Below are 72,089 nucleotides of genomic sequence, written 5' to 3'. Positions count from 1 at the left end.
TTACAAGGCAAGATAGATTTTTGTTGTTCTGGTATCGAAGGTATTTGATCGGGGTATTTGAGGTATTTGACTGGAGAATGGGGATACATTTTTTGGATGGGAAATTATAATACACACCATAATTAGCTCATTGTTAGCTTAAGATTTTGAAGAAAATAAAAATGACCCGATTATATGAAGAGCTCTAGAACAGCGCTTTGGTCCACAATGCTTTATGCTAGAAACAAGCTGTAAAATACCAGTGAAAGACGTGACTGCGATGCATATGGGGATATCATTGTTTAGTTTCTTTGACATTCAGAGGCTGGGCTACAACCTTCTACAGCCGAGGAGACAAAACAATTACTTTGCTTGGGAAGTACTGTAATTCTGTTACTCACTATCAATTGATTTAGGCTATTCACTTTTTGTACAATAGAGGATGTTTAAACCCAGACATCTTTTATGGAAACACTTGCGACTTTCTCTCATTGGTTTAACCCACTGAGAGAAGAGTAGCCAGCAGTTATAGCTTACATTTTTCTGAGTTTGTAGGCCTGCTCTGCCTGGGGTGGAAAGGTAGTAATTTAATTTAATTTGCAAACAGGGACAGTTTCATTGTAAACAAGACACACTGATTTGGCAAAAAAATATGATAAGATGAACGCATAGGCCTATCTCTCTGTCCGTTCTTAGCCTGTCATTTAGATAATCTTTTTTAAAACCACACAAATTCTGCTAATAGGTAAAATTACGTAGAATTTCATGAAATGTTTATAAAAGGCATTTTTTTCTCAGACCTGCAAATACGATGAATGATTCATGCAAAGATCTGCGAACACACAACCTCCTGGCTCGCAGCCCTGTGGGATGTTCTTGGGGACCTTCAATGCTGCAGAAATGTTTTGGTACCCTTCCCCAGGTCTGTGCCTCAACACAAAACTGTCTCGGCACTCTACAGACAATTCCTTCGACCTCATGGCATGGTTTTTGCTCTGACATGCATTACCAACTGTGGGATCTTATATAGACAGCTGTGTGCCTTTCCAAATCATATCCAATCAATACAATTTACCACAGGTGGACTCCAATCAAGTTGTAGAAACATCTCAAGGGTGATCAATGGAAACAGGATACACCTGAGCTCAATTTCGGGTCTCATAGCAAAGGGCCTGAATACTTATGTAAAAAATGTATTTATGTTATGAATTTTTAATACATTTGCTAAATTTCTAAAAACCTGTTTTCGCTTTGTCGTTGTAGGGTATTGTGTGTAGATTGAGGGGGAATTTTAAAAAAAATCCATTTTAGAAGGCATTGTATAAACCCACCTCAATCAGTATCCCTGCACATTGAATAAGGTACTGACACTGACCACTATATACTGTACTTGCATTCTCGTGTTTCTTTAACTCTCATCATAGTTCTTGAGTAAGTTTTAATTCAAACTTTTATTTGTATTCTATTTTCTATTATCTATATTATTATTATTCATAGTATCACTGCATTGTTAGGAAAGAGCTCTCAAGGTAAGAGTTACACTGTGCTGTTTTACACCTGTTGTATGTGGCGAATAAACTTTGAAACTTTAAATGTTTAAACTTTAATGTTGAGAGATGGAATTGAAGATGATTACGGTTCCTTTGCCATGGCATCCCGATCATACAACCACAGAGACCACTTTGAGTCATAGGGATGTCAGAATATTGACAGGCTGAACACACACATGCACACACGCACATAGATGCAGGCACCCATGCACATGCATGCACACACACACACAAAACACAAGTACACGCACGCACACACACACACACACACACACACACACACACACACACACACACACACACACACACACACACACACACACACACACACACACACACACACACACACACACACACACACACACACACACACGCACACGCATACACACACACGCACACGCACACAGTGTTTTCTATAATTTCTATCAATGACCCCTGACTAACTGGCAGGTTGCTTTCTATGTGTAACAACATGCTCTCTTTATTACGTTCTTAATGTTCTTAAACATGTGTATTTATTTACCTATTGTTTTTACATCCATCAGAGCCTAACGTTACAGACAGCACCCCCCAACCAACATGTTTCGTCCTAATGGTTTTACATCCAACCACAGGACTTACCGTTGCGCCTAGACCTGAGCCCCTCCACCCCGTGGTGAGGCGACTGAAATATGAAAGTGTGTATGCAGGTCTGTGTGGAGCCAGCCGACCATCTCCATTCTGCCAGCGTGTGTGTACACACACCCTTTCTTGCGTGTGTGTGCGGGCCCCTGTGTGTGTGTGTGTCCGCGCCCCTGAGTGTGTGTCCTCGCCCCTGGGATGGCCGTCATCTGTTAAACCAACCCACCCCCTCAGCTCACCCTCCAGGGGGGTCAGGAGAGGAGGAGGTGAGAGACATCGCCTGCCGGTTTAATTTTCACCTCCTTCACCGCGTCTCCAGCCAGGCCGCTGGTGACAGAGGTGCACCGTGGCGTGCTCTCTCTATCTTCTCTCCTCTTCTGCTGCTTTCGGTCTCAGCAGATGTCTCAATATTTCGAAAGTTCCATCCCCGACTGTTAAGCTAGAACTCTGCCTACGTGGCGAGCCTTGTAGCCATTTGTGTTTGTGCCACATTTGTGTCTGTTTGTGTGTGCATGCTTCTGTGCTTCTGTGTGTGTGTGTGTGTGCGTGTGCGTTTGCGTGTGCGTGTGCGTGTGTGTCCGCATGCCCGCATATGTCCGTGTGTGTGTTACTATGTTAGTAATGCTTTGAGAGGCATGTAGGAGCAGCAGTGTGTCGGTCTCATCAGCTGATGAGGTGTTTACAGGGTCTGTGTGTGTAGCCTGGAGGGAGCCCAATCAGAGTGTTCTGCGCTCTGCCAGAGCTAAATAGTAATTGGACATCCCAATGCAACAAGGTTCATTACCTGCAAAATGAATTGCAATGCAGAATACACTGCTTTAGATGTGTATTGACATTTGGAGATACCTCCCTAACTAGAAATGATATGGACTGGATGCATAAACAATTTGGTTCAATATTCATGTTTTGGGGGGAGGGAAATTAACATGAAGTTAGTCCATAATGTGTGTTGGGTTCTTATTTCCAGGAATCTCAATATAATTCTCAAACACAACATACCATTATGTAAGTGTGTCATTGTGTGAGAGAGAGTGGGTGAGTTGAGTTTGGCATGTTAGTCTACTCTGTGCCTGCCCAGGCAGGATGGGCATCCGACAGGCAGCTAATAGGTACAACAGGATTTTCAGAATGAGCAGCTAGTTACAGTCATGTGAAAAACTAAGTACACTACCTGGAAAGTTTGTACATATTTGGACAGGTGGATATGTAATCTTCACTTCAACACTATTGACAGGTAAAGGTAACTTAATTTAACAAATGACACTAAACGATTATACTTTGCAATAGTTTTTTCATCAAAAGCTACAGAAATGCAATGCCATAGTGTGGAACAAACAAGTACAGCCCTAGCTTCAATAGCTGGTGTTGACCCTTTGGCTGAGATAACTTAATGTAGCCATTTCTTGCAATGGTCTATCAGTCACTTATATCGACTCAGAGGAATTTTTGCCCATTCTTTACAGTACTTCGTCAACTATGTCCTGTTCGAGGGCTTTCTTGCAAGCACTGCCCGCTTCAAGTCCCCCAACAGCATTTCGACAGGATTGAGTTCTGGGTTTTGAGTCGGACATTCCATAACCCTCCATTTCTTATTTTTGAGCCATTCTGTTGTAGCTTTGCTTGTATGTTTTGGATCATTGTCCTGTTGCAAGATCCATGTTTGGCTCAGCTTCTTTTTGACAGATGGCCTCACCTTTTTCCTCAAGAATTCTCTGGTACAATACTGAAATTCATGGTTGACTCAATGATGGCAAGTTGGCCAGGCCCGGTGGCAGCAAAGCAGCCCCAAACCATAATGCCACCGCCTCCATGCTTTACGGTTGGTATGAGGTTCTTCTGTTCAAAGGCAGTGTTTTTTCCCCGTTTTCGCCAAACATGGCATCTGGCATTGTGGCTAAACAACTCCACCTTTGACTGTCCAGAGCACATCGTTCCAGTAGTTTCGGTCTTTACCCAGGTGTTCTCTGGCAAACAGCATTCATGTCTTGATATTCTTTTTTGAGAGTAGAGGCTTCATCCTTCCTTGACTCCAATGTAGGCCAGTTTGTGCTGTCTCTTTCTGACAGTTGACTCATGCACTTCAACATTGACTATGGCAAGTGAGGCATGTATATTCCTTGACGTTAACCTGGGGTTCTTAGAGACTTATATGACATCTTTTGGTCAGCTCTAGGGCTGAATTTGGTAGGATGACCTGTCCTAGGTAAACTGCCAGTGGTCTGGAATTGTCTCCATTTGTAGATGATACGTTGGACAGTGGAATGATGTACTTCGAATTGCTTGGAAATGGATTTGTAACCCTCTCCCAGACTCATGGTCATCAATAGTCTTTCTTCTGAGGGCCTCGGGTAGGTCTTGTGATCTTGGCATGATGTGTTACCACACACCCATATGGTTAAGACCAAACCAGACCAAGTTTCGAATCTTTATGGAAGGCTGGATCCTCCCAAGTTACTCTCTAATCATTGTCACCTGCTTCGGAGCACCAGATTCAAATTTTTGCCGTTTTTTGTGATGGTAAAGGTATGGGTCTACTAACTTTTCCCCATAACGAAATTGCATTTTTGTTTATTTTAATTGCATAACATTTTCAACATTACATTGTTTTGTGTGATTTGTTAAATTGGGTTAATGAATTGGGTCAATGAATGTGGTTGGAATTTACCTCAAATATCCATGTATCCAAATATGTAAAAAAAGAAGACCACTTTCCAGGGGAAGTACTTACTTTTTCACATGACTGTAGTTCTATTTTAAGGGATCGAGGGTGGTGGTCAGTGAGAGAGCAGGAAGTTAGTAAAGAGGTCACCTGTCTCCTGGGGGTCCATGCTGAGGTCAGCACTGTGCCCTGGTTGGTCAGTTGGTTCCCAGGGCTGATGGGAAAAGAAGAAGGATGACGAGGGGATGGAAAGAGAAGTGGAAACTACTGGGCTCTCTCTTGCACCAGGTGAGAGAGTGTGTGTCCTGGCCCAACGTTTGTGTGTATATCAGTCACACACTCTCACACATACACCCTTATCAGCCTGGCCCTGCTTGATCTCATTTTCATGCGCTACGGTATCCATCCACAATCCACTAAAATATCTGGTCAACACCCCACTTACACCACACTACCCCCTCTTGGAAATGTTCTGAAATAATATGAATGGGGAGAATGCTGAATAAACTCCCTACCTGAAATCTGTACAGTGGGATATACAGAGTAGGCTAGTTAGATCTGGTTACCATCAAAGTATTGCTTAAGTCATGGTCCAAACTGGCACAGTCCATTTTAGCCTATTTGTTCTTGGTGTGTTGAGATGGATAACTGAATTACTGGACAAAACTGCAATCAACACCAATATAGACGTAGAAAGTGGAAATAAATTTGAGGTTGGGTGCATATTCGACCCTGTATTGCATTTTGCTCATAAACAAGGACATCTGCTAACATAGGGTGTTATTGAAGGCCACAAATTAGACCTCTTCCTCTCACAGAAACCATTACTGAAACAAAACGTTAATAAATTACTGCAATAGGCTTTCCCAAATGTCTGATGTCTTCACACGCATCCTCTACTGTGTTGTTCTGAGTGGTAGGTATCACTGAGGAACAGGGCCTTGAACTTCTGAATGTAGGCCTATGACATTTTTTTGTTTTCGAAGAGACAATCTAGTTACACCTTCACCGACACTTTGAACGCTTTATGTTTTGCTTTATTTTTTGGATGACCACTCGTCATTGTCAATTTAGAATGCATCTTTGGCTTTGCCGAGGTCCACCATGGCTGTTTTTGTCTGTACGTTACTAAGGTTACACCACAAAGTCAACTTTACTTTGGCCCGTCAACACACTACTACTCTCTCAAACCTATCTAAAGAGGTCATCTCACACACACTGGCTCCTGATCTTTGTCATGTCTGTCACAGTCTCTCATACTGAGAAACGAAGTGCAGTGGCCAAGCTGAGGGTGGACAGACAACAACCGCAACAACGACTCAAAATCCCCTGTGTTTTGTATGGATTTATCTACAAAGATGACACATTCTGAAACTCAGGCCGAGTATTTTGCCATTACATAAACTTCTTTCACATAGGATATCATGGTATGTTGCCTATAAAAACAATTGGTAAATGTTTATATAATCCCTGTTCAAACAGTGCCATCTTTACCTCTTTCTTGTCGGAATTAAGAGTCAAATCAAATCAAATGTATTTATATAGCCCTTCTTACATCAGCTGATATCTCAAAGTGCTGTACAGAAACCCAGCCTAAAACCCCAAACAGCAAGCAATGCAGGTGTAGAAGCACGGTGGCTAGGAAAAACTCCCTAGAAAGGCCGGAATCTAGGAAGAAACCTAGAGAGGAACCAGGCTATGAGGGGTGGCCAGTCCTCTTCTGGCTGTGCTGGGTGGAGATTATAACAGAACATGGCCAAGATGTTCAAATGTTCATAAATGACCAGCATGGTCAAATAATAATAATCACAGTAGTTGTCGAGGGTGCAACAAGTCAGCACCTCAGGAGTAAATGTCAGTTGGCTTTTCATAGCCGATCATTAAGAGTATCTCTACCGCTCCTGCGGTCTCTAGAGAGTTGAATACAGTAGGTCTGGGACAGGTAGCACGTCCGGTGAACAGGTCAGGGTTCCATAGCCATAGGCAGAACAGTTGAAACTGGAGCTGCAGCACGGCCAGGTGGACTGGGGACAGCAAGGAGTCATCACGCCAGGTAGTCCTGAGGCATGGTCCTAGGGCTCAGGTCCTCCGAGAGAGAGAAAGAAAGAGAGAAAGAGAGAATTAGAGCGAGCATACTTAAATTCACACAGGACACCGGATAAGACAGGAGAAGTACTCCAGATATAACAAACTGACCCTAGCCCCCTGACACATAAACTAATGCAGCATAAATACTGGAGGCTGAGACAGGAGGGGTCAGGAGACACTGTGGCCCCATCCGATGATACCCCAGGACAGGGCCAAACAGGAAGGATATAACCCCACCCACATTGCCAAAGCACAGCCCCCACACCAGAGTCATAGTAATGGCATCTTTTGTAGGTACTAACTCCAACATGGCTCATTGGCCAAAGCCTTTTGGGAAATGAATGTTTTTTGTAGGGTTTTTGGATAAACTTAGGAGATCTTAAACGTTTTGTTCTATGAGATAATCTTCATCAGCTAATGTCACTTTTGTGAATTCTGAAGCGTTCTCTTGAAGGTCTATGTCCCTAGCAGTGCAGCAAGGGCAGCATTCTCTGTGTTATCACTCTTTCTTTCATCCATCCAGCCATAGGATTTTACCCGATGAAAAAAACAAGTTATTGCTCGTGTATACCCTTTAATCATATATCATTGGAAAGCTGAGATTCACAGCAATCCATGTTCGGGTCAACATAACTTTTGACCTCTAGGGTACATATCAGAATTACTTGTATGAATTGCTTTAAAAAGGAAACCATGATACATTTTACACTTTGTTTGACAAGTGGTTCTGAAAGGTCATGAACTTACCTTTTAAAGGATATATAATATGCCAACTTTGAAAGCACCACCTAACTATTGTGTAAAAATAACCTATCTTGTGCAATTGGCATTAGAATGTTGGAAGCTTAGCCATAGAATACCATGTAGTGGGGCAGCTATGTTTTTGGATTGTAACTTTGGCGATGGAAACACCAAATTGCACCTTTCAGAACCACTTCAATATTGACATTGATTTGGCGGCAACTGAATCCCGACCTACAATTCACAATGCTCCAATGTAGGGAAATAGAGCCTGAGAGAAGAGCCCTGATGCTTCAGGTTATTTGGTATGGGGGGGGGGGTGGGAAATGTGGGGACGCGGTGTCCAAGTAGGCTACATGTAGCTCTGCGTGTGGAAAACATTTCATCACAGGTAAGACATTTTTAAGTCGTTTAGTACATTTTGTTTAGCTATACTTTTTTTTATAATAACAAGGACAATTTTGATGACAGAGAACAACAATAGAATGTGTATGATTTAATGCGTGCCAAAGTCGGTAAGATGAAAGAGGTTGGCGGGAATTTTAAACATAATACCGCAATCATGACTCAGTCGTAAGGGCATAGGAGATGGGGGGGGGATATGTCCATCCCAATGTTAGAAGCAGGTAACATGGTTTCTCACCAATTTCTTTTTATAAATTATAACAAAATTCAAATTGGCAAGACTTTTATTTTGAAAAACTAGTTACCAGATTCGTTGAGTGACTTTTCTTTTGAAAAGGCCTCCTCTCACCACTGACTGCTTCATTCTCACTTTAGATTGTTACAAGTGGTGTGGCAGTGTGTGACTGAAAGACAAAAGCACTGTGCAGCACCACCATCATTACTCACCGCACCGAGGAAAGTCATATTTGTTCGCAACCACAAAGTTTAAGTAAAAAGTGTATGAATGTGAATAAAATGTTATATGTTAGAACGAACGTGAGCAGCTATAAGCTGTCTCCTGATTAGTAGCAATACTGAACGCAACAATTTCATTGATTTTACTGAGTTACAGTTCATATGAGGAAATCAGTCAATTGAAATAAATTCATTAGGACCTAATGTATGGATTTCACATGACTGGGAATATAGATATGGGGGTGGCTCAGAAAACCAGTCAGTATCTGGTGTGACCAACATTTGCCTCATGCAGCACTACACATCTGCTTCGCATAGAGTTGATCAGGCTGTTGATTGTGGCCTGTGGAATGATTTCCCACTCCTCTTCAATTGTTATGCGAAGGTCCTGGGTATTTTTTATTTAATTTAACTAGGCAAGTCAGTTAAGAACAAATTCTATTTAAATTGACGGCCTACCCAGGACAAACCCTGATGACACTGGGCCAATTGTGCGCTGCACTACGGGACTCCCAATCACAACCAGATATGATACAGCCTGGATTTGAACCAGAGACTGTAGTGACACCTCTTGCACTGAGATGCAGTGCCTTAGACCACTGCGCCACGCGGGAGATAGTCATCGGCAGGAACTGGAATACGCTGTCATACATGTCAATCAAGAGTATATCAAACATGCTCAATGGGTGACATGTCTGTTTGGTACGCTGTTTAATCAGCTTCTTCATATGCCACGTCTGTCAGGTGGATGGATTATCTTGGCAAAGGAGAAATGCTCAGTAACAGGGATGTAAACACATTTGTTCACAGAATTTGAGAGAAAGAAGCCTTTTGTACGATGGCGCCGGAGGGAGGGGCTGCCGTCTTATCGGCTCTTAACCAACCATGCTATTTTATTTGTTTTTTCACATTGTTCGTACTTGTTTGTACATAATGTTGCTGCTGCCGTCTCTTATGACTGAAAATAACTTCTGGACATCAGAACTGCGATTGCTCACCTCAAACTGGATGAAGAGCTCTTCTTCAATGAGTCGGACGGGAGGGATATACTACTACAGGCACCCGACCAGGCCCAGATCCCCGTGATTCGCTGGAGAAGGAAACATGGATTTAGTGGAAAAAGATCCGGGTGCCTCGTGAGGATCAGGCGACGAGAGGCTAATCAGCCATTGCCTTCCGTTCTACTAGCTAATGTTCAATCGCTAGAAAATAACTGGGACGAGCTGAAAGCATGTACAGTGGGGAGAACAAGTATTTGATACACTGCCGATTTTGCAGGTTTTCCTACTTACAAAGCATGTAGAGGTCTGTAATTTTTATCATAGGTACACTTCAACTATGAGAGACGGAATCTAAAACAAAAATCCAGAAAATCACATTGTATGATTTTTAAGTAATTAATTTGCATTTTATTGCATGACATAAGTATTTGATACATCAGAAAAGCAGAACTTAATATTTGGTACAGAAACCTTTGTTTGCAATTACAGAGATCATACGTTTCCTGTAGTTCTTGACTAGGTTTGCACACACTGCAGCAGGGATTTTGGCCCACTCCTCCCTACAGATCTTCTCCAGATCCTTCAGGTTTCGGGGCTGTCGCTGGGCAATACGGACTTTCAGCTCCCTCCAAAGATTTTCTATTGGGTTCAGGTCTGGAGACTGGCTAGGCCACTCCAGGACCTTGAGATGCTTCTTACGGAGCCACTCCTTAGTTGCCATGGCTGTGTGCTTCGTGTCGTTGTCATGCTGGAAGACCCAGCCACGACCCATCTTCAATGCTCTTACTGACGGAAGGAGGTTGTTGGCCAAGATCTCGCGATACATGGCCCCATCCATCCTCCCCTCAATACGGTGCAGTCGTCCTGTCCCCTTTGCAGAAAAGCATCCCCAAAGAATGATGTTTCCACCTCCATGCTTCACGGTTGGGATGGTGTTCTTGGGGTTGTACTCATACTTCTTCTTCCTCCAAACACGGCGAGTGGAGTTAGACCAAAAAGCTCTATTTTTGTCTCATCAGACCACATGACCTTCTCCCATTCCTCCTCTGGATCATCCAGATGGTCATTGGCAAACTTCAGACAGGCCTGGACATGCACTGGCTTAAGCAGGGGGACCTTGCGTGCGCTGCAGGATTTTAATCCATGACGGCGTAGTGTGTTACTAATGGTTTTCTTTGAGACTGTGGTCCCAGCTCTCTTCAGGTCATTGACCAGGTCCTGCCGTGTAGTTCTGGGCTGATCCCTCACCTTCCTCATGATCATTGATGCCCCACGAGGTGAAATCTTGCATGGAGCCCCAGACCGAGGGTGATTGACCGTCATCTTGAACTTCTTCCATTTTCTAATAATTGCGCCAACAGTTGTTTCCTTCTCACCAAGCTGCTTGCCTATTGTCCTGTAGCCCATCCCAGCCTTGTGCAGGTCTACAATTTTATCCCTGATGTCCTTACACAGCTCTCTGGTCTTGGCCATTGTGGAGAGGTTGGAATCTGTTTGATTGTGTGTGGACAGGTGTCTTTTATACAGGTAACGAGTTCAAACAGGTGCAGTTAATACAGGTAATGAGTGGAGAACAGGAGGGCTTCTTAAAGAAAAACTAACAGGTCTGTGAGAGCCGGAATTCTTACTGGTTGGTAGGTGATCAAATACTTATGTCATGCAATAAAATGCAAATTAATTATTTAAAAATCATACAATGTGATTTTCTGGATTTTTGTTTTAGATCCCGTCTCTCACAGTTGAAGTGTACCTATGATAAAAATTACAGACCTCTACATGCTTTGTAAGTAGGAAAACCTGCAAAATCGGCAGTGTATCAAATACTTGTTCTCCCCACTGTATATCCTACCAAAGTAACATTAAAAACTGTAATATCTTATGTTTCACCGAGTCGTGGCTGAACGACGACATTAAGAACATACAGGTGGCGGGTTATCGGCAGGACAGAACAGCAGCCTCTGGTAAGACACTATGCGGGGCCAATGCATATATGTGAACAACAGCTGGTGCACGATATCTAAGGAAGACTCAAGGTTTTTCTCGCCTGAGGTAGAGTATCTCATGATAAGCTGTAGACCACCCTATCAACCTAGAGAGTTTTCATCTGCATTTTTTTGTAGCTGTCTACATACCACCACAGACCGACCGCACTAAAACCTCGCTCAATGAGCTGTATACCGCCATAAGCAAACAGGAAAACGCTCATCCAGAGGCGGCGCTCCTAATGGCCGGGGACATTAATGCAGGGATACTTAAACCTAATTTCTATCTGGATGTTAAATGTGCAACCAGAGGAAAATAAATTCTCGCCAACCTTTACTCCACACACAGAGAAGCGTACAAAGCTCTCCCTCGCCCTCCATTTGGCAAATCTGACCATAATTCTATCCTCCTGATTCCTGCTTAAAAGCAAAAATTAAAGCAGGAAGCACCAGTGACTCGGTCTATAAAAAAGTGGTCAGATGAAGCAGATGCTAAGCTACAGGACTGTTTTGCTAGCACAGACTGGAATATGTTCCGGGATTCTTCCAATGGCATTGAGGAGTACACCACATCAGTCACTGGCTTTATCGAGGGACGTCGTCCCCACAGTGACTGTACGTACATACCCCAACCAGATGCCATGGATTACAGGCAACATCCGCACTGAGCTAAATGGTAGAGATGCTGCTTTCAAGGAGCTTGACTCTAACCCGGAAGCTTAAAAGAAATCCCGCTATGCCCTCCGACAAACCATCAAACAGGCAAAGCGTCAATACAGGACTATGATTGAATCGTATTACACCAGCTCCGATGCTATTTGGATGTGGCAGGGCTTGCAAACTATTACAGAACACAAAGGGAAGCACAGGCGCGAGCTGCCCAGTGACACAAGCCTACCAGACAAGCTAAATAACTTCTACGCTCGCTTCGAGGCAAGTAACACTGAAGCATGCACGAGAGCATCAGCTGTTCCGGACGACTGTGTGATCACGCACTCCGTAGTCAATGTGAGTAAGATCTTTAAACAGGTCAACATTCACAAGGCTGCAGGGCCAGACGGATTACCAGGACGTGTACTCTGAGCATGTGCTGACCAACTAGCAAGTGTCTTCACTGACATTTTCAACCTCTCCCTGTCTGAGTCTGTAATACCAACATGTTTCAAGCAGACCACCATAGTCCCTGTGCCCATGAACACTAAGGTAACCTGCCTAAATGACAACCGACCCGTAGCACTCACATCTGTAGCCATGACGTGCTTTCGACACCATTATGCCTCCAGGGTGTAAGGATAGGCAACACACGTTCTCCACGCTGATCCTCAACACGGGGTCCCCTCAGGGGTGCGTGCTTAGTACCCTCCTGTACTCCCTGTTTACTCTTGACTGCATGGTCAGGCATGACTCCAACACCATTATTTTGTTTGCCGATGACACAAGAGTGGTAGGCCTGATTACCGACAACGACGAGACAGGCTATAGGGAGGAGGTCAGAGACTTGGCCGTGTGGTGCCAGGACAACAACCTCTCCCTCAACGTGATCAAGACAAAGGAGATGATTGTGGACTACAGGAAAAGGAGGACCGAGCACGTCCCCATTCTCATCAACGGGGCTGTAGTGGAGCAGGTAATTACCTCGACTATCTGGTGCCCCCGCACATTGGCTCTGTACCTGCAGGTTGAGAGCTTCAAGTTCCTTGGTGTCCACATCACTAACAAACTAACAGGGTCCAAGAACACCAAGACAGTCTTGAAGAAGGCATGACAAAACCTGCTCCCTCTCAGGAGACTGAAAATATTGTCATGGGTCCTCAGATCTTCAAAAGGTTCTACAGCTTCACCATCGAGAGCATACTGACTGATTGCATCACTGCCTGCTATGGCAACTGCTCGGCCTCCGACCACAAGGCACTACAGAAGGTAGCGCGTATGGCCCAGTACATCATTGGGGCCAAGCTTCCTGCCATCCAGGACCTCTATACCAGGCGGTGTCAGAGGAAGGCCCTACAAATGGTCAAAGACTCCAGCCAGCCTCAAGTCTATGTCCAAGAGGCTTCTAAACAGCTTCTACCCCCAAGCCATAAGACTCCTGAACATCTAATCAAATGGCTACCCAGACTACTTGCACTGCTCCCCCCCTCTTTTACGCTCCTGCTACTCTCTGTTTATTATCTATGCATAGTCACTTTAATAACTGTACATGTACATATTACCTCAATTACCTCGACTATCTGGTGCCCCCGCACATTGGCTCTGTACAAGTATATAGCCTCGCTATTGTTATTTTACTGCTGCTCTTTAATTATTTGTTACTTTTATTTCTTTATATATATTTTTTCTTAAAACTGAATTTTTGGTTAAGGGTTTGTAAGTAAGCATTTCACTGCTACACCTCTTGTATTTGGCGCATGTGACAAATAACATTCGATTTGAGTTGATTTTTTATATCGGATTCTAATTGGATCCTTGTATTGGAATCCTATAGGATTTCAATGTTTTGTTTTCTCCTATAGCATTTCTATAATTTTTTTTCTATAGGAATTATATCGATATTTGCATTAAAGATGCACTATGTAGAAATCCCTCCACCATTTCCTGGATGGTAAAATTCAAATTGTTCTTTCAATTTCAGTTTATGCGACAAAACAAGAAAGTGTAAATGGTCATGTCAACCAAAAAGTTGCATAGTCCATCTTTACTCATCATAAAACATTTCAGAAAAATATATGGTGGATAGCTAATGAAAGACAAAGATCTTGTGAATACAGCCAATATTTCCGATTTTTGAAGTGTTTTACAGCGAAAACACAATATATCGTTATATTAGCTTACTACAATAGCTAACACACAGCAGCATTGATTCTAGACAAACGGTAGCGATAGCACAGTTCGACAGATATATGAAATCGCATCCCAAATTGGGTCCTTATCTTTGTTGATCTTCCATCAGAATGTTGTACAAGGGGTCCTTTCTTCAGAACCGTCTTTGTTTGGATCCAGAACCAACTATTTCCCTCTTGAATTAGCAAGCACACTGGCCGTGCGGCGCTAACCTCTCCTTCTTGAACAAATTCCTCCAAAGCATCACGTCTAAAGTCCCGAATAAATTTCAATAATATAATTAAACTATATTGAAAAAACATACTTTAGGATGATATTGTGACATGTATCAAATAAAATCGAAGCCGGAGATCATATTCACCTATAACGACGGTTTTCCAGGAGGCGACTCCAGGTCCAACTTCGCGCCTTCCCCAAAAAATTGATGGCGCACTTCTCACTCCAAGAGGTTGTATTCAATCCCAGAACGAGATAATCAAGTCATTTCTGCTCTCACTTCCGCATGACACCCAGGGGAAGGTGTATGACGTGTTTCTACAGTCCTAAGTGACATGCCCTTTTATAGACAAGCTCTTGAAGAGAGACATCGCTTTTGGAAATCTCACTTCCGGATAGGAAATGGTCTGTAAAAAGAGTTCTGTTTCACTTAGAGAAATAATTCAAACGGTTTTAGAAACTAGAGAGTGTTTTCTATCCAATAGTAATAATAATATGCATATTGTACGAGCAAGAATTGAGTACGAGGCCGTTTGAAAATGGGCACCTCTTTCCAGTTATTCAATACGCCCCCTGCAGCCATAACAAGTTAAAATCTAAAGGATTTACCCTCAAAATGTGGCTATACACTCTACCCTCCAAACCTCTTAGACATGAAGGTGGACAGTGGACACGTGGGTTTGTACTGGTGGTCATAATGCAAATGAATTGCAGCCTTGAATCATTCCCATATTGTGGTGGTGAATAAAACAGAAATGAATATGGAACTGTTGTTTCTAATCAATACATGTTGTATTGTACTTGAACAAATTACAACAAAATACAATTTAATGGGTTAAATTAAGATTTAAAAAAAATAATTATAATATGTTTCTGATTGGGGTGACAAAGTCCTACAAGACTTCAAAAACCTATAGAATCCAAATGGATTACTTTTAATTTCCCTTAAGCAAAAAGTAGTCCATCGGGATTCCAATAGGATTCTGATAAAGGTGACACAAAATTCTATAGGATTGCAAGAATCCTACAGGATCCAATAGGATTACTTTTGATTTCCAATAGGAAAAAATTGTGGAATAGGATTCCTATAGGATTCTGATAAGAGGTGCCACAAAATCGTATAGGATTGTGAGAATATAGGATCTTATAGGATCTTTTGACTAGGAATGTTGTAGTGTCAGCTCTGGTTTGTGTCCCAGTTCCGTGTGATGAGGGGTTGTGTGTGCAGTGTGAGAAATCTAACCCAACATCCTCACTTCTATTTATCTTAGAGCTAACATAATGACACGGTGGGTCTATGTGGAGGTTGAGGTTATTCTAAAGCTCATAGTTCTGGCCAAAACAAACCGTGAGTGTATACTTTTTTGGGTTGAATTGCACAGGTAGTGGAACAATATAATATAATTTTTCTTCTCCTATATCTAGCACACAAAATTAGGTCAATTATTTTAAAGCTAAAAAAAAGAAGACCATTTAAAATATAAAAGTGATTGACATTATTAAGAAATGCATTAATTCATTTAAACCGTTTTCAAAAATGTACAGTGCGTACCTTCACTTCACATAATATGTATTGGTGTGAGTAAAATCTTCTGCCTCTTCAGTAAGACTCTAAAGTGGTCCCAGTATGCCCTGTTATGCTCCCTGTTATGCCTATGGGCAGGAGTAAATGCCCTAGGAGATGGACTGATTGAAGTGTCATTTATGGCTTTTATTTATACAGTATATTGTATCCTGTAACTATAGATATGCCTACCGTAGATACAGTACAACTCAACTCATTGTTGACTATTTAAGTAACAGTTTCATAACTCTGAAATGGCCAATTATGGATGTAGACTACAGAAACCTATACTTCCTTTAATGAACCTGATTGCCAGAAGCCCAGGTGGTGGTGGGGGGGGGGGGGGTTTGTTGAGTTCAACTAGTTACAGTAAGTTGTTCCACGCAAAGTAACACCACAATGTACAATCTGTACAATAAGTTTATGAGACTCAACAGGTTCACATGGGTTCATCAGGCAGGGGGAGTTTTACATACAATTTAAAGAGTTCCTATCGATCGAGATGGAGCCGCCGGTCGGTTGATGGAGACACACACACACACACACACACACACACACACACACACACACACACACACACACACACACACACACACACACACACACACACACACACACACACACACACACACACACACACACACACACACACACACACACACACACACACACACACCGCACAATCAGGGCCCTGAGCTTTGCCAGGTCAGGATCCCTCCCACTCCTTATTTCCCATCCTGCCTAGCATGCTGTCATCAGCGATATGAGTGCTGAGCTACAGGCTGGTGGGCGGCACTTCTAAGGTGAGTCAGGGGGTTATCGCTATCTTCATCATTATCTAGATGTGATTGGTTTCCACTGGAACAAAAGGATCGGCTAATTTTGTTATTTCTAACCCACCTGTGACTATCTGTCTGTCTCATGGGGGGATAGTGGTCTTTCCCCAAATAAGGTTAAAGCAAACGCGTCTAACTGCAAGCTCAATTGCATCTGGTGGCTAACTGACTCTGAAGGTAGGTGGGTGATTAGTAACTGAGAATGACATTTTCTCTCTGAAGGATGAAAGATTTGAAAGGCCGGGGCAGCATAATCTTAGCTGATGTCAACCGTTGGCATGACCTGGATTCTGTGAGTCAGTTATATGTTCTTGTTGATAATCTTCCATTTAACATGATTAAATCACAATTTCCCATGTAAATGCTGTAGTTTCTAAGTATTCACACAGTTATTTCAGGACAAACAACTGTGAGAGGATGTGTAACTAATAAAGAAGGTGTATGATAAGAGGAAATAGAAGTGTTTCTAGTTGGTTGGCAGGATGCCTGTCCGTCCAACATACATTATCTTGGTCTATCTATCTAACACCGGTGCAGCCTACTCTCTTAGAAACAAAGGTGCTATCTAGAACCTAAAAAGGAACTGTGGCTTTCCCCATAGGAGAACCATTTTTGGTTCCAGATAGAACCCTTTCGGGATCCATGTATAACCCTTTTTTGGGGGGGGCGATCTACATGGAATCAAAAAGAGTTATCCTATGGGGACAGCGTAATAACCTTCCATACTGAGCAAAAATATATACGCTACATGCAACAATTTCAAAGATTTTACTGAGTTACAGTTAAAATAAGGAAATCACACATTTTAAATACATTTATTACTGGGAATACAGATATGCATCTGTTGGTCACATATACCTTAAAGAAAGGTAGGGGTGTGGATCAGAAAACCAGTCAGTATCTGGTGTGAACATTTTACTTATGCAGTGCAACACATCTCCTTCACGTAGAGTTGATCAGGCTGTTGATTGTGGCCTGTGGAATGTTGTCCCACTCCTCTTCAATGGCTGTGCGGGTACTGGAACACGCTGTTGTACACCTTTATCCAGAGCATCCGAAATAAGCTTTTTGTGAGCATGGAACATTTCTGAGATCTTTTACTTCAGCTCATAAAACATGGGACCAACACTTTACATGTTCTGTTTCAAAAAGAAATCTCAATATAAGCGTATAGCAATTTATTGTGATTCAGAATTATGCTTCTACATTGTACATTTTTATTTTCATACTATATGGCACTTTCTACACTGTGACGGCTAATGTCATGAGTAAGTTGTTGAAAGATCCCTACTGCAAGAGAGAAAGAATGAAAATACAGCTGCAAAGAGGAAGTCATGGAGAGCCTGAAAGTAAGAGTACCTGGGGGGGGGGGGGGGGATTGCTACATTGAGAGCAGCTGTATAGAGGACATGGTGGGTGGAAGTGGTGGAGCCCGTGGGTGAGCTCTACTCTGCTCTGGGCTTGACTGTCATTCGTCTATTATGAACTTATAAATATTTCCCAGCGCGCCTTGCCTTTTGAGTGAATTGTAGTTACCACTCATGACTGCAATGGTTTTCAGTACTGTAGCCTTCACCAAGTGAGTGTCTTAATGAATATGTCATCTTCGAAATTAAGCTCCTTATGACAATACATTGCATATATCATAAGGCCTTTGAAGGTGTAGTTACACACTAACACATTTGTCTGAAACTCCTGGTTCACTGGCCATATCGAGCCTGCAATTCACATTATGCTGTCTTTTAAAATCATGTGAAACTCCTATTGGAATCCAGAGTGAGCGCATCCTGTAAATGATGGTGCCAGAGGGGATGGCTGCTGTCTTATTGGCTCTTAACCAACCATGCTATTTTGTTTGTTTTTTGCGTTGTTTATAACTTGTTTTGTACATAATGTTGCTGCTACCGTCTCCTATGACCCGAAAAGAGCTTCTGGACATCAGAACTGCGATTACTCACCTCGAATTAGATGAAGAGTTTTCTTCAATGAGTCGGACGGGAGGGATTTACTACAGACACCCGACCAGGCCCAGATCCCCATCATTCGCTGGAGAAGGAAACTGAGATTTCTTGGAAAAAGATCAGGGTGCCTTGTGAGGATCAGGCGACAAGTGGCTAATCTGTCGTTGCCTTCCATCCTGCTAGCTAACGTTCAATCGCTGGAAAATAAATGGGAAGAACTGAAAGCACGTATATCCTACCAACGGGACATTAAAAACTGTAATATCTTATGTTTCAACGAGTCGTGGCTGAATGACAACATTAAGAACATACAGCTGGCAGGTTATCGGCAGGTTAGAACAGCAGCCTGGTAAGACATGGGGCAGGGCCTATGCATATACACTACGTTCAAAAGTTTGGGGTTACTTAGAAATGTCCTTGTTTTTGAAAGAAAAACCAACATTTTGTCCATTGAAATAACATCAAATTGATCAGAAATACAGTGTAGACATTGTTAATGTTGTAAATGACTATTGTAGCTGGAAACGGCTTATTTTTTCAAATAGAATATCTACATAGGCGTACAGAGGCCCATTTTCAGCAACCATCACTCCTGTGTTCCAATGACACATTTTGTTAGCTCCTAGTGGCCGGGGACTTTAATGCAGGGAAACTTAAATCAGTTTTACCTAGTTTCAGTCAGCATGTTAAATGTGCAACCAGAGGGAAAAAAATTCTAGACCAGCTTTACTCCACACACAGAAACGCGTCCAACTGCAAGGCACTACAGAGGGTAGTGCGTACGGCCCAGTACTTCACTGGGGCCAAGCTTCCTGCCATCCTGGACCTCTATACCAGGCGGTGTTAGAGGAAGGCCCTACAAATGGTCAAAGACTCCAGCCACCCTAGTCATAGACTGTTCTCTCTGCTACCGCACGGCAAGCAGTACCGAAGCGCCACGTCTAGGTCCAAGAGGCTTCTAAACAGCTTCTACCCCCAAGCCATAAGACTCCTGAACAGCTAGTCAAATGGAAACCCGGACTATCTGCATTGCTTCACCCCCCCCCTCTTCTACTTTGCTGCTACTCTCTGTTATTTTCTATGCACAGTCACTTTAATAACTCTACCTACATGTACATATTACCTCAATGCCCTCGACACCGGTGCCCCCGCACATTGACTCTGTACCTGTACCCCCTGTATATATCCCCGCTATTGTTATTTACTGCTGCTCTTTAATTATTGTTATTCTTATCGCTTACTTGAGAAAAAAAAAGTTTTGTAAGTAAGCATTTATTTCACTGTAAGGTCTACTACACCTGTTGTATTCGGCGCATGTGACAATAAAATGTGATTTGATTTGATATCCAGCATTTGGAACTTTTGACCTCTCGCCACCTGCATTCAGAATGACTGCTAGGGTAGGGAAGATTACATATTTACTTCAGTCTCAATAAACAAACTGGAACAGGCATCTTAATAACAGGTGCCATCATTTCAACTACTAACAGATTGGAATAGATTTGTAAAAAATGTATGGTATTTATGTTTGTGTAGCATAAGATATGAATCAACCAATCAAAGTACATGCAAAAAGACAGCTATTGAAACCAACAAATCTGAAAAATCTACCTGCCAAGAGAGCATGCTGGGAACATGATAATGATGGGTGTGGGCATTTTTTATATTACTCAACAAGCTTGTTCAAATACAACTGACCTCAACCAGAGTTTGCTGAGTAAACATATGTAAACACATTAGCTCAAATTCTTGTCCTTTTGAAGCCCACTCCACTCGCATAATAACGCTGATTAAGCAATTGGTTAAGTTGACTTTTATATATATAATATTTTTTTTTACAGTGTATTGGAACTGTATTCCTTGACTCTTATGCAGATCACTGACACTGTAGTGTTTACTTACTGTATATGTTGTGTTTGTATTGACAATTAAGTATTGTTCTGCAAAGCAGTTGTTTGGTGTATTGTGTAAGCCTATTAGGGGAGGTGGGGCTAAGATTTAGCTGGTTATAATGTTATTCACCAGTGTTAGGTGAGGTTGGGACGATGTTGCATAGACAGATCTGGCAGTGGGGCTGAGGGCTGAGATGAGGAGTGGGTGGGTTCTACACCGGCCTTGGTTGGGTCGGGGAGTACAGAGGGAGGGAGGCTGCCCTGCCTGCCCATCTGCACCCAGTCAATTGTAGGTTGTAGCGCCGTGCAGAGAGACTCAAACTATGATAAATAATGAGAGCGGCGGATCCTGAAATAGCCGCCCCCCTCTTCTCTGCGGTCCACTCTTTGTGAAGCTCTCGACCAGCCGCGAATTTCCAACTGCACCCTCCCTTCTGCCTCCTCCGTTCTGGTTAGCATCCCGGGCTAAATCTGTTGCCGTGTGCCTGTAATTAGGTCCTGTGTTGGAAAGAGCTCCATACACGAGCTAGGCTATACACGACTAGGCTATACACACTGGCAGCTGGTTGGCTGATGGGAGAAAGAAAACAACACACTACAGCCTCTGGGGAGTGACAGGAGGGGAGACCACTGTCTGATCAGGTGATCAATCGAAGGTCAGAGTTTAAAGGTGTCTGCAATACATTTATATAGAAGAAGCTAATCTAGATATTTCTCTCTCTCCATATCTCTATCCCCCCTCTCTCTCTCTCTCTCTTTTATTTTCTCCCCCTCCCTCCCTCCCTCCCTCCCTCCCTCCCTCCCTCCCTCCCTCCCTCCCTCCCTCCCTCCCTCCCCTTGTTCGCCACCCTTGAGTCTAAAGTAGGCAGGAAGCTGTGTGTGTGTTAAAGACTTAGTGAGCTGGAAGAGCTTTTTACTTGCTATATAGAAATATCTGAGTGAAATTACCTCCGTTCTCCATCCGCCCATGGAAGGGAAGGGGGCTAGCTAGTTAATGCTGTATAAAACACAGGCATTCAGGAGCGATTCCATTCCCCTCAATAGTGAATCATAAATTGCATAAGAGAGCAGCACACACCCCATACTGTGTCATACTGAACACTACAGGCTACAGTCAGAAATGCCTATTACAGGACCTGGTGCTGTTATCCTATAATTAACACTGGGTTAAATGCACTTGCCTCTTGACAGGTCGTCGTTGCTCGGAAAATATAAATTCTGTATTGCAGGGTATAGGAGATGTTATGGTGTGCCCAAGGTTGCAGACAGACAGACAAAGGGCCAACAGAGCGTGGGTCTGAGATGTGACGACGTAACTTTAACAAGGTGTCCTCCTGTCTGTCTACAGAAATGTTGTCCTCTCTGTGTACTAGCCACAACGTAGACAGTAAATAGAACATGTGAACTGCAAGTACACATAAAAAAAACACGATCACGTGAAATCACATTTGCAGTTTCACATGTAAGAAATTGGCCTGATCAACTCTATGCAAAGGAGATGTGTCGCGCTGCATGAGGCAAATGGTGGTCACTCCAGATACTGACTGATTTTCTGATCCACGCCCCTATCTTTTTTTAAAAGATATGCAAATCTCTATTTCCAGTCATGTGAAATCCATAGATTAGGGCCTAATGAATTTATTTAAATTGACTGATTTCCTTATATGAACCTTAACTCAGTAAAATATTTGCAATCGTTGCATGTTGGTTTATATTTTTGTTCAGTGTAAGAACATGAACAACTTCATAGTTAAGAACACTATAACAATATGGAAGAAAATGAAACATATTCTACAAGAACCAGTATCACTTCCTTTTTGAACAATCTTTGGAGAGCTTTTCAGAATTCACAGATAAAGTGGTCCACATGGAAAACTCAAGGCATAGAAATCGTAAATTACTTGGTAACAGGAAATACATTGATTTCCATGACATAATTAAAAAGTAATTCTGGACTGACCAATGTAGATAGTTTCAAATACATGAAATATTTTGGGCATCAGAGCAACCTTGAATCTTATTTGAGTTGTAAAATTTCTTCTCGCATCTATGTGCTCTCCTCCTCTCACCTTTCCCTTTCTTCCTGTATGCGCAATGGACGGAGAACCCCGCTGGCTGAATGGAAGAAGAGAGTATATCCGGAGAGAGCCATTATTCCCTGAAACATAGTATGTTACAGTCCTTGATGTCTCTCTGGATGGAGATCCTCGCCCTGAACTTGTGTACTTTTTTGTCCAGGGACTGAACGTTAGCGAGTAATATACTCGGAAGCGGTAGATGGTATGCACGCCTCCTGAGTCTGACTAAAATCCCACTCCTTATTTCTCAGTGATTGTGTCTTGGAGCAGCCCCTGCGATGAATGGAATTTGAATTTGGAATTTTCTGGCTTCCACAAATAGTCTACAAGCCACTGATACAGACCTTAGGAACATCTACATTTTAAAAAGTATAATAAATCCATGTAATATAGCCTACACCTTCACAATAAATCCATTATTTATTTTAGACAGGTCTAAAGAAACATGATATGAAGAAAATGTAGTCTATTTCAGAAGAACAGAATAGCATGAGTTGTCCTTATGTTAGGTCCTGATCTGGCTATGCCATATGGCTGTCGGCTACACTAGTTATTTTAGCAGACCAGATTTGCTTAGAATTCCGTGGCATTATTTTATATTATTTTATAGTATGAAGAATACAATTGAACAAAGCTGAATAAAAGAAAGGATATTTTCTCCAAATGATTTGAGGGAGTGCGCACATGCAGCGATTCTGTGTTGAGCGGTTAGCAAAGAAATAGGTACTCCTATATGCTTAATTTAGAGTTATTAATGTAACTTTAGATGTTCTACAAATGTTAGGCTACATGTTTTGATTTTTAATACATTGTAAGGCTACATGATGCGACTCTAATGATGATTTGAAAAAAGTTGCTTGAAAGGCATGAGCTCTGCTTTGTTTTTTTTTGCGTAGGCTTGCGTAGGCTGTATCAGTCTCTCATTCACAATATGACAAGCACCTGATAATGCCTCAAATTTCCTGGCGGCATCCCTTATTGTGGTCGTAATACCCACCCAAAAAATCCATGCCTTTTGCAGCCTGTGGCCGTTGTGCACTTGCGCTAAATATAATAATGATAATTGCCTTCTCCCTGAGTGCTGCGTGCTCCGAAGCACCTCTCACTCACATGGCTCTCCATCACGTGATCGGGCCTTTCTCACAGGCTACAAGTGAAGACAGACACATCGGGGACGCAACTGCGTGCGTCCTTATCCAATTCCGAGGTGCATATTGAAGATATTGGAAGAACTGTTAACATTTACTTTTCGTCAGACAACAACATGAGTAGGACTAAGAAAAGCAAAATAACTAGTCATTGTCAACCTACTATCCCCCATAGTACAAAAGTTGACCTATTCTGTGCGAAATAAATATTCCAAACATAGTCTGGGACAGTTGTCGGATGTAATAGATCCCAAATAAATACATCCACTAACATCAAAAAAACGTTTTTATGCAATGAGGCTGACGCAACAGATCAGAACGTTTAGCTTAAAATGCTGATAAACTATTTGGCTATTTCTTCACATTATAAGCGCAGCAATGCTATAAACACGAATGTTCCATTAGCGCAAAAACACCATTATCAAAAGTGACCACAAATGTGATTACGCATGTAATGCCTTTATTAGAGGGACAATAGAGTGCTGAGTACCAGGCAGTTAGCATGTTTGGTAGGCTACTAATGACCATAAGCAGCATCAGAGCTTGGAGAAGCCTAATTACTGTGACTAAACGGTCACATGGAATTTGACTGCCTTCATGACTCGTGACCGCCGGTGTGGCGGTAATACAGTCACCATAACAGTCCTGGGTGAGACAACATGTTTTTTCTACCTGCACGCCCGTGTGCACACACACACTCACAAACACACAGAAATCAGTACAATGGACAGCCACATCTTATTTAGCTTACGTTGATTTGACTAAATAGTTTTTTGGTATCTTTTCGTTTTTACTATATTAGACTAAGCATAGGTGATTAGATGATGTTGAAATGTTGAAGTTGAAATGGTGCTTGAATAGTGGAGGAAGCGCCTGTTTACTTTGCGACTTGCGGTAACTCTCCGTGGTTCTAAATCAATAGATGTTTAGCGGTCTGAAAATTTCGGGAAACATTAACTTGCTTGACCTTGCTGTAGGTCATGTAACTGTTTGTTACATGCAATATGTTTTGTGGACTTCACCAGACCACTGTTGCTCTCGGGTTTTGTGATGAAACAAAGGTGTGGTTGAATTTATTCTGCCACTGTGTCTTCTTATTGTCTTGGCCTTAGGACTACACAGTATATCACAGTGTCAAGTAATATGAACTAACAGGTTATAGTGTCACAGTGTCAAGGAATATAAACTAACAGGTTATAGAGCAAAAAACTAAGTTTTTTTTAGCTGTTCATTGGTTTTTGTTTGAAAATGTGTGAATGTGTTTGTTTTTGGGATGAATGTAAACACATTGTCACACCCTAATCAGTTTCACCTGTCCTCGTTATTGTCTCCACCACCTCCAGGTGTCTCTTCTTTCCCCCAGTGCATTCATCCCTGTGTTTCCTGTCTCTCTGTGCCAGTTCGTCTTGTATGTTTCCAAGTCAACCAGCGTTTTTCCCATTCTCCTGCTTTTTGCATTCTCATTTTCTAGTCCCCGCGGTTTTGACCCTTGTCTGTTTCTGGACTTTGTACCTGCCTGCCTGACCATTCTGCCTGCCTTGACTTTGAGCCTGTTTGACACTGTATCTCCTGGACTCTGATCTGGTTTTGACCTTTTTGCCTGTTCACGACCATTCTCTTGCCTACCCCTTTGGATTAATAAACATTGTGAGACTCCAATCATCTGCCTCCTGTGTCTGCATTTGGGTCTCGCCTTGTGCCTTGATACAGATACTTTTCTACAAAAAGATTATATTGAATTAGGGCTGTCAGAGTTAATTACTTAACTTTTTGTAATATTTATTTTATTGTGATTAGTCTCATTGTCTGTAAGCATTTCAAAATACACTGAAAACATCCAAAATACATAATCTACTGTATATAGCTAAAAACAAGAATGTGATGTCAAAACAAGTTGACATTGAGGTTAAAGAAAGTGTGATCTATACATTTTTCTTGATTTTGCTAACCGTTACTTTGGACAAAAGCAAGACATCAATATTATTGTAATGCTTTTTGTATAAAAAGCCTTAAATTACAGCTCAATTTGATCAAATTCAGAATTTGTGATTAATCGCAGCAAATCCTGCGATTATCTCAAATACATTTTAAATGTTTGACAGCCATATTTTGAATTGGACAGTCAGTAATCTGAGATTGAGCGATATTAATAGTAAATATACATTGAGAAAACCAGTGTTGGCCCCCCTGGTCTAATGGACAAGACATTGACTTGAGACCTGGGTTCTACTCTGGCTGGTTTCAAAAACACTGTTGTTTGGAAAGCTCATGTGAAAAATCTATGTAAACCTTCACACGTGTCTGACTCATGTGAATTTCATACGTGTCTGAAAACCACGTGTCAGACTTGTGATTTTTTGTTTTTACGTGATTTGTTCATAAATGTTTGTTTATACTTGTCACGTTCTGACCTTAGTTCCTTTTTTATGTCTCTATTTTGGTTTGGCCAGGGCGTGAGTTGGGGTGGGAATTCTATGTTTTGTTCTATGTTTTGTATTTCTGTGTTTGGCCTGGTATGGTTCCCAATCAGAGGCAGCTGTAAATCGTTGTCTCTGATTGAGAACCATACTTAGGTAGTCTGTTCCCACCTGTGTTTGTGGGTAGTTGTTTCCTGTTTTGTGTTGTATCACCTGATAGGACTGTTTAGTTTTTTCGTTGTTTCACCTTTGTTATTTTGTATTCAATGTTCAGTTTAATAAATTTAACATGGACACGTACCACGCTGCATTTTGGTCCGATCCTTCCTATTCCTCATCAGACGAGGACGAAGATCGTTACAATACAATTTTTTCTTATTGCGTTTTTATGTGATTTGTTTTTTCATGTTTCATTTTTTGTTGTTAGGGAAGTAGCCACTCCTCGCTCTCCTCGCCTGGCTATTTTAACAGCTCTCCACAACTAACCCACAATCATATTCACTGACCAGTCCAGCCCTCTCCTCAACCATAATCATTATGTAGGATATTGATAGTCAACACTGATGATTATGTACTGAATATATATTATATTGTCCCCACATGTAACCACTCAATCTGGAAAACCTTAAGCAAGTAATCATGGGTAACTACTGTACAAGTCTGTTTTGATAATGACCGAGGTAGAGGTGAAGTCCCGGCTGACTGACCGACAACTGCCCTGGTGTAGATTACTGGTTTATTCTTTATTTTTAAGCTTAATTTACTTAACTGCGTTCCACAATACCCACCATAACCCCTTCATGCTCAGAATGAAAAAGATTCTGTGGATCCATCTTGTACTGTCTGTATATGTTCAATATCATGGCTGCGACACTAACTGCACGAGACGGTAAAGAGAATGTTACAACCCCTTTCTACAGGGTGTATTCGAGTTCTGTTAACCCCCGCATCTTTTAATCAGAATTATGAAGAAAAAAAATGTTGTGGCTATCAGACACTTTCCTCTTTTCTGAAAAGTGTGTCTTGTTGATTTGTGCAGCTCTGAGAAGATTTGATGAGGTAGAGATGCTCTGAAAAAGCTCACCTCTCCTCCTGTTTCTTAACCACAGCAACGAGGTGATGGCACAGTGAGTCCTGATAACAAACACTATAACCTTTAGAGATCTCTCTATTAACCCAGACTCACATCCTGTCTCCCCAATCACATAAGATCATTCTCTTACAGAGAACTAAGAAAATAACCTCATGAGAGTTGAAAGAGTGAATGGGTATTATTATAACAATGTGGGGACTACTAATTCAAGTAATATAATAAATGTTTCACGATTGTCAAGGTGTTGAAGTCACACACAGTTTAAAAGAAGCAGTTGACCTTATTCATAAGACACAGACAGTATACTCCCCTTGTCTGGAGAGGGGAGTTATCTTGGTCTGTCAATCACAAGATTATGGGAGGGGCATGCTCCCTGGTCCCCATTGCTTGTGGTTCAGTAATAGGGCATACTTATGAAAATAGCATGTTTGTCACATTGTATATCTAAATACTGTACATTAACTCATGTCCATACATTCAAATAACTCCAGCCTGGTATATATATATTCTCTCAACCCTATGCAATGACAGGGTTAAGTTGATACAAGTGCTCCCTCCCTCCCTCCCATCCTTATCCTGCCTCCCTCTGTTCTCTCCCTCCCTCCTGCAGCTGCCCAACCAACCCCTCCTCCAGCTACAGGGTGGGTAGGATGTATGTTGAGAGAGGAGCTCTGTGAAAGTGTGTAGGAGAGGCTAAGAAAAACATTCCGGGCCTGGCAGGAATATCATTAGAGAGGAGGAGTGGAGGAACGGAGGGAGGGGGAGAACAAGGAAGAGAGAGAGAGAGTGCCAGGGCTGGTGGATGGATGGGTGGGGGGTGAGGCAGGTGAGGGTGTGGATGTAGGGGGGTGAGGTAATAACTTGGGGAGAGAGTGTGTGTGGTGAGATCACATTCCTCTCCCTGTCTTGTCATGCCATTGATTTTGGGCCTGGCTGGGAGAGGGAGGGAGGGAGAGAGAGCTGCTGGTGTGAACCAGTCCGACCACGCCAGGGGTGTAGCCTTGGCATTGCCTCAATGAGAACTGTTTCGTCTCTATCCTACCCCTCCCTCTCTCTACCCCCCCCCTATCGCTACTCCCCCCCTTTTGCTCTCTCTCTCTCTCTCTCTCTCTTTCTCTCTCTCTCTCTCCACCTCTCATTTTTTATAGGTGTGACATTGGTTTCCTAGCCAGACTTTGCTCGTGGTGGTGGATAAGGGCCTGTTTTGCCGGTTCTATGGAGACTATGGTACATGGGACAATGTCTATGGCACATACCAGTACATATTGTTGCTTGGCATAGATGTGAATTGTACTGCTTTCACCCCTACTCCAATAGCAACAAACCCTGGATAGCGTTAGGGCACCTAGTCACGGAACTCTCAAGGAGAGGGAGTTGGGTGTGTTCCACTTGACTTAAGGAAGAGGATGTGGGCTTTGTCCTCTTGACTCTATAACTAGTGCCACAGGATAGAGACACCTCTGTGAAACTCATAGCCAACTTCGGAATGACATAGCCAACTTAGGAAAGATATGTTTTTCAGAAAAAAATAGACAGACAACTCCATACATTTCTGAATAAAACAAAGCCTAATTAGCCCACATTCTAAAAACACTTCCAGAAGAGTCTGGCTTTTTACAAGTGTACATTGTGTGATCTCCAGAATTACTAAGCCTATAGCACCCACGTGGAATAGTGAACCTGACCTGAACTGTATGTACACACCCATACTGTAATCCTCTCTTCCTTGACATGACACTTGTCATACTGTAACTATCAACCACATAGTTTAATTATGTGAATTAAAGTTGCCCCAGTGGTGGCAGGTTGTCTGACTATGATAAGAATGTAGACACAGCGCTTCACAGGTAATGCCATCCTTAAGGGAAGCTTGTTTAAATACACTATGCTGTCAGTCTCAGGTGGAGTCAGATGATGCCAGGTGAGGCCAGGGGTAAGGTGGGACCGGACAGTTGGCAGATATGGGAGAGAAGCCGGGAGCAGGGTGTTTGCCTTGGGTGTGTCTCAATAAGACAACATCCTTACCCTCACCCACCCTTATTTTATACCCTACCATCACCCTACCCCTCACCCACCTACCTACCCTTACCTTATACCCTACACTCACCTTACCCCTATGCACTCCCTACCCCTCAAAGACTGGGCTAACTGAGAAAGAGAGCATTTTAATAGTCCATTCTCTGTGCAGTTATTGTCTTTTGGTTGTGATCGGTAATTGAAAAGCCAACAGAGATTAGACAGGAGTTTGAGACCTTGCTTAGGGGTTTTAGGTTAATCTGTGTAGTGGAGTAGGACCACCGGTAATTGCGTTGTTTTAAATGACTGTGATGAGAGGGACTCATTACATTTTCAATGATGTTTCACACTTAAATGACTGCATTTTGGAAATGTATTCGTAGAAGTTACAACAAGCAACAATTAGGATAATAAACAGATTATAATGCACAGCACACCTGTGCCCAGATTCACAAAACCTTCTTATGAAGAAATGTCTTCTTAACTGCCATTTTCTCCTTAACTATAGACTTTAGAAGAAAGTTAACCAAAGTTGCTATTCCTCAAAAAGGTTATTGGAAATGTTCTTGCGCTATTTCTTATGTTTTTGCTTCAGCAAACATTTAAGAAGAAATGAGATTCTTGAAAATAAAGTTATTGAAAATGTTCTTAATTCCAAGATAGCTAAACCCTTGTCTTAAACTTCATCTGAAAGTTTCAGTATTGATTATTTTAAACCCAAGATGTAACGGTCATCGTTGCATGAATAAGTGGACCAAAGCGCAGCATGGTAAGTGTTCATGATTTATTCTCAAAAAACACTTGAACAAAGTAACAAAGAGCAAAACGACAACGAACAGTTCTGTCAGGTGCAGAAACACAAAATAACTACCCACAAAACACAGGTGGGAAAATGCTCCCTAAGTATGGTTCCCAATCAGAGACAACGATAGACAGCTGTCCCTGATTGAGAACCATACCCGGCCAAAACAAAGAAATACCAAAACATAGAAAAATGAACATAGAATGACCACCCAAATCACACCCTGACCAAACCAAAATAGAGACATGAAAAGCTCTCTAAGGTCAGGGCGTGACACAAGAACATGTTTTATAACAGTCATCTCAGTAAGAAATATGCTAGCATGATCGCCATTGATTGCTAGATAAGAAGATTTGTAAGAAATTTGAGAAGTTCGTAAGAAAATCATTAAATCTTGATATTGTTGAGAAACTGCTCTTACGTACTATCTTATGAAGCTTCTTAAGTTTTTGCATTTTCTAAGGTAAGCAATGAAAACCAAACATCTGTTTTTGGGGCCATTCAATTTCAGTGCCCAACCTGATAGGGCCTCTCCCTTATACCCCTCTGTGCTTTGCGAGGATAATACTGTGAGACATAAGATAGGTTTCCTTCCAATTGGCAACAGATTTTCACATGAATATTCAAAACTCTGCATAAAGAAAACATGCAAATATTTCCACCAGTGGTGGGTTTCCACCAAACGGACTTGACGTAGTGCACACAAAATGTAGTGCACACACATTTTCAACTCTACCGACTCTGTGTTAAATAGTAAATGTGCCTTCTCTGGTCTTGGCACGTACGCTCTAGCCAACAGCTTGTTGTGCGGGTACGCTAGTCTACATGATGAGATTATTATGGATAAGAGCAAGATTATTTATGTTTGTCATTCGGAAGTTAAGCACCAATCATCATGTCACCAGAATAAGGCCCTTGATATTTATTGGAAGGAGCATCAAGCTCATCATCGTGCTCTTTCACCAACCTGTGCAGTTCCTCATCATTTATTTTATCTGTAGCCTAATAAACTGCATGGTTTCCTGACTCGTAGTGGGAGGACCACACACCATATAATCGCGTATCTCCAAGTTTACTTTGATATGATGGTTATTAAATCGATATTTGCGCATAAAGGCGTTTCCACCACCATTTCTCGCATAATACATTTTACATATACAAAAAGATCCCACCTTGTCCAACAAACAAATGATCTGTTGGCAATTATAGAATTGTACCAAAACTTCCTGTTTCCATCACAGCTGATTTTTTTGTATACGGTATGACTTTGCTCGCATAAAAACTGTGGATGGAAACGTGGTTACAGATATCATTTTACAAATTAATCAAAAGACACATTCCTGGGCAAATTTACAAAATGAAAAAAATGAAGCAAAGATTTGTCACGTACTATTGTATTATTTATTTACTTGTAAAATGAAATGCAATTTTGGGAGATCTTAAAACACATCACTTCATATCATTCCATAAAGTCTAAGGCCGTCCTCAATTGACCCAAGGAATAACTGCCAAAATAAAGGTAACACCAACATAACACGTCAGTGCAGTGCAGTCAAAAACGTGATTTTCTTGTGTTTTATAAACAGTATACAGTATTTCCACACAATAAGGTTGGACTAATACTGTGAAATTGTGAAAATACTGATAATGCCCTTTTACTCCCCAATTTCGTAATATCCAATTACAATCTTGTCTCATCGCTGGAACATGGGAGAGGCAACGGTCAATTTATGCGACCTCTGAAACATGACCCGCCAAACTTATCACCTGCCGGCTTAACCCGGAAGCCAGCTGCACCAATGTGTCGGAGGAAACACTGCTCAACTCACGACTGAAGTCAGCCTGCAGGCACCCAGCCCGCCACAAGGAGTCGCTAGAGCGGAATGAGCCAAGTAAAGCCCCCCTGGCCATAACCTCTCCTAACCCGGATGATTCTGGGCCAATTGTGCACCGCCCTATGCGACTCCCAGTCGAGGCCAAACCACTCCGCCAATAAGTTCGTTTTCAGTTTTTTCCTCCCCACTAAGACCAGTCTCAGACAAATTCTTGCTTGAGAAATTTCTCTTTGCTCAGAAGCTTGTATCTTTTTTTGCAATTTTAAATAAAAACAATCGCAGTAAGGCCTTAATTGATACCCAGAAATATTTGATATTGAGATAAAAACGGCTGCATTGGACCGTTTAATAGGGCGTTGGTCACCACGAATCGCCAGAACAGCTTCAATACACCTTGCATAGATTCTACAAGTGTCTGGAACTCTATTGAGGGAAGCAACACCAGACTTCCACGAGAAATTCCATCATTTGGTGTTTTGTTGATGGTGGTGGAAAACGCTGTTTCAGGCACTGCTCCAGAATCTCCCATGAGTGGCCTCCCGAGTGGTGCAGCAGGTAAAAGCACTGCGTCGCAGTGCTAGAGGCGGTACTACAGATCCGGGTTCGATCCCGTGCTGTGTCGCAACTGGGAGACCCATGAGGCGGCGTACAATTGGCCCAGCGTCGTCCTGGTTAGGGGAGGGTTTGGCGGGCTGGGATGTCCTTGTCCAATCACGCTCTAACGACTCCTTGTGGTGTCCGGGTGCATGCACTTTGATCGCCAGCTGTACTGTGTTTCCTCCGACACATTGGTGCGTCTGGCTTCCGGCAGTGTGTCAAGAAGCAGTGAGGCGTGGCGGGGTTGTGTATCGGAGGACCTTTACCTCTCCTGAGTCTGTACAGGAGTCGCAGCGATAGGACACGACTGTAACCAATTGGATATCAGAGAAAAGGGTAAAAAATATATATATAAAAATAATATTACTATCTCCATGAGTGATTCATTCGGTTGAGATCTGCTGACTGAAACACACACACCCTTTAAACCCCCTATGCACTTTTGAGACCCTTAATTAACCCAGGAACTACACCTGTGTGGAATCACCTGCTTTCAATATGCTTTCTTATCCCTCATTTACTCAAGTGTTTCCTTTATTTTGGCAGTTACCTGTATGTATACAATAGGTCTATAGTTGGCCTTGACATCACTGATCACACATTATTATGTTCTCATTATGTTTCTATAGAGCCTTCACAATGACGTGTGTGTTCTTTCCTGCTACCAGGCACCGACCGACACACACCAACCCACACCCAACACACACACACTCTCAGATAGCCCACCACACCACAGCACACACCCTGACCCAACACACTGAGGTAGGTAGCCCACTTAACTCATTCTCTGTTCTTTGCTTTTGTAATTATATAGCTTAATACCTGGTGGCAAAGGTATTGTCTTGAGGCCTTGCCATCTCTGTTAAGAGGTTAATGCCCCAGCCCCGGCATCAATTCCAACAGTCTTAATAACCCCAAACCCAAGCTCAGTCCCAGTTCTAGACCCAGTCCAAGATGATACTGTATAAGCCCAAGTCACAGTCCCAGTTCCATAGCCCAAATCCCAAACCAAAAAACAGTTATAGTCCCAGCCCCATGCAGGTAATGTGTGAGCCCTAGCCAAGGACCAGGTTAGTTACCAAGCTTTGCCTGTGAGTGTGTCACTCCGCTCAGCACAGCACAGGTGGACATGTGGGGAACGCTGCCAAATACTTTTGGTTTAGAGGGAGGGAGGGGTGTTGGTTGTTGGGTGGGTGTGCACTTTTGTTTTGTCTTTTTTATGTAACAGTTTGGTGGTAAGGTTAATTTTCCTCTCCCTGCCGAAGGTGACACACCTTCAGTGCAAATTTGAGCTCTTCTGTCTTCTCTTACTCACTCTCTCTCTCTATATATCTCTCTCTCACTTGTGCATGCCTGCCACAGAGGACAGGACTCTGCTTCCTGACAGACAGGGACCGAGAGTAGAGTGAGAAGAAGAAACTGAAATACAAAAACACCTGTCTGTGTTAAAAGGTCAGTAACTCTCTTTCTGTTTTTTTTCTCATTTCAGTCTCATGTTTTTTTTAAATTAGTTCTCACAGACTCATTAGTAAATATTTATAGTGGAGAGATTGTAGGGCTATTCAATATTCATGTATCATGCATGGTATACCCTCAGGGTTAGTTACATACTGTACATTATAGGGTCTGCAGTGCATACCGACTCATCTACTATGTGCTTTGCCTCAGTATCAAGTCACTACTCCTTTCCTACCCACGGACAGAGTGAGTGCATTTCAATCAGTTCAACATGCTTTCAAATGTTTCCAAAGTGTGACTTTCTAGTAAAGGAGAGGCTTGGACAACTTGGCAAAAAAAAAGTCTCACTGTATTTAGGAAGCCATTCAAATGATGAGGACTTTATGAATAGATTGCAATGCACTAAATCTGGCATTGTGTGTGTTATTTATTGACAGAAGTACGCAATGACTTAATAATTACACAATTAAATCATGCACATGAATGTCTTTTTGTGTAACATGATAACCTGGCATGACATTTTCTTATTGTCGTTACACTTCCTCAAGAGCATCAGCAATGTAATACTTGAATGGTTTTAAATATAGGTGACACACTGCATTAAGACAATGACAGGATACCAATTTGGAATTATTTATTCAAAATGTTATTTCAGGGAAACATTCTATACAGTTGGAGTTATATGTCCATGACATCAAATGAACAGATTTGATATCAAATAAATCTCTCATTGCCCAGAAACAGCTAGAATCCAACCTGCTCACAATTGTCAAGGCCAGAGATATCTATACATGGTTATATAAGGTGTGAATCAAAAGTGGACCATCACACTCTCCCAAAAGCAGTGAGTGGGTGGGTGGGTGGGTGCTTGCATGTAGTCTTTTGTTATGGCATACTGGATACTTTTACGCTGGCTTGTTCACAAACATTTTGGGAATAGCCTCCCTCCCCTCTATTTGCACAGCTCTAGTGGGGTGTGTGGGAATGCAACAGGCAGCGCAACACAATGCCCAGGCATTCAGTATCTAGACTCGAGAGTGCGTGTGGTGCCAACATCACACATGGTAACAGCACTGCCTCTTTCTCTCGTTCTCCCCTGGTGCTGTGACTCAAAATCACAATATTTTTACTATCATGTCAAGTCTCTTCACGTTCAGTCGGTTAGTGTTACTGCAGTACTCGACATTAATCCTTGTCCTCTTGCCCGGGGCAAGTAAAAAAACTATCACGCTAAAATCACAATATCACACAATTAGGCTACTCCGATCAGAATTCGATCAAAGTGTCCTCCGGATGCAATGTTTTTCTCACTGTCCTCCCGATTTCTGCACAGCGCATCGGAGTATAATTATTGTAGGCCTGGCACATTGACAGGCACAAGCGATCTTTCAATCATTCAGTCAGTCGCAAGATGCGTTATTGGATCAAAGCGAGCCGCTGTTTGCCCAGTCATATAAAATGTTTGGTCGGCAATGAAAATCCTGGAAAAGTAATGTACTCATGTATAACCGCAAATGGCCGACACTCAGTTGATGGGTGCGCAGTTGATGAAACCAATGCTGCATAGTCCAGTTGTAAAACCGTCTCTCAAGCACTCAAAATTGGCTAGGATACTCATCTATTCAATAGTTACAAAGTTAAAAAACATTCTTAAAGTAGCCTAATTTACAAGGAACACTTATGCTGTCGTAAACTTACAAATAGATACACATCTTAGTTAGCTACCTCGTCCACCTCAGCCATTTGTTCCCTAGTTCATTGAATGAGGGAATTATTTCATAAAGACCATAACAAGTATTTGGTTGTAATTATAATGTTGCAGAGCAAACCAACCCTCCTCCAGGAGATTCCAGGAGAGCTATGTGATGTGCAGGCTTTTGCTCCAGACCAGCTCGAACACACCACATTGTAAAAAAAAATCAGCTGCACAACAGGACCTTGAAAAGCTGACTCTGCTGTGTAGGAGCAGAGTTGTACAACAAGCGTGCACACCCGGTAGCTCTCCAGATTAAGGTTTGACAGACCACACTGGTTTTATACAGTAGCCTATCAGTGCAGTATTTTACTTTATAGGGGGATGAGTGCCTTGCTCAAGGAAAGAATGGCAGGAGATACAATACATGGGATCAGAGAGCAACAGCCTTCCATAGTCAATACCAGTGATAATAATGAAGGTTATTTTGTGAAGTTGTCCTTGCATCTTACAACACAATATTCAGTCACCTTACCCTTTTTTTAAATTTATTTTTTATTTTTAGACAAGTGACTAGCTTTCGGACAAGTAAACAATCTGTCCTACTTGTCTAAAGGACAAGTGGCTGAAACAGTTTGTGTCAAGACCTGTACTGTAAATGGCACATAATAGCTGCATGGTAGAATAAGAGTAATGCAGTATGGGAAGAGAGACGGGCTCCCGTAGGCCTACCACTGTCCCATCTCTGCACTGTGTGAGTGTGTGATCGTGAGCGTATGTGTGAGTACGATCCTCCTCCTCCACCATAGCGTGGACACAGGTTGTGTGTGTGTGTGTGTGTGTGTGTGTGTGTGTGTGTGTGTGTGTGTGTGTGTGTGTGTGTGTGTGTGTGTGTGTGTGTGTGTGTGTGTGTGTGTGTGTGTGTGTGTGTGTGTGTGTGTGTGTGAGTGAGTAAACAGCCATCGCAGAGCAGCTGAATAGAGGGTGGGAGGAGGCTTGTAAGAGGGTATCGTGGGTGGGAGGCCTGATCCGTGCCAAAAAAGCAAGTTTGGGGGATTTGTGTACTTTGTGTTACTCACGAACAAACGCCTTTCTTAAACCGTCAGGCATGCACTCACACACCCAGAGGTCTCTCCTTCTTTCTTTCTCTTTCCCTTCCCCCTCTCTCTCCTTCTTTCTTTCTCTTTCATTTCCCTCTCTCACTCCTTCTTTCTTTCTTTCTCTTTCCTTTCCCTCTCTCTCCTTCTTTCTTTCTATTTCCTTTCCCCCTCTCTCTCTCTCTCTCTCTCTCTCTCTCTCTCTTTCTCTCTCTCTCTCTTAATCAATCACTTGAGATTGTCCTCAACTAACCCTGTCTTTTCCCCAATGATAAAGGCATCTAAGATTGTACTTGGTAACAGACAACTGTGAACCAAGACTGTCTTTATAGTATGGTAAAATAATGGTATTGGCTTTAGATTGGTATTGACATTTACAGTAAACTACTTATAATAATTTTAGCTGCAGTAGAATTTCAAACTCCAAATATATATGACATGACATCTAAAGATCTTCTTGAATGTCTCCTTTATTGTCTTGAAACACAAAGTATTCTGTATCTGACGTGATAGTGATACTGTAAGTCCTTGAGAAGAGTTAGTTATACTGTATGTAGGTGTTTCCTGTGAGGCCAACCAAGCTCATCAAAAATAGTCCTGGTAACCACTGGCAACCCCTTGAGCAGAGCTCACTTTCCACCTCTCCTAGCTTTCCTCCCTCCACTAAATTACACAAATACCTTCACAGGCACGACTCTCAGACGATCAAGTAAAATGAACTCAAAGTGAATTAACAAAGACAACAACAGAAGTAGAATGTTAAGATTAGAGACATTTATTTATTTATCTTTTTGTCCAGGGACAGAACAGAAACAGAAAATTAGACCACATTAATTTCGTAATGTCTTTCAAAGATCTGGGTTGAAGAAGTGGGTCCACCCACCTGTGTGATGCGGGTAGGGGATGGCAGTTTAAAGAAGACATGAGTGTGTGGGTTAGCATTGCTCTGTAGCGTGCTGTACTTCGGAAGGCTGCATTGATCCACCCACCCACCCCAGACGCACAGCAGCTTGTGTGGTTCATGAAAGCACATTACTGTACATTCTCATGCTCAGAGAGGACATGGTCACAGTCTGAAGATAGATACAGTAATGTACAAGACGATCCAGTAGACTCACACAAGATGGCTCAACATGTACAGTAACTGATAGACCAAAAGCAACTGAAGGCATACTGTGTGTGAATGCTTGTTTTAGAGTGTGTGTGTGTGTGTGTGTGTGCGGGAGAGGGGGGCTATGTGCGTGTGTGTGTTCATGCTTGTACATGCATGGATGTCTGTGTGTATGTGTGTGTGTAAATCCGCGCAGCTGTGTATTCATATTTTTTTGTCCGTCTGTCTATGTCTTTCTTTCTGTATGTGTGTACCTGTCTCTGTGTGTATGTTCCGTAGTTGTGTGTGTGCCTTGGTGTGACAGCCATCTGTCTCCCTTGCCCTGCAGCCTGGCTGCTTTTAATTAGGAAGTGCCAGAGAGCCCCAGGGCAGACAGAGGTTCTCCCTACTCTCCTGTCCCTCCACCCCTCTCCCTCTCCTCTCCTCTCCTCTCCTCTCCTCTCCTCTCCTCTCCTCTCCTCTCCTCTCCTCTCCTCTCCTCTCCTCTCCTCTCCTCTCCTCTCCTCTCCTCTCCTCTCCTCTCCTCTCCTCTCCCTCCATGCCTCAGCATTGCCTCCCCCACGTTATCACCAACAGCGCCGGGAGATGTCCTCAGACACATACACGCACGCGAGTTCGCAGACACACACAGTGTAAACACACACACTTGTACATAAACGCTTTTATACAACTGCGACCACCTGTGAAATAATCCAGCCAAGGTAGTGCCACCTCTTTCTGGCTGGCTATGCTTTATCATGGCTGTGAATAGATGCTGTCTTACAGAATGTCTCTCAAGAGCATGTACAGTCTGTATGTACGCGCCGGTGCCTCCCCTCTGGCAGAAGCCTCCCGTCCAGATTAGGGTGTTCAGAAACAGACAAAACAAGAGGAACTCAAAGCCGAAATAGATACATTATGTCAGCAGAAAAAAGCTCTGAACCTCAACTCACCCTGAATAGTGGGCTGCTCGGAGGTGAGCTGTATATTGACCTTGTTGAAGTGTGTGTGTGTCTGTGTGTATGTTTGTCTGTGTGCTGTCCTTGAACATGTTTTTTAAGGAGGACTGCCTGGCTGGTGGAAGATGAGAGCGGGTCTATCTACAATGGGCATAATAGCTGGCAGAGCTGAAATGTGGGGGTACCTCCACTGCCTCGGCCCTGTCTGCCTGCAGCTTCTTTCCCACAGCAACCTTGTCCTTCAGACAACAAGAGGCATAGGGTGAAGAGTGGGGGTTGTGGCAGGTGGGTGGATTGGGCGGGGAATGGTAAACTGACTGGCCTCTGGGTTAGTCTACTCTTACCCACAAAACAGCACAGACCCCTACAAGTCAAACAGAAACATACAGTTTTTGGATGACCTTATTGGTCTAAAAGGCCTTATCTCCCTTGAAATCAGTTAATGTTGTGGATGATCGAGATCGAGAAAGCCCTGTTTGCCTAACTAACTTTAGACTGTGCCTTTCTGCCAGCCCCTCCTCATGGGTAAGAGACATGGAGCCGATCTGGTGCTGAGTGATGAGTTCTCTGGCTGAGCTGTCATGCTGTGAACTCAGCGGGTGGCAGCAAACAGGTACACCAGTGCCCAACACTTACTCAGACCCAGTCTCCTGCCTCCTGCTCCTGAGCTGAGTGAGAACAGACTGCACAACGAAACTGAGATAGACCAGTAGTTAATAACCCTTTACAGCATGGGAACTGTCTAGTGATAGAATTGCAGAGAAGTTGACATTTGATAACATTATGTATGTAATATGGAAATCCAACACTTCTGATGGTACAATGTTCAGTCTTTCCAGGATTCCGCAATTCTGTGATTGGAAATGGTCTTTTGCGAAATTGACAATTCCCCGCATATTATGCGAGGGCGTGGAAATTTCACCAATCACTGCACTATTTCTGCATAAAACAGTCAAATCATCGCAATATTATATTATAATGATCCATCACCGCAGTATAAAAAGAGGACTCACAATTTCAACATTTACCCAATAATATGGTTCAATCAAGCCACACGTCAACAACCTTTTTCCCCCTTCAGTGCATTTTTGCAATTTTTTACATATCTGTAAAATATTCAAGTTCTCAGATTTTAAATTAATAGATTTTAGATGTGTATTAAAACCTTTCACGGCTACTAACCCCGGATCCGGGAGCACCCCCCACCCCCCACACACTGATTAGCATAGCTAGCATAGCTTCACAAGTAGATAGTAGCATCTAAATATCATTAAATCACAAGTCCAAGACACCAGATGAAAGATACAGATCTTGTGAATAAAGCCACCATTTCAGATTTTTAAAATGTTTTACAGGGAAGACAAAATATGTAAATCTATTAGCTAAACACGTTAGCAAAATACACCACTATTCTAACTCCATCAGTTTCTTACTCCTTCAGGTGCTATCACCAATTCGGCTCAACTAAGATATTGATAGCCAATAACCTATAAAAAAAACCATCAGATGACAGTCTGATAACATATTCATGGTATAGGATAGTTTTTGTTAGAAAAAAGTGCATATTTCAGGTAGAAATCACAGTTTACAATTGCACCGACCATCACAAATCCACTAGAATTACTAGATAGAGCAACGTGTATGACCAATTTACTCATCATAAAACATTTCATAAAAATAGACAAAGCATAGCAATGGAAAGACCCAGTTCTTGTGATTTCAGACCATATTTCAGATTTTCTAAGCGTTTTTCAGCGAAAACACAATAAATCGATAAGTTAGCATACTACATGTGCAAACGTTACCAGAGCATCGATTCCAGCCAAAGAGCGCTATAACGTAATCACCGCCAAAAGATATTAATTTTTTCACTAACCTTCTCAGAATTCTTCCGATGACACTCCTGTAACATCATTTTACAACATACATATACAGTTTGTTCGAAAAGGTGCATATTTAGCCATACAAAACCGTGGTTACACAATAAAAATACTAGGAAATCAAGCCTCAATATGTCTGACGTCATCTATCAGAGTGATCTAGTTTAATTGAAAGCTAATCATATACTTGACTAAAAAATACAGGGTAGACAGGAATCGAAAGACAAATTAGTTCTTAATGCAACCGCTGATTTACATTTTTAAAATTATCCTTACTTTTCAATACAGGGTTCGCCAGGTGAAGCTATACCAAACAAAATGGCGAAATATGCGTTTAAAATATTTCGACAGAAACACGGTTTATCATATTAAATATTGCTTACTTTGAGCTGTTCTTCCATCATATTCTTGGGCAATGTATCCTTTCTATGTTATAAACGTCTTTTGGTCGATAGATGTCCTCTGTCCTTCGAAATGTCCACCACCAACGACCGACACCCCGAAACGTTTCCAAAGCTAAAAAGGGCACGACAAAGAAATTCCTCAAAATCGCACTAAACGGATATAAATTGCTATAAAACGGTTCAAATTAACTACATTATGATGTTTTTAACAACTATAACGACTGAAAACATGACCGGAGAAATATCACTCTCTAAAAAACGATTTGGAACGAGGCAAGTCCGATGGCCTTCACGCTTCAGGCGCACGACGAGAAAGGGCGGTCTCTATACATTTTGGTCTTTTATAATGGCTGTGAATGTCCCATCGATTTCATTGAAAACGTGATGACGTACAGACACCCAGAGGAAGACGTAGGCAGTGTCGGTTTCTTCATAGCATTCACTGTCGCCTTAAAAACAGACTCCAGATCAGAGGTAAAAATTTCTGAAATCTGAACCCTGTCATGAAAAGTGCTGTAGAAATTGTTCTGTACCACTCAGAGACAAAATTCCAACTTCTATAGAAACTAGAAGGTGTTTTCTATCCAATAATAACAATAATATGCATATTGTACGATCAAGAATTTAGCACGAGGCAGTTTAATTTGGAGACCCAAATATGCTAATGCGGAACAGCACCCCCTATAGTTGCAAGAAGTTAAAATGGGGGTTGTCACGAAACACTATACACTGAGTGTACAAAACATTAAGAACACTTGCTCTTTCCATGACTGACCAGGTGAATCCAAGTGAAAGCTATGATCCCTTATTGATGTCACTTGTTAAATCCACTTCAATCAGTGTAGATGAAGGTTAAAGAAGGATTTTTAAGCCTTGAGACTATTGAGACATGGATTATGTACAGTATGTGTGCCATTCAGAGGGTGAATGGACAAGAAAAAATATTTAAATGCCTTTGAACGGGCTATGGTAGTAGGTGCCAGGCTCACCGGTTGGTGTCAAGAACTGCAACGCTCAACAGTTTCCCACGTGTAGCAAGAATTGTCCATCACTCAAAGGACATCCAGCCAACTTGATATAACTGTGGGAAGAGTCCCATGCCCCGACGAATTGAGGCAGTTCTGAGGGCCTCAAAGTGTAGGAAGGTGTTCTTAACGTGGAAATGACAGCGTTTTAACTACTTTGCAGATATGAAACGAACAGACAATCATAATATCAGTCAAAAATATCAAATTCTCAGTTTATGCTACAAGACCAACTTTATAAGAGGTTTTAAAAATAGGTTTTTAAAATTCTATGACATACAGTAAGGAATTGATGGCAGAATAGATGGAGGCAGTTCAATGCATGATTAATATAATTCACCAATACATTTCAGTAGTCCCAAAAATATTGCTATCAGGTTGTAAATCACAGCCGGCCTCGTATGTTGTTTGCTGATTCCATTCGGGATGCACTGTTTCAGTTTCCGTGACTCAATATTTTGGACAAAAACAGATGAATGTAACTAAGGCTAGGAATGTAAATACAATTAAAATTTGCAAAGGCAATGATCACAAGTCAGTCATAATGTGGCTAATAGGCTAACATATCTATTTATTTGGCAAGCTAAAAACACGTAGCCTAACGTTAGTTAGCTAGCTGCTAGGAGTAGTCATGTCATGTCATTGGAGGAGTTGGTGAGTGAATTACTTTTTCCCTTCGTATAGATTTTCGGTGGCTATGCACAGCTAGAGATGCAGGTGTCATTTGGTTAGCTAGCAAGAACTTGAATATCTGTTATCCAGTTAACATATAGCAAATTCACTCTGGCTATGTGTGCAAAGCCATCATCAAAGCAAAGGGTGGCTACTTTGAAGAATCTCAAATATAAAATATATTTTGATTTGTTTAACGCTTTTTTTGGTTACGACATGATTCCATATGTGTTATTTCATAGTATTGATGTCTTCACTATTATTCTACAATGTAGAAAATAGTAAAAAATAAAGAAAAACCCTTGAATGAGTAGGTGTGTCTAAACCTTTGGCTGGTACTGTATATTGATGTCACAGATGATTCCTTTGAATAGTTCTTTATCATAAAATGTATTATTTGTCTGTGTAAAACCTTGCAGTGCTACTTTTTTCTCTGAGAGTGAGGCGGATATACACTACAGTTCAAAAGTCTGGGGTGACTTAGAAATGTCCTTGTTTTTGAAAGAAAAGCTAATTTTTTGTCCATTAAAATAACATCAAATTGATCAGAAATACAGTGCAGACATGTTGTAAATGACTATTGTAGCTGGAAACGGCTGATATTTTATGAAATATTTAAATAGGCGTACATTATCAGCAACCATCACTCCTGTCACGCCCTGATCTGTTTCACCTGTCTTTGTGATTGTCTCCACCCCCCTCCAGGTGTCGCCCATCTTCCCCATAATCCCCTGTGTATATATACTTGTGTTCTCTGTTTGTCTGTTGCCAGTTCGTCTTGTTTGTCAAGCTTACCTGTGTTTGTCCTGTCAGCTCATGTTTTTTCCCAGCTTCTCTTTTTCTCGCACTCTCGCCCTCCTCGTTCTCTTGAGCTTCAGCCCTCTTCCTTCCCCTTGGATCACTCCAAGATAGCCTACCTCATCACGCTGATGTCCGGGAGGGCCCTCACCTGGGCTACTGTCGTGTGGGAACAACAGCCGGCCATATGCGCTAGTCTGGAGGGGTTTGTGGGAGAAGTGAGGAAGGTCTTTGAAGCCCCGTTCTCCGGGCGAGAGGCCGCCGGAAGCTAATCCAGCTTCGGCAGGACTCCCGCAGTGTAGTTGTGGTGGTGGATTTTTGCAAGTTGGCAGCGGAGAGTGCTTGGAATCAAGAGGCGCTGTTCGATATGTTCCTGCACAGCGCCTAAGAGGAGGTCAAGGACGAGCTTGCAGCCCGGGAGTTACCTACGTAGCTCGATTCCCTCATCGCTTTGACCATCCGTATTGATGGGCGATTACGGGAATGACGGCGGGAGAGGAAATTGGATTTCGCTCGCACACCCAGGGATCCCACCTTGCCTCCGATTCAACCCAGAAGCTCCCGACGGTCTCGTTGCCGAGAGGACCCAAGGCTTCCAGACCTCCCCCGAGGGCTGCCGAAGACTGCCGAGACACCGCTTCCTGAGCCTATGTCACTAGGCAGAGCTGAGCTGTCGCCAGCGGAATGGCAATACAGGATCGTCATCTGTATTGCGGGACTCTTGGTCATTTCATGTCCTCTTGTCTTTTAAAGAAGCCAGGCTCACCGGTAGGATCAAGGACTCTGGTGGGCCACATGGAGAACGTTCCTGCTTCCCTTGCTCGCACCCCTTTTCATGAAATTCTGCTGTGGAGAGACCAGTCCAAAACTCTCCGGGTTCCCATTGAATCTGGTGCTGACGAGAGTTTTTTAGATGCCACCCTGGCATCCGAGCTGAAAATCCCCACTCACCCACTACACCATTCCCATCCACCTACGGGTGTCAGGGAACCACAGCAAGGCTATCCAGTTCCTGCCCATCGAGTCCACACTGATTCCTGTGGTATTGGGATTCTCCTGGCTCCACCGACACAATTCCCTCATTAACTGGTTTATTGGTGCCATCATGGGTTGGAGCCCATTCTGCCACGCCCATTGAATGAAGTCAGCAAAACCTGACCCGGGATGTATTCCTGGGGGCTCGTAAGGTGCCCTGGACCTCTCCACCATTCCCGTGGAGCACCAAAACCTCTGGGAGGTGTCCAGCAAGGCCCGGGCCATGTCGCTTCCACTGCACCGACCCTATGACTGCGGGATTTACCTTCTCCCTAGCACCACGCCGCCTCGGGGACGTCTGTACTCTCTATCGGGAGTGGAGACCAAGGCTATGGAAACCTACATTGGGGACTCCCTAGCTGCTGGATTTATCCATCCCTCTTCCTCTCCCGCAGGCTTCTTCTTCATGGAGAAAAAGGACAAAACCCTGCACCCGTGCAATGACTTCCGCAGACTCAACGACATTACGGTTAAGAACCGTTACCCGCTACAACTCATCTCCTCCGCCTTCGAGCCGCTCCAGGGGGCCACTGTGTTTTCCAAGCTGGATCTATGGAACGCCTACCACCTGGTGCGGATACGAGAGGGGGACGAGTGGAAGACCGCCTTCAACACAGCCAGCGGCCACTACGAGTATCTGGTCATGCCCTTTGGCCTCACCAATGCCCCTGCTATGTTCCAAGCTCTGGTGAAGGATGTTCTCCGTGACATGTTGAACTGGTTCGTCTTCATCTACATTGATGACATCCTCGTCTTCTCCTGCTCCCCTCAAGAACACGTGCTCCATGTCCGGCAGGTCCTTCAACACCTTCTGGAGAATCAGCTGTTTGTGAAGGCGGAGAAGTGTGAGTTCTATCACTCCACCATCCTCTTTCTGGGTTACATCATCTCTGATGGGAGTGTCCAGATGGATCCCGGGAACGTGAGAGCTGTGATGGATTGGCCACAGCCTACATCCAGGGTGCAGCTGCAACGTTTCCTGGGGTTCGCCAATTTCTATCACCGCTTATCCGGGGTTACTGTGCCCTGGCTTCCCCCCTGTCAGCACTCACCTCACCCAAGGTTCCATTCATGTGGTCCCTAGTTGCTGACTGGGCATTCCGGGATCTCAAACATTGCTTCACCACAGCTCCCATCCTGGTTCTTCCGGACCCATCTCGTCAGTTCGTGGTGGAGGCTGATGAGTCGGACCTCGGAGTGGGGGCTGTCCTGTCCCAGCATTCTGCCCTTGACCTCAAGCTACATCCCTGTGACTTCTTCTCCCATCGCCTCCACGCCATGGAAAGGAACTACGACGTGGGGAATCGGGAGCTTCTCACGGTGAAGAAAGCATTGGAGGAATGGAGGCACTGGCTGGAAGGGGCAGAACATCCATTCATCGTGTGGACTGACCGCAAGAACCTGGAGTGTCTCCGCACCGCCAAGCGCCTCAACTCAAGGCAAGCCAGATGGGCCCTACTGTTCACACGGTTCAACTTCTCCCTCTCGTACCGGCCGGGATCCAAGAATGTCTAGCCAGATGCCCTGTCCCACCGCTATAGCTACACGACAAGAACACAGACACTGCACAGAGGAACTCTGCCTGGAAGGCCAGCATCCCGGAGTCGCCTCTTCCCGGTTGACATTGAGACTGGTGTTTTGCGGGTACTATTTAATGAAGCTGCCAGTTGACGACTTGTGAGGCATCTGTTTCTCAAACTAGACACTCGAATGTACTTGTCCTCTTCCTCAGTTGTGCACCGGGGCCTCGCATTCCTCTTTCTATTCTGGTTCAAGCCAGTTTGCGCTGTTCTGTGAAGAGAGTAGTACACAGCGTTGTACGCGATCTTCAGTTTCTTGGCAATTTCTTGCATGGAATAGCCTTCATTTCTCAGAACAAGAATAGACTGACAAGTTTCAGAAGAAACTACTTTGTTTCTGGCCATTCTGGCCTGTAATCGAACCCACAAATGTTGATGCTCCAGATACTCAACTAGTCTAAAGAAGGCCAGTTTTATTGCTTCTTTAATCAGAACAACAGTTTTCAGCTGTGCTAACAAAAGGGTTTTCTAATGATCAATTAGCCTTTTAAAATGCTAAACTTGGATTAGCTAACACAATGTGCCATTGGAACACAGGAGTGATGGTTGCTGATAATGGGCCTCTGTACGCCTATGTAGATATTCCATTCAAAATCTTGCATTTCCCGCTACAATAGTCATTTACAACATTAACAATGTCTACACTGTATTTCTGATCAATTTGATGTTATTTTAATGGACAGAAAATGTGACCTCAAACTTTTGAACGGTAGTGTATACCAATTTGCATTATTTGTTGCAAACTGACATGAAACCAACAAGTGATTCTAGGTAGTTTTAAACAAAACTACTTTGAAACAAAAGTATGCACCTCACACATGGTTATGGGCTTCTACTTGCTACGCATCCCGGATCCGGGAGCACCCCCATCAGTAAAAAAAGCTGACTAGCATAGCCTAGCATAGCGCCACAAGTAAATACTAGCATCTAAATATCATTAAATCACAAGTCCAAGACACCAGATGAAAGATACAGATCTTGTGAATCCAGCCATCATTTCTGATTTTTAAAATGTTTTAAAAACACACAATATGACATAATATGTAAATCTATTAGCTAACCACGATAGCAAAAGACGCAACTTTTTTTTCTCAACATTTTTTTCCTGCATAGGTAGCTATCACAATTTCGACCAAATAAAGATATAAATAGTCACTAACCAAGAAATAACTTCATCAGATGACAGTCTGATAACATATTTATTGTATAGCATATGTTTTGTTAGAAAAATGTGCATATTTCAGGTATAAATCACAGTTCTACATTGCAGCTGCAATCTGAAATAGCGTCGATGCAGCCAGAATAATTACAGAGACCAACGTCAAATACCTAATTACTCATCATAAATCATTTCTGAAAAATACACAGCGTACAGCAAATGAAAGCCCAACATCTTGTGAATCCAGCCAATATGTCAGATTTTTTAAGTGTTTTACAGCGAAAACACAATATAGCATTATATTAGCTTACCACAATAGCCAGAAACACAACCGTATTTACCAGCAGCAAATGTTAGCGATCGTAACAATCCAGCAAAAGATATATAATTTGACTAACCTTGATAAACTTCATCAGATGACAGTCCTGTAACATCATATTACACAATGCATATAGGTATTGTTCGAAAATGTGCATATTTAGCAGCACAAATCGTGGTTATACAATGTGATCAGTAGCAACATTTCAGGCATTCTGGCCGGCGCCATCTTGGAGAGGCACCTAATCTAATCGATAAATAATCGTAAACTTGACAAAAAAATACAGGTTGGACAGCAAATGAAAGATGCATTAGTTATTAATGCAACCGCTGTGTTAGATTTTTAAAATTAACGTTACTAGACATACAGTGTGCGTTACAGCCAGACCAGTGCCGAAATTAATGGCGGACAAATCCTTTTACATTTTTCCACATAAATACGAATTAAATCATAAATAGCTCTTACTTTTGGACGAGCTTCCATCAGAATCTTGGGCAAGTTGTCCTTTGTCCAAAAGAATCGTTGCTCGGTTGTAAAACGTCCTCTTCAACTTTGGAAATAGCAGATAACGTTAGCTATGTGGCGCAGACATGCCCAAATCTTCAAAACGCAATACTAAGGAAATTCCGAAAATCGCAATATACTCGCATAAACTGATATAACTCGGTTTAAAATAACTTCGTTATGATGTTTCTAACACCTATATCGAATTAAATCACAGACGGATATATCTAAGGCCGATAACTTCAGGTTTTCCGAACGCCATGCTGAGGTCCTGCTCTGCGCAATGACGAACAATGAAAAGAGTGCACCCCCCCATGCCATGGCCTTTTATATGGTCTCAGATCTGCCTAGAAACTCCATTCCAATTCTCATTGGTTACTGACATCCAGGGGAAGGCGCGTGCAGTTCATGTCGACCCATAGGATACATACAGAGTTTTAAACTGATCCTAGAACAGGGTCAACATTTTCAGATTTTGCAGTACCCGTCAGGAATTTCGCTGCCAAACGAGTTCTGTTTCACTCAGAGAAATAATTTAAACGGTTTTAGAAACTAGAGAGTGTTTTCTATCCAATAGTAATAATAATATGCATATTGTACGAGCAAGAATTGAGTACGAGGCAGTTTAATTTGGGAACGATAAATGGTAACGTTGAAACAGCACCCCCTATATTGAGAAAAGGTTAAAAAGAAGGAGACATTTTCAGACATAGAGTTTAAATCTATAAAATTTTGAGTTTGCATCCCAATATTACACTTTCTACATATAACAGAACACTGAAATCTAACAATACTGTTTGACATAGAAACACTGTATTTTCATCGTTAAAAAAAAATATATTCATTAATGTTGAATTTATGAAAAATATTAATAACATTCCACCCATGATTCAAAATAGGGCGCTTTTGACTGCAGGAAAGGGTTACGACACAGGGGCCGGCCTGCGTTGATGGAATCAGAAAAGTCTGAGCCTTTTGGGTAAAACACTGGGCTACATCCTGTACGGAAATGCACCGTTTTAGTGTTAAAGGCCCAATGCAGTCAAAAACTTAGATTTTTCTGTGTTTTATATATTTCCACACTATGAGGTTGGAATAATACTGTGAAATTGATAAAATTAGGATAATGTACTTTTAATGTAAGAGCTGTTTGCAAAGACAGCCTGTTTTGGTGGAATGAAACATTGGACTTTCTATCGTGACAGTACCATACAGTAAAAATTAGTTAATAGACCAATAAGAAGAGACATTATTTGATATTGAGATAAAAACAGCTGCATTGGAACTTTTAACTTTTTTTCTGAAATAATTGTTAAAACAAGCCTCAGATTGTGACAATAATAACTTAAGTTTGAAGTATTGGGAATGATTTGTCTTTAAAATCTACAGTTGAAGTCGGAAGTTTACATACACTTAGGTTGGAGTCATTAAAACTCGTTTTTCAACCACTCCACAAATTTCTTGTTAACAAACTATAGCTTTGCCAAGTCTGTTAGGACATCTACTTTGTGCATGACACAAGTCATTTTTCCAACAATTGTTTACAGACTGATTATTTCACCTATAATTCACTGTATCACAATTCCATTGGGCCAGAAATGTACATACACTAAGTTGACTGTGCATTTTAACAGCTTGGAAAATTCCAGAAAATTATATCATGGCTTTAGAAGCTTCTGATAGGCTAATTGACATAATTTGAGTCAATTGGAGGTGTACCTGTGGATGTATTTCAAGGCCTTTCAAAGCCTACTCAGTGCCTCTTTGCTTGACATCATGGTAAAATCTGAAGAAATCAGCCAAGAACTCAGAAAAATAAATTGTAGACCTCCACAGGTCTGGTTAATCCTTAGGAGCAATTTCCAAACGCCTGAAGGTACCACGTTCATCTTTACGAACTATAGTACACAAGTATAAACACCATGGGACCACACAGCCGTCACACCACTCAGGAATGAGACACGTTCTGTCTCCAAGAGATGAACGTACTTTGTTGCAAAAAGTGCTAATCAATACCAAACAACAGCAAAGGACCTTGTGAAGATGCTGGAGGAAACAGGTACAAAAGTATTTATATCCACAGTAAAATGAGTCCTATATCGACATAACCTGAAAGGCCGCTCAGCAAGGAAGAAGCAACTGCTCCAAAACCGCCATAAAAAAGCCAGACTACGGTTCGCAACTGCACATGGGGACAAAGATTGTAGGTTTTGGAGAAATGTCCTTTGGGCTGATGAAAGAAAACTAGAACTGTTTGGCCACTTCGACCATTGTTATGTTTGGTGGAAAAAGGGGGAGGATTGCAAGCCAAAGAACACCAACCCAACCGTGAAGCATGGGGTGGCAGCATCATGTTGTGGGAGTGCTTTGCTGCAGGAGGGACTGGTGCACTTCACAAAATAAATGGCATCATGAGAAAGGAAAAGTATGTAGATATTTTGAAGCAACATCTCAAGACATCAGTCAGGAAGTTAAAGCTTGGTCGCAAATGGGTCTTCCAAATGGACAATGACCCCAAGCATACTTCCAAAGTTGTGGCAAAATGGCTAAAGGACAACAAAGTCAAGGTATTGGAGTGGCCATCACAAAGCCCTGACCTCAATCCTATAGAAAATGTGTGGGCAGAACTGAAAAAGTGTGTGTGAGCAAGGAGGCCTACAAAACTGACTCAGTTACACCAGTTCTGTCAGGAGGAATGGGCCAAAATTCACCCAACTTATTGTGGGAAGCTTGTGGAAGGCTCCCCAAAATGTTTGACCCAAGTTAAACAACTTAAAGGCAATGGTACCAAATACTAATCGAGTGTATGTAAACTTCTGACCCACTGGGAATGTGACGAAAGAAATAAAAGCTTAAATAAATCATTCTCTCTACTATTATGCTGACATTTCACATTCTTAAAATAAAGTGGTGATCTTAACTGACCTAAAACAGGGAATTTTTACTCAGATTAAATGTCAGGAATTGTGAAAAACTGAGTTTAAATGTAGTTGGCTAAGGTGTATGTAAACTTCCGACTTCACCAATATATACAGCATGATTATTGCACTTATAAATAGTACCTATATACCTATGCATTTACAGTATATTACAGTGAAACCTGCATAGAGTTTCTATGACAACAGCAGACAAAGCATTTAAAATAGGATCGTAGCCAGAGTTTAAGTGATTATTCCCATTTTGCGTCATCATGGTGATGTGGCCGGTGACACTTTGCTTCTTGAAAGTCCAATATCTTAAAAACTTTACTGTTAACATGCAAAACGTATTGGGATTGAGTGGATTTTCTTTGTAACAAAAGGTAAACAAATAAGTTTGCTTTACAGAACTTCTACACATTTTGCCATGACTTATGCCATGTTATTATCTATCTGAGTGAGAGTGATTAACAAAACCAAATGGGGGCACTCTGGAGGTCAAGGTGTGCCGGGTCGGTAAGGTCAGGGAGTGATGGCTGCCGGGTCGAAGAGTTCGTGGTGCCGGGTTTGTAATTCTGCCATGATTAGGTAACTACAAGTTTCGATAGCTGGCTAGACTAACTACACTAATTTACCACTCTAAAAATGTTTAACCTACATGGGCTAACTGAGTGAATGTCAGTGAGTGACATATATAATAAGAGGAAACTGCTGATGACCAAGTTTCGAAATTGCACCTTGTGTGTTCTACTATTCTAACTCTCAACAATAATTTGAGACCCTGACTGAGTAGAAAAAAAAATACAAAAAAATACAGAGGTCCGGACCTCAGTGTCATCATATGTAGCTACGGACCTGCCTGAATAGGTTGTGATTGTTGCTTGTCTAGCCGGCTGGCTGGTCTGCTAACATTTAGTGGCTTCCCTGTTTATATATACCAACCTCCATCTCAGTATACTTAAATTCTCGCCAACTACGAAACACTGCAACCACCAAGAATAAGGCTGTGGTTTCGCTACGTACTCCCTAGGGGATGTTGGCCTATAAGCATGAGTACAAGTCTATCATACTACAGAATGTGAAGAAACTTGCGAGCAGCCAAATACTAACATAACACATGCTTACTCCTACAATGACACAACCATGCACTTTAAACATGTCAGAACCATCTAGGTTTTTGGCAAGAAACATTTTATAGAAGTTTATTTGATTTAACCAATACAGGCTTGTTTAATAAGATTTATTCTGCTATGCCAAATGCCATATTTGAACATTTTCTGTCATTTCTAAGAACTGACCCAGTGCAAACTGCTATTATGCTGAGCATTACAAAGTAAGCAATAGTGTTGATGTCATTTAGGAAATCCTTAGTGTCCCAATGGGCCAGACTGTCAGTAACAGAAGCTATCCTGTGAAAGTGTCCTGTCATGTGAGTCGGGAAACATTGTGAGAGGATGAGAGATTTACATTGTTCTGTTAGTACTGGCTGTGATGCCATAGACACTGAGTTCATTGTTAGAAGACCGAGAAAAAACTGCTTTCATTGTCTTAAAGCTTAAAGTTCATAGGAGAGCCCACCCCTCTGAGCGAATGGTTGGTTTTTCTCAGTGCCTCCAGCTCTCTCTCTCGCTCTCACCCGCCTATCAAAGTCCACATGCCAGACTGATCATTTCCTTTTCTAAATTGAAGAGGAGGGCGACCACATCTTTTCTCTGTTTCTTCTTTCTGTTCTGTGTAAACACCCTGGTCCAAAGAGGCTGTCGTTGACCTCTACAGTCAGAGGGAGCTGTATAATATACTCCCACTGCTGTGATCACTGACTCAAAACAGAAGAATCTGTCACCTCTCCTCTCTGATCCTTCAAACCTTCTTAACTTCAGTTTGAATCATATACAGGAAGTCAAACAAGAGGTCAAATAATTGATTAGATATACTGTCGATATCTACATTCAAATGGTTTGTTTTTATTTTGGATTTAGTCTTGTACAAATGTATCTATATTTTTTATAGAATAAAATAGAATATTATTACAAATTGTAAAAACCATCCAAGACATTCAGGTGAAGGATGCAGCAGCGTTTGACGAGACATGAATCAACAGGAAACAGACAGGTTAGAATGGAGAGCTGCTCCAGATTGTAAACTCAGATTAGCAGTCTGTCTCCCAGCCCACACTGAGCTCAGACTGAGTTTGTGGTAAAAACGGAGCTACAAGTAAGCAATTTCCTTTAAGTGTGTGAAAGAATGGAATGGCAGACATTTGTCCGAGTTGAAATTTAGGCCGTTGAAGGGCTACAATACTGTACTGTATCATGACCAATTCGACAAAATAAAACATTCATATTTTGGTTTTAATCTTAAATCTTAAAGTTGTTCATCAACAGCAACACTGTCGCTTCATCTCTGATCTCTCCTCGGTTGAATTCTTAAGTGGCCAGTTTGAAGTCTTTAAACTTTTCTCCTTTAAAAAAAATAATATATATTTTAGTTTTATCTTCTTTTCTTTTTTACCCTCGCTTTCCCTAAACAAGCTCGAGCAGCTTCACCCCACTCCCTCCATCCCTCCACACTGAAATTCACTCTAACAAAACAAAAATGTCATTTTGTCTGACCTAAATCAGAGGGTGTCTGAGCCATGAGCTTATTACATAGTGTGCTTAACTTGTGTTGTGGAGGAGGGCTAGGGTATTATTATCTCTCAGCTACCCACCCTGCTATAAAACCCGACATCTCCACATTGCAGGAGTGCTGCTCTGCTCTCCCTACCTACTGTGAATCTGACAAGCCTGCCTGGTTTCCCTGCCTGCCTTCTCTCTCTCAACTCCACTATTGCTTTGCTCACCAGCCCGTTTAAGCCTGACAGGGACACCCACACTTCTCTCCGCTCCGATGTTCGACTGTTCCACTCCACTAGCAGTTCCTCATCTTTGTTTTGGTGTTGGAAGCGTGGATATTCCCTGTTTTTGTGAATGGGCGTCCGATGCGAGGTGGCTGTGACTGACTGACTGACTGACGGACTGACGGACGGACTGACTGTCATCTCTGGGTACTCGACTCTGAAGAAGCAATGTGGCAGGTCACTGGACGTCACTGGTAGACTTGGAATAATAGACAAAAAAAGAAAGGAAGTAATTAAGAAGGTAGGCCATGATTATGAGGATTATAGTTTGGAATTCTGAACGTTCTTCAGCTTTATATGTGTAAGTTTATGTGAGTGTGTCTGCTTAGTGCTTGCAGTGTATCGGTCTTACTGTGCTACAGTACATGTGCACAGTGCACCTGTTCAGTGTGCATGCGTTCGTGTACTCTGACAGAGACGCAGCTCTGTGTGTGGATATGGTAATTTGATGTCTGGTAATTATCTGGAAAGCACTCTGAGACGCAGTCTCGAGAAAACGCCCTGCTCTTATTGCGGATTCTGCAGTAATTCCTGGAACAAATGTCAATGTTTTTTTGAACAAAAGTTAAAGTTGGAGTGTTGACAGAATGAGAGCCTGTTATGGCGGCGAGTGGTATAGAAGACTGTTGTTGGTGACACTCTTTTTGTGCGTTATCTCATGACACTCTGGGCCTCATCTGCTTACAAAATATAAGGATTAGGCGTGTTTGTTTCACAATGGTTGCTTGTTGTCTAGTTAAAACGTTTGTGGGGTACTAATGGACGTTCAAGTAAAATTAACTGTGTAGATCCGTTTTACAGAGGAGCAAATATGAAAATATATTTTGCGAGAAAAATGTCTGTATCCGTTGACTATAGCCTCATCTGCTATCTGGTTGACTTTTACTGATAATTATTATTATTATTATTATTATTAATTTGTCATAAATCAATAAAACTATGAGATGAGGAAAGGTGGTGAACTTGACAAAAGTGGTTGTCAAGAAGACACCAACAATTCTCCAAAACTATAAAGTCTGCTGTGGATCATCAACAATTTCATTCAAAGCACCGGTGGTCTAAATTAAACTCATTAATTAAAACAGAACAGCCCGTAATCATGAGAATATAAATTCATGTCTCTTTATTATATATATATATATATCATGTATCTATAGATTAATAATAGCCAGCCAATAAACTAATTATGAACCCTTTATAAAGATAACCTTATTGTAAACTGTTATTGGAATGGAATCAATAATGGAATGTTCCGAAATGGAATCAATAAACCAAAGGTTGACCTCCGAGACCTAATAAACCACAAAAACAATACCTGTACTGTCTAAGCTAGATAATGGCGTGAACCTTCAGGCTCCCCTGGAGACTGAGGAATGGCCCGATAATAAACTGCTGTACCATTGGCTTATAGGTAATAATTTGTCCCCCACAATAATTCACTACTTTTAAATCTTGGTCTATTAAATGTAATCACTCACTGTCACAGGTGTACTTTTCCCCTATTATAATGAACAAGACAGTAGTTAGATATTGTTTTCCTCTACATTCTGTGTAACAGATTGAAATGGCATGTGATCACAATTGAAGTTTGTATAAAGATTACAGGGCCATTTTCTTTAACATGTGGCAAAGGAATGGCATTCATCATTTTCTTTAAGAATCGATGGGTATACTGTATCATTAAGTTAATGATGTAAAGATCTGGACATATCACAGTGTGGGTCTTTAGAGCCACGTTATGGGTGTTATAACAAGCATCTAATTCTAAACAACAGGCTGTAGAATAATAGCCAATTTTATAGTCAGTGTAGTTTTTTTCTAAACTAGTGTTTCCCCCAGACAGTGGAGCTATTTCTATCCATAACAACTCATTTTAAATAACAGGCTGTAAGTTTGGCTCTGAATGCCGATTGTATAGTGTAGCTTATAGTCCAGATCAGTATTTCCCCAGACAGTGGCCCTTGGTGGCCTGGGTTCACTAATCAGAAGTGGGGATGTGGGGGTTGGAGACACAGAGAGAGAGCTGTGTTACTGTTAGCCCCCTAGTTAGCCACTGTCTGGCCCCTGGCAGCCTCTAATGATGACACTGCCTACCACAGGACTGGAGGCAAGCAACGACACCGTGTTGGTTGTGGTGACACAGAGTTGGGGTGGGCGAAGTGGTAGTGGGCAATAGTCACTCACTGTGAGGTGTCGGAGAAGAGGAGCTGTGGACAGGCCAACCTGCTCTCTCACAGTGCCATTTATCCTTGTGTAGTGTATTTCAAAACATCAGATTAACCTCTAGGGTACGTGGGACAGCAGCGTCCCACCTGACCAACATCCAGTGAAATTGCAGAGCGCCAAATTCAAATACAGAAATACTGATTATAAAAATTCAGAAAACATACAATTGTTATACATAGGTTTAAAGATTAACTTCTTGTGAATCCAATTGTCAGATTTCAAAAAGGCTTTACGGCGAAAGCACACCATGCGATTATCTGAGAACATCGCCCAGCAGACAAATCATTACAAACAGTAACCAGCCAAGTAGAAGAGTTACACAAGTCAGAAATAATATTAATCACTTACCTTTGATGATCTTCACATGGTTGCACTCAGAAGACATTAATTTACTCAATAAATGTTTGTTTTGTTTGATAAAGTCTCTAATTTATATCCAAAAACCTCAGTTTTGTTCGCGCATTATCTTCAGTAATCCAGAGGCTCAAACGCAGTCACAACAGGCAGACAAAAAAATCCAAATTGTATCCGTAAAGTTCATAGAAACATGTCAAACGATGTTTATATTCAATCCTCAGGTTGTTTTTAACCTAAATAATCGATAATATTTCAACCGGACAATAACGACGTCAATATAAAAGGTAAACAAGAAACGCGCGCTCTCGGTATTGCGCATGAAAAAGCTCTGTGACATTTTAGGGTCCAGTCATTCAGACTGGTCTTGCTTCCTCATTTTTCAGAATATAAGCCTGAAACAATTTCTGAAGACTGTTGACATCTAGTGGAAGGCATAGGAACTGTAATTTGAGTCCTAAGTCAATGGATACTGTAATGGCATTGAATAGAAAACTACAAAAATAAAAAAATCCTACTTCCTGGATGGATTTTCTCAGGTTTTCGCCTGCCAAATCAGTTCTGTTATACTCACATACATTATTTTAACAGTTTTGGAAACTTTAGAGTGTTTTCTATCCAAATCCACCAATTATATGCATATCCCAGCTTCTTGGCCTGAGTAGCAGGCAGTTTACTATGGGCATGCTTTTCATCCGGAGGTGAAAATAGTGCCCCCTACCCTAGAGAAGTTTTAAGGCTTGTTCTTCCTGCTCACTATCAAAGATAGACAGTACAATTAGGATTTCAATTTAATCAAGTAAAAACAAATGTTTTAATCCAAAACAATAGTGACAGTGTTTTTTACATAATTGTTTCTAATAGGTGCATTATCTGGGACTATTTAACAAAGCAAAGTGGAACAGCTTTGATGTGGTCTATGGGGTCTATTTAGTACAAACACAGGATCAAAGGTGTCTTTCCATGGGCTGACAGACAAAACAGGGAGAGACTGCCAGAGCAAATCACAAAAAATAAGGGGTTATCAGGCCCTTTGAAAAAGGTTTACAAGTGGAGTCCCCACCCTGACTGTTTGAGGGGAGGGAGAGAGGGAAAGGGTGATGAAACAGTGATCCATCCAGGACCTTGCGTTGGATAAGCAGTGCCCTCCTCCCCTCTCTGTCCATGTGGCACATCCTCCTCAGATCCTCTCCAGTACATAGTAATTAGCCCTGGTGTGTTAGCACTGTGTGAGTGAGTGAGAGAGAGCGAGAGAGAGCAAGAGAGAGCGCGAGAGAGGCGCGCTGGCTGCTGCCTAGCCTGCAGCACATGATCCCAGGGTGGGGGTAACAGCCTACATCCCAAATGGCACCCTATTCCTTAGCACTACTTTTGACCTGGGCCCATAGGGCTCTGGTCAAAAGCAGTGCACTATATAGGGAATAGAGTGCCATTTAGGATACTTACCAACCATGGACTCCCTCCTGGCCCTCCCTGGCACCTCTCTTATCCACTCTGTTGTTCTAAGTTCCACACCAATTGTTTGACTTGGCTGGGTTTTCCAGGGATGGGCTCCTAGTCCTTCACAGCGTTAATGTTAGGGAACTTTTGGTCTCTCTCTCTCTCTCTCTCTCTCTCTCTCTCTCTCTCTCTCTCTCTCTCTCTCTCTCTCTCTCTCTCTCTCTCTCTCTCTCTCTCTCTCTCTCTCTCTCTCTCTCTCTCTCTCTCTCTCTCTCTCTCTCTCTCTCTCTCTCTCTCTCTCTCTCTCTCTCTCTCTCTCTCTCTCTCTCTCTCTCTCTCTCTCTCTCTCTCTCTCTCTCGTCAGGTATTTATTTGAATTATTTCTGAAAAAAACGTTTTTATATGTACAAAACGCTCCGGAAATGTGATTCCACTTAAAGTAGAATAATAAATAATATGGTATAGCAGGTGATGTATGTTAGACCTCACTGTCCTAGAGGTTATAGCAGTCTGTGTTAGGTGAAATTAGTGACAGTTTAGGCTAATATAGAATATTTACTCATGGGCTACTCTTAGTACATTCTCGTAGTCTCCATATTGACATTACGATACATATTTGACAATGTTGCAACTTCCTGTTCATACTGACTGTCATTTACTATAACTCTGAAAGCAGCACATCAACTATAATCTAACTGGATTCCACGTGGGCTTTTGCTGTAAGCTGCCCACCAATATTTTTTCGTAATGCACAGCGTGTCACATCAAATCAAATCAAAGTTTCTTTGTCACGTGCGCCGAATACAACAGGTGTAGACCTTACAGTGAAATGCTTACTTACAGGCTCTAACCAATAGTGCAAAAAAAGGTGTTAGGTAAGTAAAGAAATAAAACAACAGTAAAAAGACAGGCTATATACAGTAGCGAGGCTATAAAAGTAGCGAGGCTACATACAGACACCGGTTAGTCAGGCTGATTGAGGTAGTATGTACATGTAGATATGGTTAAAGTGACTATGCATATATGATGAACAGAGAGTAGCAGTAGCGTAAAAGAGGGGTTGGCGGGTGGTGGATGGCGGGTGGTGGGTGGCGGGACACAATGCAGATAGCCCGGTAAGCCAATGTGCGGGAGCACTGGTTGGTCGGCCCAATTGAGGTAGCATGTAGCAGCAGCGTAAAAGAGGGGGTCTCTAACCTAGGTCTTCTACTATAGGTATCTTCCACTGTGTATAGATACTGTATCTGTATGATAATCATAGAAACTGTTCCCTAGCAACAAGATCGAGAATATTACATGTTTAATTGGTAACTGATCAGCACAATTAGCATAATAAAAAAATCTCCTCCCCCCGGCTTAGACAAGGGCTTAGACTGCAGCTGGATACTATTAACTCATAGCTTATTTACTCTGGCTTTATACTGTAACGTAGCATAAGCTGTGGACGATTTGGAACCAGTCAACAATGCAGTTGTGGTAAGAAGCCATCTGAACGTATCTATCCACATGCCTGCTGTAACCGCTGAGGAGCGGACAGCTGCAAGTTTAAACTCTATTCATAGACAGGACATGAATGGGCGAGACAACGGCCAAAAACATTTTATCACTCACTGTAAACATCTTAGAGAATTAACAACGTGTTCACAAGATCCTCCATAGGATAGCATTCAACACTTCACTCTTCTCTATAATCTAAAGAAAATTCATCTTTCATCAACTGTGGTCTGTGCAGCTCTGGAAAAGCGATTTTGTTTTATCACTAATCTATAAATTAACTTACCTGGTGAAAGAATGGTTTAATAAAATTAAATGTCTACTTCCATAGAAATAACACTTGCTTGGCACTGTGTTTCTGATTAGTTTTGGATCTAGGCTGGGTAAAGCAGTTTGTGACAACTGTTGATGTTAAAAGGGCTGAAGCAATACATTTGATTGAAAATAAATGACATTGTGTTTCTCTCCATGTGTTGTAAAAAAGCAAGAGAAGGAGAGGAGAGGATGGCCCACACAGAGGATGACCTGATCGGGATTCCGTTCCCCAACCACAGCAGTGACGTCCTGTGCTGCCTCAACGAGCAGCGCCGCGCCGGGTTACTCTGTGATGTAGTCCTTGTTGTACAAGACCAGGAGTACCGTACCCACCGCTCGGTCCTTGCCGCCTGCAGCCAGTACTTCAAGAAGCTCTTCACCGTGGCCTCTGACGGAAGGGACCAGCACGGGGTGTTTGAGATAGACTTTGTGGCCCCCGAGTCGCTGACTGCAATCTTGGAGTTTGCTTACACGTCCACGCTGACGGTGACGGCGTCCAACGTAAAGGAGATCCTAGGAGCGGCTCAGATGCTGGAAATCCCCTGCATCATCAACGTGTGTCTGGAGATTATGGACTCTGGTGAGGGAGGAGGTGGAGGAGGAGAGGAGGAAGAGGATGAGGATGTAGAAGAAGAGGAGGAAGATGATGAAGAGGAGGATAAAGACATGGATGAGGATGATGAGTCGAGGAAGGACGAGCAGGAGGATAACGAGGAGGATAATGCCAGTGAGAGGTCAATGAGGTCGTCAGAGAGTCAGGACCAGGTCGGGTCAGAGAGAGGAGCAGCTCCCAGTCCACCCTATACCTCCCAGTACCAGCAGCAGTACGAGCTGCAGCAGAATGAGAGGAAGTGTCGGGACACAGACTCTCAGTGTGAGAAACCCCGGCAGGAGCATGAGAGCATGGAGAGCCGAGCCCTCAAGGACTTTTCCATTGAATCCCTGCTACAGGAAGGGCTATACCCTAAAATGCCATCAGTCCTGGACAGGAGGGCTAACTTTTCCCCTCTGCTCCCCGGCTTCTACCCTCCCATGTGGACCGCAGAGTTCCCAGGCTTCCCCCAAAAGGTCCTAGACCCCAACCACCATGCCCCGACTCCCCGCCCCTCCTACCCCCCTCAGCTGGACAACAGACCCCTAGACCTGGTTGTGAAAAGAGAGATCATCAAGGAGGAGCTAAAGGAGGAAGTCCCGCCCAGCATGCTGCATGGGGACTTCCTGAAAAACTTAATGAATTCCGGCCTATCAGGGATGGGAGTTGAGATGGGGGTAGTACGGTCCGAGGGGTCTCACCTCCATCTGGGCCAGATAAAGGACGAGGCAGACTTCCGCTCCTACATGGGCTTCCTGAGCACGTCAAGCCACCTGGGGGCGCTGTTCCCTCCCTGGCAGCTGGAGGAAGAGCGGAAGATGAAGCCTAAAGCCTCCCAGCAGTGTCCTATATGTAACAAGGTGATCCAGGGGGCAGGGAAACTACCCAGACACATGAGGACCCACACAGGAGAGAAACCATACATGTGCACCATCTGTGAGGTGCGATTCACCAGGTATGACAAATTCATATACACTGTGTCTAATATCCATACTTGTGTTTGAAATTGTAGCTTTTTGGGTTAAGAAAATAAAACGGTTTATAGTATACATACAGGGACTTCAGAAGTATTTATACCCCTTGACTTATTCCACATTTTGTTCTTACAGCCTGAACTCAAAATGGATTACATTTATTTCATCTATCTACACAATAATGACAGTGAAAACATGTTTTTAGAAATTGTTTTTTTTACTGAAAATGAAATAGAGAAATATATCATTTACATAAGTATTCACACCCCTGAGTCAATACATGTTAGAATCACCTTTGGCAGCGATGACTGCTGTGAGTCTTTCTGGGTAAGTCTCTAAGAGCTTTTCACACCTGGATTGATGTTTTTAAAATTCTTCAAGCTCTGTCACATCGGCTGTTGAGCATTGCTAGAGTCTTGCCATAGATTTTCAAGTATATTTAAGTCAAAACTGTAACTTAGCCACTCAGGAACATTCGCTGTTTTCTTGGTAAGCAACTCCATTGTAGATTTGGCCTTGTGTTTAGGTTTAGTGCCTTGTTGCGAACAGGATTTTTCTGAATATTGTTTTTGCTGTACAGAATTCCTTCTTTTCACGCTGTCAATTAGATTAGTATTGCGGAGTAACTACAAGGTTGTTGATCCATCCTCAGTTTTCTCCTATCACAACCATTAACTTCAACATTGGCCTCGTGAAATCCTTGCATGGTTTCCTTCCTCTCTGGCAACTGAGTTAGGAAGGACGCGTGTATCTTAATTACTTCACCATGCTCAAAAGGATATTCAATGTCTGTTTTTATAATTATTTTTACCCATCTACCAATAGCGGCATTGGAAAACACTCCCTGGTCTTTGTGGTTGAATCTGTGTTTGAAATCTACTGCTCGACTGAGGGATACAGAGATGAGGCAGTCATAAAACAATCATGTTAAACACTATTTTCTGAAGGCACTGTATGTGAAACTTTGAAAATTCAATATGCTTTAAATGCCAGGATTTCATACTCATTTCGGATTTTCATCTAGTAGAATTCACTCCATGCAATTGAGGAAGAGAATCGTGTTTGTCAACAGCTGATAATGAGATAAGAGGACGGGCTCTATCAAAATGAACGAATGGTGGAAAATTCCGCATCCGATGATGCATTCTCAGTATGAGTCTAGTATGTTGATACTTGTTGCTTACTGCTTAAGTATGAAGTGCGATTAATACACAGTATGTAGTTTTAGTAAGTAGTAGGCAAGACAGATTTCGGACACGGCACTTTCCTCACATTGTAATAGGTCTTATTAGTCCTATAGACTATACAGAATATGGATGCGTAAAACAAAGTGCTTCCCAATCATCTTTTAATCGATGTTACTTGTATGTAAACCCGTAGATAAAAGGCTTCCAAAACTGTTCTTCGGCTGTCCCCATAGCAGCACCCTTTTTGGGTCCAGGTAGAACCCTTGTGGGTTCCACGTGGAACCCTCTATGGAAAGGGTTCTAAAATGAACCCCAAAAAGTTCTGCCTAGAACCAAATGGGTTCTACCTGGAACCAAAACGAGTTATTCAAAGGGTACTTCTATTGGGACAGCCAAAGGACCCTTTTTGTTTTAGGTAGCACCTTTTTAATAAGAGTGTAGCAATCATGTTGACACCGGCATTTGAGATCTTTAAAGGGCAATGTTATTAGGGCAAGGGAGCAATGTGTTTTTGTGGTTCAGGCTAATTATTTTTATCCTCTCATCTGAATACCACTTGAGAGTCGAGACCTAAATGGTGGAAACTGGAAACCCCCTTTAATGGTTTCTCATTTCCTGCCTCTGTTATGGCATGATAGTTTCACCTTCCATCTAGTACCCCAAAGTATACCTATGCTTTCATCTCTCTTCCATTTTTCAAAACACAGAATATAACTAATTTCTTGTCTTTCCAGGCAAGACAAACTGAAGATCCACATGCGAAAGCACACAGGCGAGCGCCCCTATATCTGTCTCCACTGTAACTCCAAGTTTGTCCATAACTATGACCTGAAGAACCACCTGCGTATCCACACAGGGGTGCGGCCCTACCAGTGTGAGCACTGCTACAAGAGCTTCACACGCTCAGACCACCTGCACCGACACATCAAGAGGCAGAGCTGCCGCATCTCACGCCCTCGACGGGGCCGCAAGCCGGCCGCTTGGCGCTCAGTCAACAACTTCCTGCAGGGCCCTCCGTGCTCGGCCAATCACCACGAGGGCGGCAAGACGCTGACTGAGAGGTCGGGCGGATGCCGGCTTCTGCCCTCCCACGGGGGAGTTAGAGGTCAAAGTCTGGGCCTTGGGGAGAGAGAAAGACGGGACCTGGGTCTGGGTGGTAAGAACCTGCGGTATAAGGACTTGGACAGTGACAGCAGAGAGAGCAGGGAGAGTCGGGAGGCTCGGTACCGGTCAGACAGGAAGCACGTGGTGGACGAGGTGGAGATGGAGAGACAGAGGGGCGTGTTCACCTTTGCCCTGGCGGGGCCTGGGGAGGAAGTCCTCACTCACCCTCCATTTTACATCCCTGACCCCTGGACCATAAGACTGGAGAATCACACCCCTAAAATCCCTGAGCCGGCCAACTAACATTTTTCCAACTGACACTTCCAAATGATAGCTATCTGACACTTCATTTCAGAGTTCTAAGAATTGTACAGAACAGAGAGAGTTCTCTGTCTGGTAGATTTCCCACCTGCTGTTTAGAGATATAAGGGGAGTGATGTCTGGGAACATACGTAGGTATATAGCAAACAGGGTAATTACATGAAAAGATCAGATCAAAATCTTTTGAGCTGCCATCTTTACAATCGCAAGGATTTTGATAAAAACATTTAATTTGGGGAAGTAAAACTGGACGAATACATTTTGTATGTTCCAAAAGTACTAAGTTGAAAAAAATTATACTCTCAGGACATGATATCTGTTTATTTTTGGATTATTAATGTAAACGTGTAATTCATAGTGTAATTAATTAAGGTATGGCAATACGTTGTTTCCTAAATTCCCAGTCTATAAATGAATAAACTGATATTAGATATGAAAGCTCAAAGTTATTTATAAGCTACAAACTACGGATTCCAAATGTACCCAAAGTTGCAGACTTTGGGTACAGTGCTAATAAACAGGGTAGTCTAAGCCACCGAAGAACATTCAAAACCATGAGAAATGATTCACTTGACAAAAAGAAATCTACATCGAAAACTTGTTTTTACCCTTGTTCTCAGATTTTGTCTGCACTATTGTAAATATATACAAATGTTTTAAAGAATTTGACCATAGTTATGTTGATTATTGTTGTATTATATTTGTTGTTTTTTATAGTTGATAACCCCTCCAAAGATGTGGAGTTTGATATTGCACAAACTTGAACAAGCCTTGTGTGACATTGCATACAGTATGTTCTGTGTTTCTTCTAAAGACCACGATGTGTAAATAATTTGTGAAACAGATAGATCATTGCTTTAGCTATGTCCTGCTGGTGATTTGATTGCTGCAGTAAGACATTTAAAAAGGGTTTCTACCCTATTTTCTTATACAGATTTTTTCTGATCTGTGTATAAATGTTGTTATTCACAATTATTTGAATTGAAATGGGAAACTATTTTCTTGGTATTTATGCATATTTAAATTAGCCTTGGCTATATTTTGCAAATATGTTGTTTTATAAAGACACTAAATGTTGTACTCCTGTGGGTCTGGGAGTTTAAATTCTGTGTGTGTGTGTGTGTGTGTGTGTGTGTGTGTGTGTGTGTGTGTGTGTGTGTGTGTGTGTGTGTGTGTGTGTGTGTGTGTGTGTGTGTGTGTGTGTGTGTGTGTGTGTGTGTGTGTGTGTGTGTGTGTGTGTGCGCGTGCGTGCGTGCGTGCGTGCTTGCCGTGAGTGTGAGAGAGCGCGCCTTTGGTGCAAATCTTTCATAACTGGAATTATGGTTTGGATGCCTTTTTAGAGAATGACACACAACATCCTCAATCATCTATTGAGCTATAGCTTGTATTCAAACATCAATATTATAATCACTGTCTTCATAAAAACACCTCGACGTTGCTATCAAAATAAGCTGGTGATAATAATATCACCATGAAACATAAAATAAATTGGATGCTTTGACATTGTAAAGATTTTACATAAATGCATACTTTTCCAAATAAATTAGGGCTATGGAATTTTGACATGTAAAGAATGTTATTTGATTGTTGGATAAAAATATACTTGCATTAAACGTTTATAATGCTGTAAAACAGTATATATATATATATATATATATATATATATATATATATTTATTTATTTACAAATTACCACATTTACTTAACAAAATTGCCTAAATATGTTGAACAGTTTAGTTAATGTTCTTTACAGCTGGTCTTCTTCATCTGAATTTATTTGACTGTGTAAATAGAAGTTCATCCCTTATATACCATCAAGCTCTCACAGTCTCACTACAAAATTAGATGTTTCTCCATGTTTCTCCAAATTTCGATGTGTTTGTTGACACCGGGATTGAACATGCAACCCTCGGATCCTGAGTCCTAGAAAAACCCAAGCCTACTTGATGGTAATAGCGCTAACCGCTGCCCCTAGTGGTGACTTGGGTGAAGTTAAAGGCATTGTTAAGGGTTTAATTAAACCACTGCACCATCCATATTGAGTTGGAAAGGCAAGTCTTAATTAATGCCGAAAGTGAACCTTGGAGTGTATCTGTTTTAATCCTATCCCATCCTATCCTTAATTAATTTAACCAATCGGAATGGATGCCTGACTTGTAAACCAATTGGAATTAATGCCTGAATTCTTAACCTATCGGAATTAATGCCTGAAGTTAATTAATCCTATCCCAAACCTTAATCCTTAATTTAACCAAACAGAATCAATGCCTGAATTGTTAATCAATCAGAATGAATGCCTGAAGTTAACCCTAGAGTTGTTTCTGTAGCCCAACCCTTAACCAACCCTTAACCCTTAAGCAGCAGAGTCCTGTTTTATAGACCTGGGTTCCATCCCAGCTTTTTGCCCCTAGTGGAAGGTTTTGCCCGGAGTTTCCTTATGTCTTGAGGACCTTCAAAAACATCACATTTCGACTTGAATCTGTAGTGATCTCACTGGATATGCATGTACTTGCCTATGCCTCCCTATAGAGGTCTGTGCAGGACTGATTAATTAAAAGCCAATTTATGCTTGATCCAAAAATGTGGCCGGAGGCTTTGTATGGAGGGTGTGATGCAATTGTGGAGCCTCCGCCGGCATGCAGAGACCAAATCCACCTCCATACTGCATCCCTGTGCGCCTCTCAAACTTTATTAAAGGAGCTGCATTGTCAATCTGACATCTGCATTGGTAATGGCATTCATACTTCTTGCGCTTTGCAGAGCAACGCAGAGCTGTTGATCTGAGCTGCTGTGAAGGAAGCGAGTTTGTGTTTATACAGGACCTCCCGCCCCCACCTACATGTCAATGTGGGGATATACGGAGGTATACGGAGCCCTATGCATTGTTACAAAATTTTGGACGCTGTCACTATACTCCCTCTCCGGCCTCTAGGTCATCAGGCTGCTGATTATCCCGCACACCTGGCACCATCGTCTCATGCACCTGCGCCTCATGACACTCACCTGGACTCTATCACCTCCTTGATTATCCTTCCCTGTGTCTGTCACTCCCCTTGGTTCTTTCCTCGGGTTTAATTGACTCTGTTTTCATGTCGGCGCGTTGTTTGTGTTTCGTGTTCATTGTTTCTTTTATTTATTAAAACAGTCACTCCCTGAACTTGCTTCCCGACTCTCAGCGCACTCATTACAGAAGCGCATCGCAATGCAGTACGGAGCTCAATTTGGCCTCTGCATGTCTCCATATGGAGCCACTGACCACATTTGCGGATCAAGCATAAATTGGCTTAAACAATGCAGAGGGCTCCATATAGCTCCATTATTGGTTTGAAAGTAGGTTGAGACTGTACCTCCTCTAAAAACACAAAATCACTTCCTTGACAACTTCCTTCTCAATAGCTGTTCTGCTCTTCTAAGCTCAAGAAGTATGAAAATCGTGATGTCTGTGGAGGCTGCTTTGCAGTAAATGCTGTATGGCCACTTCAGATTGACTTAATTCATCGCTCCGCCCACAACTGCAGCAGGCCCACACCCACTGGCTTTCTGTACGACTCCTAACTGCTACCGCAAGGACTGGTCCAGGACCCAACCACAGTCCTGCAATGTTATTTTAGGCATATGTGACACAGCTCACTTGGCAGCCATTTTGCGGCCGATAGGCAATACAAAATGCGCAAAAATAACCTAAGAAACAGGTTACATTACCATAGATTCTCACGTGTCCCATTATAGACACAGTTTGAAGAGAGCTGATTTGTAGACTTTCATTTTCTCTTTAGCTACCTTTTAGGAGTGGGCCGATTTTCAGACGGAGACAAATATGGGTGATCAATATTTATTTACAGGCAATGTAGTAAACTAAACGCCTAATAATATTTATGAAGAAAAATGTGTTGGAAAGATAACTGCCCTGTTATCTTTATAGGCTATAGACTCTATTTAATTAAGACCTGATCTCACAGTATGGCTACGCAGCCTGGTCTCATAGACTAGACGTAACATAGTGCAGGTACATTCGGGACAGTCAAATTAGTATAATATGCTATGTTTGGTATGGTTACATATGACAGATGGTTACTTAACCTGTCTAGGACTCGGGTTCCGCTAGCCAACAGCCAATGAAATTGCAGGGTGCCAAATGTAATCAAAAGAAATCTCATAATAAAATGTTCTCAAACATACAAGTATTAGACACCATTTTAAAGATAAAATTCTCGTTAATCCAAAGACAGTGTCCGATTTCAAAAAAGCTTTTCGGCGAAAGCAGAACATATCATTATGTTAGGTCAGCAACTAGTCACAGAAAGTATACAGCGATTTTCCAACCAAAGAGGAGTCACAAAAAGCAGAAATATTGATTAAATTAATCACTAACCTTTGATATTCTTCATCAGATGACACTCCCGGGACAACATGTTACACAATACATGTATGTTTTGTTCGATCAAGTTCATATTTATATCCAAAAACCTCAGTTTACATTTGGTTTTGCCTCCAAAACATCCAGTGAATTTGCACAGAGCCACATCAAATCACAGAAATACTCATAATAAACGTTAATAAAAGATACAAGTGTTATTCACAGATTTAAAGATATGCTTCTCCTTAATGCAACCGCTGTGTCAGATTTCAAAAAAACTTTACGGAAAAAGCAAACCATGCAATAATCTGAGTACGGCGCTCAGAGACCAACACAACCAAAGAAGATATCCGCCATGTTGGAGTCAACATAAGTCAGAAATAGCATTATAAATTTCACTTACCTTTGATGATCTTCATCAGAATGCACTCCCAGGAATCCCAGTTCCACAATAAATGTTTGATTTGTTCCATAAAGTCCATCATTTATGTCCAAATTCCTCCTTGTTGTTCGCGCGTTCAGTACACAATCTAAACTCACAACGCACGGGCAGGTCCAGGCAAAAGTTGAGACGAAAAGTCATATTACAGTCCGTAGAAACATGACAAACGAAGTACAGAATCAATCTTTAGGATGTTTTTAACATAAATCTTCAATAATGTTCCAACCGGAGAATTCCTTTGTCTGTAGTAAAGCAATGGAACAGAGCTCACTCTCACGTGAACGAGCGTCACGAGCTCAAAGCATTCTGCCAGACCTCTGACTCATTCCCCTCTCATTCGGCCCCACTTCACAGTAGAAGCATCAGACAAGGTTCTAAAGACTGTTGACATCTAGTGGAAGCCTTAGGAAGTGCAACATGACCCATATCCCACTGTCTCTTCAATAGGGAATGAGTTGAAAAAACGACCAACCTGAGATTTTCCACTTCCTGGTTGGATTTTTTCTCAGGTTTTTGCCTGCCATATGAGTTCTGTTATACTCACAGACATCATTCAAACAGTTTTAGAAACTTCAAAGTGTTTTCTATCCAAATCTACTAATAATATGCATATATTAGCAACTGGGACTGAGTAGCAGGCAGTTTACTCTGGGCACGCTTTTCATCCAAACGTGAAAATGCTGCCCCCTATCCATAACAAGTTTTAAGGCAAAAACGAAAGTAGGGTGGTTGGTCAGGGTGGATTAGTGGGCTACTGAACTTGAAGCAACAAGAATGATGAGAGAGGACACTTGCACTTTCTTTTGAGCTACGTTTTGCTCATAGGATATAGCCTACCTTTTAGGAGGACGATTTGCAGGCAGAGACAAATAAATGGGTTATCAATATTGAATGAAAAGGGGCTTTTACTTTGCAACGATTATCTTCTTTTTTTGCACCTCGAATCACGTTGGTTGAGTGCCCTCCTCTTCTTTCTATTGTCAATATTCATTTACAGCCACTGTAGTAAACTATAGTCCAATCCAGTGGTGTATTGCTGCCTGGAGAAGTGGGAATACTCATATTTTTCCTAAATATTTCCAAACTTCCGGCTAAGGAAATGCGCCCTGTTTGAGAAACAGTGACAAACACTCTGAATTACCTAAAATTATAAATCCCATATTGGTCTTTCACATCAGGCCAACCCGAGCTATACTGTGCAAGTAGGCTAATCTTCCAGATTTTAATTTTCAAAGTCACACTTTTTTAACAGAAAAACAACTAAATTTGATGTTCTAAATCAGTGTTTCCCAATCTTGATCCTCGAGTACCCCCAACAGTACACATTTTTATTGTAACCCTGGACAAGCACACCTGAGTCAACTTCTCAACTAATCAACTAGCCTTCAATGAACTGAATGAGGTGTGGTTGTCCAGGGCTACAGTGCATTTAGAAAGTATTCAGACCCCTTCACCTTTTCCACATTTTGTTACGTTACAGACTTATTCTACAATTGATAAAATAGATCAATCGACACACAATACCCCATAATGACGAAGCGAAAACAGGCAGTGGAGGCTGCCAGGAAAACAGGAAAATTAAAATAAAAATGCAAAAAAATGATACATATTTACTTACTTATTTACATAAGTATTCAGACCCTCTGTAGCACATGCGTTGGTGAATGAAAATGAAATAGCAATTGTAGTGATGCAAATAATCATCTTATCATTCTGACAGGTAGACGTAGGCTACTTTGTAGCTACTGTAGTTAACATTTAATAGAGAAGGTTTTTAGGAAAGCCTTTCCACCTACCAGAAGAAGGTTAGGCCTATCATTAGCATTGCTATATTTCTTCTATTCCTTAATTGTTTGAAACCTGGATATTTTACTTCATATTATGGAGACATGTCTTACTTTACTTGAAACTAGACTATAGCCAAAATCCTGTACCTCCACTAAACTACTTTGGTATGATCAGTGGGGATTAAGAAGTGAGTATACGCAATGCCCACAAAAAAATAAGTGGGTAGGCTAGGCCTAGGTTGTATGCCTGCGTATACCCTCCACTACACCGTTGGTCTAATCATATTTAATAACATTTCCTTGTAAAGATAACTGCCAAGTGATTCTCTGCCCATGCATAGGCTATTTCATTGAGACCACACATATAGGCAACATAGCGCATGTGATCTCGCAAACCCAATTGGAAGAGGAGAGGTTGGCTGAAGAAGCCAATTCTGAGAGTGTGTGAATAATGTGACAAAGATGTGCATATAATACAATAGGTAGGCCTAGGCTAACGCAGAGAAATCAGAAAGATCTTTCCCAAATAATCTGCAGGACAACAAAAATATGTTCATCATCCCAAAGTCGTCTGTTTGAACGCCCACTCCCAACCGCAGCATGAGAAGAAATATATAAAATAAAGAATGGCCTGGGATGTTCTACACACTTCCCTGTCATGAAGCAGTGGGTCATAATGTATCTTTCCTCAATTCCTCACAGTCTCTCTCCTCGCCTCCTCAAAACGGATTGGAGAAGAAGGTCAGAGCGAGGGATCTTGGACCTTTTGGCAAAGAGATAGGGTGTGTGGAATCGAAACTAGCCACATTGAAAAAGAGCAGGTAAAGAGTTTTTTTAATTTAAAAACTATTTTGGTTCAGGTGAAAATGTATGAAATAAAACAGCTTTTGGCAATCAGTTACAGTCCACTGTCTGGTTTTGTCTTCCTGATGGACAAGCAAGAAGTTGGGAGGCTAGCAATGTTTTTACAGACACAGACATTTTCCTCTCACTGTCTAGACTTTATTCATCTGTATCTCTCCACTGCCGTCTACTGGGTGATTGACTATACTACAGTTTCAATGCACAGGTTTGTCGCACACAACCTCTCCACTGTGATGCAGTTTTGCTCCTTTAGAGGGTGTTATAGTATCACTCCCTGATTTACATTTACATTTAAGTCATTTAGCAGACGCTCTTATCCAGAGCAACTTACAAATTGGTGCAAATTGGTGCAAATTGGTGCATT

At 42.1% G+C, this 72,089-nt stretch overlaps 1 protein-coding gene across 2 annotated transcripts; it reads left to right on the top strand.

The window, feature by feature from the left end:
* Positions 1-34,039: 34,039 nt before the first annotated feature.
* On the top strand, positions 34,040-65,348 carry LOC139543578 (zinc finger and BTB domain-containing protein 7C-like). 2 transcript variants are annotated; one of them, XM_071349786.1, is made up of 3 exons: positions 34,040-34,230; positions 60,267-61,644; positions 63,585-65,348. In XM_071349786.1, exons 2-3 carry the CDS (start codon positions 60,287-60,289, stop codon positions 64,255-64,257), a joined length of 2,031 nt encoding a protein of 676 aa, XP_071205887.1. In that variant the 5' UTR covers positions 34,040-34,230; positions 60,267-60,286; the 3' UTR covers positions 64,258-65,348. The 2 variants fall into 2 exon arrangements, with proteins under 2 accessions (XP_071205887.1, XP_071205888.1); XM_071349787.1 differs by lacking the exon at positions 34,040-34,230 and adding an exon at positions 54,120-54,509.
* Positions 65,349-72,089: the final 6,741 nt, after the last annotated feature.

This window comes from Salvelinus alpinus, chromosome 18 (genome assembly GCF_045679555.1).
Source record: "Salvelinus alpinus chromosome 18, SLU_Salpinus.1, whole genome shotgun sequence".
Taxonomy (NCBI): domain Eukaryota; kingdom Metazoa; phylum Chordata; class Actinopteri; order Salmoniformes; family Salmonidae; genus Salvelinus; species Salvelinus alpinus.
Note: the sequence above shows the minus strand (reverse complement) of the source record. Positions and strands in the feature narration are given on the sequence as shown.

Bases quoted from the DNA above. Each gene is read 5' to 3' on its own strand.
- LOC139543578 (XM_071349786.1), top strand. From the start codon at position 60,287: ATGGCCCACACAGAGGATGACCTGATCGGGATTCCGTTCCCCAACCAC. The intron at 61,645-63,584 runs GTATGACAAATT...TTGTCTTTCCAG, and splicing joins TGTGAGGTGCGATTCACCAG to GCAAGACAAACTGAAGATCC.